Here is a 72,089-nt window from a genome sequence, read left to right as displayed (position 1 = left end):
GATATAGATATCAAGATCGAGAAAAGGGCAGTGGTCATTGTTAGTATTAGCTTTATTTAAAGTAAGTTCAACAGGATAAATTTCATTAATATACATACTGAAGTCGTCATTATTGAGAGCCAAAATATCATCCAAATATCTAAAAGTATTATTAAATTTGTTTATCAGATGTTGTTGCGATGGGTCTTTGCTTATTTTTGTCATAAATTGTAACTCATAACAATACAAAAACAGGTCCGCAATAAGTGGTGCACAGTTAGTCCCCATTGGAATTCCGATAATCTGACGATATACGGAATCCCCAAAGCGAACAAAAATGTTATCTAGTAAAAATTCAAGGGCATATATAGTATCAAAGCATGTCCAATTAACATAGTTTTTTTGTTTATTGCTACTAAAAAATGACCTAAAAGAGTTTGAACATATATATTCACATTCTGATTTTTTGAATGCCCATGTAATTAGGTGCGTGAATTTTTTCTTAATGAGAATGTGAGGCAATGTGGTATACAGGGTAGAAAAATCAAAACTTTGAACAGATTCAAAATCACCAATATAAGCATGCAATTTATCAAGTACTTCCAACGAGTTCTTGACACTCCAAAAGTAATTTATTCCACTATTTTCGAAGGCCTTATTTGAACAATTTATTATCAGGTTTTTAATTGTACCAAGTGTGCTGGTAAGAAGAATAGACAATTTAGTAGTTGAACAATGGCTTGAAGACGAAATAAATCTATATTTGTAAGGGGTTTTGTGTAGCTTCGGAAGCCAATACATAGTTGGGACTTTCATTGTATTTGGCTCTGCTTGTAAAGCGGTGCCTAAAAGTTTATGTTTGTTACAGATTTCGTTTTCTGAAAATGGAGTCAGTTGGAATGTTGGTGAATTAGTGATTTCCTTTTTCAGAACCTCAATGTAAAATTTACGTCAAACAATAATAATATTATTAGCAGCTTTATCTGCCGGGACAAAAACAAATTCCTTGGCTAGTTCTTTTAGTTTATGTTTGATACGAGAAATAGGTTTATTGTTGTAAGGGTTTATAGTAAAATGTTCTTTAAAATGTTGAATACGTATATCAACTATCTTCATTACTGAATTAAAAAAAGAGTCCAAAGATTTTTTGTCTATATCTGTTTAATTGCATCGAAACTATCTGTACAGTTGATGGGAAACATTCTTTTTACTAGTAATCCATAAACATGTGTATGCGTAATTTGGAGGATAAGTAAACACTATCACCACTTGTTGCGGACCTGTTTTTGTATTGATATGAGTTACAATTTATGACAAAAATTAGAAAACACCCACCGAAACAACATTTGATAAACAAATTTAATAATACTTTTGGATATTTGGATGATATTTTTGCTCTCAATAATGACGACTTCAGTATGTATAATAAAGAAATGTATCCTGTTGAACTTACTTTAAATAAAGCTAATACTAACAATGACCACTGTCCTTTCCTCGATCTTGATATCTATATCACTAACGGAAAGCTTTATACTAAAATTTATGATAAAAGAGATGATTTTTCATTTCCTATCGTTAATTATCCATTTTTAGATGGTGACGTTCCCTTGTCACCATCTTCATTGATCTTACCCTGTTTATATATCTCAACTTGTACGATTTGCCCGTGTATGTAACAATGTTTTTGATTTTAACGAGAGAAATTTATGTATTACTCAAAAATTATTACACCAGAGTTTTCGATATCACAAACTAGTCAAAACATTAACTAAATTTTATTATCGGTATAAGGACATCATTCGTAAATATAGCTAAACATGCAGACTTCTTATACGTTCAGGTATTTCACATCCAATTTTTTATGGAAATATTCTTTATAAAGCACAAAAATGTCAGTATTCACCTCAGAAACTAACAAAACCTTTAAATAGACTTATTAAGAAGGGATATAGTTACGATACTGTTGTCAGGTCATTAAAGATTGCATATTTTGGCGTTAATATTGACTCATTTATTGGGTCTTTGCATCGGAACTAAACACATTTATTCAAAAACCAGTTGTTGGCAAGGCACGGGTTAGGTTCTTCTCATATATGTTATGAAAGTATGATACTAAACACCTAACGGGAAGGATTGTGCCTGATATTCATATGATGAAATCGTAATCTTTCAATCAGTTTAATTGAAGTCTGGAGCTGGCATGTCAGTTAACTGCTAGTAGTCTGTTGTTATTTATGTATTATTGCCATTTTTTTTTCTTTGGTTACATCTTTTGACATCAGACTCGGACTTCTCTTGAACTGAATTTTAAATGTGCGTATTGTTATGCGTTTACTTTTCTACATTGGCTAGCGGTATAGGGGGAGGGTTGAGATCTCATAAACATGTTTAACCCCGCCGCATTTTTGCGCCTCCTGTCCCAAGTCAGGAGCCTCTGGCCTTTGTTAGTCTTGTATTATTTTAATTTTAGTTTCTTGTGTACAATTTGGAAATTAGTATGGCGTTCATTATCACTGAACTAGTATATATTTGTTTATGGGTCAGCTGAAGGACGCCTCCGGGTGCGGGAATTTCTCGCTACATTGAAGACCTGTTGGTGACCTTCTGATGTTGTTTTTTCTATGGTCGGGGTTGTTGTCTCTTTGACACATTCCCCATTGTCATTCTCAATGTTATCAAAATACAGCGAGAATTATACATGTTCTTATACGCGTTAGCGCTGTATTTATGTAGTTTAGGCTAGAAGACGCTCGCGAGAGTAAAACATATATTCCAATTGGCAACAATCACGACATAGAGAGGAATTTGAGGCTTATCCAACGAAAGGACTGACAAACATGCAAATTCCTTGGAAATAAGGGGACAAAGGTAAGAATATACGAAAAATACAATGGCTGCAAACCTAATAAAATCCGACTTCTTATATAAGGTGTAGATATAATAAAAGTACAATTTATGAAAAATAGAAAAAAATAATAAGGGAACAAAAGATAACAGCTGAAATTATTACAGGATGCTGACTTGCGACATATCTATAATACTAAAATTACGAGGTCCAATTTGTCAGCCGTCATCGGGTAAAAACGACAAATCAAAGAATTCAACTCTATATATAATTAATATAGGAAAATGGTGTAGATTAAAAATTACACCACTCCAGACCCTTTTGTTTTCCACATAATTAATATTGCCAATAATTAACAAGTTCCGGGTCTAATCCGGTACCGATACCAATAGTATATTCACCTGTTTGCTATTGCCTTATCAACAACGTTCCGCATTTGACAGGCGCACCACCAAACGGTGTATTTAGGATTTTGCTATATACACGGGTCATATTCAAAGGGCTGACACTACTAAATTCAATCATTGTCAAATTGTTCCCTATTGTAGCTTTATTCAGCAATCAGCAAGACTTTCTAAGTTAACTAATATAGGACAATAATGTTGATTAAAAAATACCCCATTCCTGGATAGCCTGGACCTTTTGTTTTCAAAATAATTAATATTTCCATTGATAAGTTCCAGTTCGACGGGTTCAAACAGAAAGATTTGAAAGCAGAGAAAACTGTGTATCTTATAATCGACATGACTTTATCAGATGACAATACCAATTACTAAAATTAGGCTTAGGCATAGTTATATACTTTAATTCAGTCACGGACCCGCGATATCACGGGTGTGTACTTGTATATTAAAAATATGACTGGCTTTATTTAGTGTTATGATATTCAAAATCTGCTGCTAGGGTGCAATAAAATAAACAAACAAAAAAAACAAACAAAAAAAACATACGAAAAAATGATTAAAATGATTAGAAATAAAGGTATACGATCGTTGGATTTGATTGCTGACATGGATTAAACTATCGTTTAATCTTAATTTGAAATAATACACAACTAAGATTGCAAATTTTTCATCAGTGCTATCCGGCACTTTGTTTTTTGCTTATCTATTAACAGTTTCTACCTTTCGATCATATTTTTTAGAAAGTTCTATTTAAAAATTCGTCATTAAATTTCTGTAGATTATTATAGGAGACAATTGGCAAATATTCGTAATTAAAGGTCATTAACTCCTAAATCAGTCATCCAATTTTTTTGCTCGCTTGATATTTTTGTAGATCTTGTATGGGTAATAAATTTATCTGTTTATAGTTTCTTTCTATTTATCATATTTATCGATATAATTGTTAAAAAGAGCCCGTTTCTCTCACCTGGATCGATGAGCATCTTCAACAATAAAACCTTCCTCAAAAATTTCAAACTAAAATATGATTCTTGACTTATATTTTCTTTCCCCAAACTCCAAAAAAGAACAGACATCAGGTACTCCTATTCTACATTTACATTGTACGTTGAAATGTCAAACATGACCAATGCTGATCGATGCTTCCAATGGGCGGAAAAAGAGTAATTTTGTAATATTGGAGTGGACAGACAATTTCGGCAATGTTAGACCATTTCTAGATCTTCTGTTGCTATTCATTTAATTAATTGCAGATTCTCTCATATTTTTATAGTTTTCCATACGATAAATCAGAAGCAACATACTACTTATAGTAGATATTTGACACCAAATAGTTGGATTTTTCCGACAATAAAATATAAAGTACATGACTTGTACAGAAAATGAAAGTGTCAATGTTAACTAATGCCAACACAAACATGGATGACTGCTGGGCTGTTGATACCTTCGGGGACAAAACATCCACTAGTGTTTGAAATTATTTTGTAAATTTTAATATCATTGTAAAAAGATCTCTGTAGGTTGAATTATATTATAAATGTATTATCACTTTTTTCAAGGGTGAATGTTGACATTGACTATGTAATATGACATATTTCCTAATAAAAGTCATATAAAAATGCTATCTTGACAGCCGTTGTTACAAAACAAATTACAATAACAGAACAATAGGTGAAAAGTTATACTTTTTGTAAGTAATGCTTACCCTAGTAACTAAGCTCGTATGGGTTAATAACAAAATGCGCAAAAGGAAGTGATATCTGTGTCATTTACCTTACTATTTATAACATATAAAATTTAGATAACAAATGTGGCTACCTTTTAACAAAGTAATCTTTAGCCCTACATTTATTTCGTTTTAAATACACCGAGTCGCACTATTAGACAATACTTTCTATTTTAAATATCTAAATAGTATTTTAAGTGTAAAAAAAACCCGACCGATACCAAAAGGAGAACAAATTCATTGGTCGAAGATGTAATATTTAAGCATAAAATATAGTTTTTACAATAATTGTTTATTAAGATATGTTCAAACATTTTCAAATGAAATTGATCCGTGCAAACTAATGAGGGATGATCAGGTTTCGTATTGATCACATGGAATATCTGTCTATTGCAAGTTATGGAGTTGCTAATTGGTGACCACCAAATATGGAGAGCGTATCGAGATCCACTATGACTAGATGGTCACACTAAACAAAAGTTAAAGAGTTGTTCAGATATAAACAAACGCTAATCTTGGTTGTGAAGTGGGTTTATTTCTGTCATGTCTTTTTTTTTTTTTTTAAATATTTATAAAATAGACAATTTAAGTTAGATCGGGTGTCGTTTCTAAGCATCGTTTATTGACTTGTTGTTAACATTCTTTTTGGTGTATACATATTTAACTATGTATCATGCAATATACAACAGAAACCTGTACGGTTAAAACTGAAAGATAAAACTATTAATTGATTAAGTGTCATTGTGTGTACTTATTATTTTCAGAATTAAATATTTTGAAAGTAAGGCAGATAAGTATTTTAAATTCGATAGGATGATTTTTCTGTTTTTATGACAAACTGTTTTTGTCATTGATTTTTAGCCAAAAAAAAAATTTCGTGATTTTTCAAGAAATTTACTCTCTATATTTGCTAAAAACAAACATTTTGAATGGTGTCATCTTTACCAAAACACCCTGATTTACAGAATTGCTCTACATCAGCAAAAACGACATTTAACTGGGTCCTCTTGTGTTCATGTAAATTTACTCATGAAATCTCATATATACCATTGATAATAGAATATTAATGATTTCATTATGCTGGATGTTAACAATAAAGGCAACAGTAGTATACCGTTGTTCAAAACTCGTTAATCTATGGACAAAAAACAAAATCGAGGTAACAAACTAAAACTGAGGGAAACGCATTAAATAAAAGAGGAGAACAACGACACAACATTAAAATTTAACACACACAGAAAAGGACTAAGCATTAGACAAAGTCCGATGAAAATAACAAATATAACATCAAAAGCCAAATACATGAATTTGGGATAGAAAAGTACCGTGAAACGTCTTATAGTAAATTAATGTGAATTCACACTCAAATAAAAGAGAAATCAAACGACACAACGGAAACACAACGTTAAAATGTAACACACACAGAAACGAACTATAATATAACAAGGGCCATATTCCTGACTTGGAACAGGACATTTTTAAAGATAAAAATGGTGGGTTAAACCTGGTTTTGTGGCATGCCAAACCTCGCACTTTAATGGCAATGTTAAATATAACATTAAAATGACAACATAATATTACAGGACTACAATACAAATAAATAGGAGAACATATTATACAAAGAAACACACGAATAATAGGTAACAAAAGGCATCAGGTTTAAAATTAATACGCCAGAAACGCGCCTCGTCCACAAAAGTCTCACCAGTGACGTCCAGATATAAAAGTTCGAAAGTCAAAAAAAGGTACAAAGTTGTACAGCACTGAGGATCAAAAGTTCAAAAAGGTTGTGCAAATACGGCTAGGGTTTTCTGCTTCGGATAAGAACATCCTTATTTTTTAGAACAATTTATGCTATGGCAAACAGTAAATTTTATCACATGAATATAAAAGATATACATGATAAAACTGAAGTATTAACTAATTACAGAAAACAAAACCCGGATACATTACGAAGACCAACACAAAAAATAGACACACCCTACTAAGTCAACGCCTCAACGCAAATAGTGAAAAAGTGACGTCACATACGAAGTGGTGAAAAGGCACAAAAATTACGTCATATTTGAAATTCTGAAACAGCACCAAAATGACGTCACATTTGAATGACTAAAACTATACCTCAAAAATAAGATAGAATTAGAATTGATTTAAGATTATATTTGAACTAAATACTGACATTACATTTAATAACAATGCACATTGCAATACTTATTAATAGCAACCAGATGTAGCAATTAACTATATTATATAGCTATGTCCGGTTTGTTTTGAATCTAATTTTAAACGTAAAACATCGTACAGATTACGTTGAACAAATCATATCTAATAATTGAAGGAGGTGATTAGTTTTCTTTAACATCACACATGAATAGAATAGAAAAAATGTCAACACATTTGACACAATCCGATGAGAATTACAAAAATAACATCAAACCAAATACATGAATTCGGGATAGATAAGTACCGTAACACGTCTTATAGTAATGCAAATTCACACTCAGCAAAACAGTGACAATCGACAATAAGTCACGTTTGGTAATTAAAAGATTAGACGACGTAATGACAAACCACAATCTACCATGTGGTAAAAATGTCCTTACCTAGTTTGGACAAAGACACATCGTATGGATCAACAAATTCGTGATGGTGTCCATAAAATTTACGGAGTGTCAATTTTAATCTGTCCTCCTCATAACTTTGTTGGAGCAGTTTCTGTGTAAGGAGCACACTCCTGTATATGAAGTCCGTATAGTGTGAACAAGCACGAGAATAACGTATCAATTGTGATATGTAAACACCATACGAAGTGGCAGGGGTATGTAACTGCTGAGAAATGGGAAATTGATAATTGGGAAGTTGAAATCATCCCGTTTATCATAGATTTTTGTGTGAAGTCCATTTGCGTCAATATTGAGGAAAAGATCAAGGAATGAAGCAGTCCTTCTTTTATCAGTAGTATCCTTAATTTCAAGATTTAGGATATATGAGATGTAAGTATTGGCTGAAATATGGGTTATTCAATGATAGAACATCATCAATATATCGGAAAGTAAAATTAAAGAATTTCGAAAGGTGTTTTTTCTTTATGTCTTTTAGAATGTTCTCAATGAATTCTGTTGCATACGAGTACAAAAACAAATCGGGTGCACAATTAGTACCCATTAGAATACCGACTGTCTGTTAAAATATAAATCCTCCAAATTCAACAAATATATTGTCGATCAAAAAGTCCAGCATTTTGATATTATCATCTTCAGTGTATTTTCTAGAAGATCCAATGTGATTCTTCACAAAATATGAATGATTGTAACCCAAAACAAGAAATTTGTATCTACGATTCTCATTTTTATAGAAAAAGCTCCGTTTTATGAGATGGTGAAGTCGATCTTTCATCTGAGCATGGGGAATAGTAGTGTATAGCGTAGACAAATTAAAAGTCTTTATGTTGCTGCAAAATTTCAAAGATTGTGATCGAAGATTAAGCAGTAGATCTTTCGAATTTTTGAAAATCAACATCTGGTTAACACAACTGGTTGAATATATCTCATCACAATATTTTTGAAGCCCATCTTTAACTGTAGAAAGAATAGTAGTCAACACTTAAGAAAGATGTTTAGTCGAACATTTTGAAGACCCAGCTATGTATCGTTCTTTATATGTAGCTTTGTGTAATTTAGGTATCCAGTATAATGAAGGTAAATTTTCTTCGTTTACTTTGATGTTAATACCAAAGAAGGACAGATTTATGATTTTGTAAAATTTCGTCCTTGGTAAATAATGTTAAAGAATAAGTAGGGTTACCAGTAGTTTTATTTATTCCAAGCTCTGTTGTGAGACATATGAACACAATATTATTGATGGCTTCATCTGCTGGAACAACGACATATTTGTCATGCAAAGAGGATAAAGCATCCACAACATCCGGATTCTTGAAAGGGCTAGTAACTCTTGTTCTCATATTACATCGTAGTTTTTGTATGCGCCTCTGAATGCATGATCGAATAGCTTTGATCCATTCAGACAAAGTGTCCAGTTCTGACAATAGTCCTTTTTCCTATTTACTCTTCTGATTAGACTTTATTGTACAGATGATATAGATTGTAGACACACCATAAGACAGGCATATAAAAAAAGATGTTGGTGTGATTGCAAATGAGACAACTGTCTACAAGAGACCACAATGACCATAGGTCACCGTACGGCTTCAACAAAGCCGATACCGCATAGTCAGCTATGAAAGGCCCCCGATATGACAACGTAAAACAATTCAAACGAGAAAACTACCGGCCTTATTTATTTTTTGTAAAAGTTAACGACGACGGACGACGGACGACGGACGCCAGACGACGGACGCCAAGTGATGAGAAAAGCTCACTTGGCCCTTTGGGGTGAGCTAAAAAGTGAGAAATTATTGCATGTAGAATGATTGATTGTTGGTTGCTTAACGTCCAGTCGCATATTGCATGTAGATATAATAGATACATTAGAAAGTAATAATGCAAAGGGATACACGAAAATTTTTAAATGAAAGTTGAAATATCAATGAAGTACATTGACCTCATTTAAATGAAATGTGAAATACGCAGAAAAGTCTGGTTAGATCTACGGTCAGTGTCAAAATGACGGAAATATAGCCTATAGGCCTTTTAACAAATACACCATAACAGTAGTGTCTAAAGTTTATATTTCATAGTGATGTTTTATTGAAAAACTTTTGAGGTCTGAATAGTAGGCTTACATCATAATAGTAAATTTGTTAGATTTGATATTCTCTGAGCTATACGTAGAATTCTGTAAAAAAAATCCAAAGAAGCAATAACAAATATTTAACGCTCAATCAATACTTTTAAAAATTTGATAAAAATTTTACTGTTGACAAAATGGTGGTCAAGCTTGATAATGATTTGTCTTTGTTTTGTTCGAGAGTTATGGTCCATGATAGATAGGTTAAAATGCAAAACAACAAATGTAGCGAACTCCAAGGAAAATGCAAATCAGATAGTTCTTTATCAAATGGCAAAATCAAAAGCTCAAGCATATCTTTTGAATCCTCAACGCTCTTCAACTTTGTAGGCGTTTGATATAAGCGTCACTGATAAGTCTTATGTAGACGAAACGCGCGTCTGGCGTACTAAATTATAATTCTGGTACCTTTGATAACTATATATCAAACGATGGAAATCTACTGTCATATTCGTGACTTAGTACATGTTTTACCGTATGTTGAAATTGGTAGAATGTGACAGATTAAAAAAAGCACGAACTCGCCATTTAAAATACAAAAACCCAGTTAGCTGTCAATTTGACATCTCATTGCTGATATATTTATGGGATTTAGATAATTGAAACAAAATATAAATCTTGAGAATGATTTTTTTATAATTATATCATATGTATTTGTATTTGTATACAAATCTTAATCACCTACAAACTCGTGTAAAATGTATAGAAATATGTATGAAAACTGATTGTTACTGTACAACATTTCATATTAAATAAGAAGAAAAAAAAGCAGCCAAATTTTATGATCAGGAAAATGACAATTCGGGTTTTTAAGGAACAATGAGATAATTCACCTTCAGATAAAAGACTAGACATTCAGACAATTGTGTCTGTCTTCAGGGGAACAGAGATAACAAAAATACCAGAGGGACAGACAAACTCGTAGATTGAAAAATAAACTGACATTCCCCTGGCTTCAAAAGAAAATGACAAGCAGACAAATAGTTGGAGTGATCTTAGATGCTCCGGAAGGGAAATCAGATTCTGCACCATATGTAGAACTTATCGTGTTGCTAATGTTATAAACTGTGCAAACGTTTAAGGTTGTCGTCATTTGGATAACAAATCCAACGTCTACACAATTGACCTCTTTTTTTGTAATATAAGACATACATGACAAGTATTAAAAAAGCGGTAAAAAAGGTCACTTTTACAAATTGTGACTTGGATGTAGAGTTGTCTCATTGGCACTCATACAACATGTTTTATATCTATTGCCTCTTTTTAAGATAACAGCAGTTAAACATAGAATGTGTTTTTAGTCGTTTTTTTTTTTTTATCTCAGGACATTTTATTTGAGACATATGTGAAGAAATGATTTTGTTAAACTGTCTTTAAGATATAACTTCGTGATTAAAACGAACAAAATGTTTTACCTAATTAGAATTGGCAGTTATAAAAGATATTCATGAATATTTCAGTCGTTGGGCTATGTTTCCGATGCTGACCTTGCAAAGAGCCTATTGTGTCACAAAATATTTTGAAAAACGTCACATAAAATAGCAGAACAAAATTCAGGCTCTCAAAGTATTTTGAACAGATATATCATGATAAGGAGGGATATGTTTTGCAAATACCCCCCCTCCAATAACATGTTATATCTGTTTAATTACACCAAACGATTTGTATTGAACTCTCTGTAAAGGTGTAGATAGATCTTTTTTCCAACTTGTAAGCTGTAATTATCTTTATGCATAATGTTAAGGATAGGTGGATGTTATCATAGAACTGCGGGAATTATAAATGTTCTAATACGCGTAAGTTCGCTTTCTTTATGTAACATCATATCCACAAAATATCGGCTGGAAGATGCTCGCGAGGGTTAAAAGGAATATCCAAAATTGCAAATACCATGGTTTTTTAGGCATATTCACCGGCAGTGGTAAAAAAGGCAAATTCGTTTGAAATTATGAAAAAATGTTAGAATATGCGAAAAATACACTGGCTACCAACCAATCAAAATCTGGCATTCTTATATAAAGTGTAATTAAGGATTAATCATTCAGGGTCGTGAAATGGTTAATAAAAATCCAGGCTCACAAAATATTTAGAAAAAGACAGACTCAAATATTTTGTTGGAAACGACATAAAGTAGTTAGAATAATTTCACCTTATGTAATAATCCTGAGTTTTGATTTGTTGATAGCCAGTGTATTTTTCACCAATTTACTCTATTCAAATGAATATTGTTACTTTTTTAACGCCGCCGTGGTACATTCAAAACGGTATGCCTGTTTTACCCTCTCTGTCGTGGTATTTGCCAAAAAATACTCTATCCGAATGGACGCTTGTAACGCCACAATCATCAATGCGTTTTTGAACGTTAACATTCGGTGTAATTAAACAGATATAACATGTTAAGGAGGGGTATTTGCGAAAAATACCAGTCTTGAGAATGAATTTCCCTCGCTTTACGGCTCGCGAAATTTAACATTCTCTCGATTAGTATTTTTCGCAAATACCCCTCCTGAACATGAGATATCTGTTTAAAACTCTGGCTCACAAAATATTTATAAACAGTTTTAAACCTGAGTAGTGAATATACTTTTATTCAACTGAATTACTCATTATTTGATATGGGTCTATAGAAGTGTCAGCATAAGGTATTCATAAAAATAAGTTTATTTTAACAATATGTATAGTATAAAAAACATAAAAACAAATATAATCTATACATGCTATACAAACAAATAAAAAATGTACCAGGCACATATAAAACATACAACTACAAAAAAGACATGGAAAACCAAAATTAAAGATTTTTAATAAGTTCTTTTAACAAAAACTGTTTAAAAAATTAAAGTAGTGTTATGGGACAGTAAACATCAGCAGCTGTTGTGACAAATGTCATTATTTGTAGCATGACAACAGGTCAGAAGCAGCAAAAATTTAAAACTTTTATAAGTAGATGCTAGAAATCAAAGCACTTACGTTTAGTAATTTTTGGTCCTCAATGCTTTTCAACTTCGTACTTTATTTGGCCTATTCAACATTGTTTAATTCCAGCGTCACTGATGAGTCTTTTTTGTAGACGAAACGCGCGTCTGGCGTTTATATTAAATTTCAGCCCTGGTATCTATGATGAGTTTATTTACTCGGAGTTCAGTAGTTTTATTATTTTCCTTTTTTTCATATTCAAAATCCAAACATTTGAGTTGATGAATATTTAAAAAAAAAATAGTATAATTATTAACAAATTGAATAAAATTAGTTTTCGGAGCAGACAATTGTTATTCATTTATTCATTTGCAGGTGGAACAGCAACATTTCGTATCATTGCATGACTCAAAAACGTTTTTGCATGGCGGAAAATATTTCATATCCTAAAACGGTCAGGAAGACTTTTTATACAGTACATGTATAGCTGCAATATATTTAAACATATTTAGATTATAATTATTATTATTAGACATAACAAATGGTCTTACCCTTGGACCAACTAATATAAAACTGTATCTTAGTATTTGGTAAATTTTGAACTTTTTAAACTTAAAGCATTAAAGAGCAATATTGTTGGTTAATAAATTACGTACAAAGTGATTTGTACTTTTTTACACTCGGGGTGTCAAGATTTCCCAAAAGAAGACTTCCATACGGTCGGTCTTTCATTTGATAAATTCTGACACCTCTCGTATCTGAAATCTTTGAAATAGGCCTTATCATAAACTATAGGCAATGAAACAATATGATTTATAAGCAATGGAACAGTATAAAACATACTCAATGGAACAATATAAGCTAATGTTAGAATATACTCTACATGTACTGTTAAAATAGACAATATCGGTAATGGTGCAATACAAATTAAAGGGTAATGAGTAATATTAACTATAGATAATGACTCTATATACACAATAGTCAATGGCAGAATCTGCACTATAGATAATGACTCTATATACACAATAGGCAATGACAGAATATACACTTTAGGTAATGATACAATATTCATTATAGGCAATGGAACACTATAAACTATACGCAATGGAACAATATAAGCTATAGGCAATGACAGGATATACTCTCTGTGTAATGGTACAATATACATTATAGGTAATGGTACAATATTCACTATAGGTAATGGTACATTATACACTCAAGGTAATGACTCAATATACACTCTAGGTAATGAAACACTATGAACTAAACGCAATGGAACAATATAAGCTATGCGAAATGGAACAATATAAGCTATAGGCAATGACAGAATATACTCTCTATGTAATGGTACAATATACATTATAGGTAATGGTACAAAATACACTCTTAGTAATGGTACAATATATACTCAAGGTAATGACTCAATATACACTCTAGGTAATGACTCAATATACACTCTAGGTAATGACTCAATATACAGTCTAGGCAATGGAACACTATAAACTAAACACAATGGAACAATATAAGCTATACGCAATGGAACAATATAAGCCATAGGCAATGACAGAATATACTCTATATGTAATGGTACAATATACATTATAGGTAATGACACAATAAACGCTATAGTGTAATGAGTAATATTAACTTAAATAATGACTCTTTATACACAATAGCTATATAGGCAATGGCAGAATATGCAATATAGATAATGGTTCACCGAACACTATAGGTGATGGTTCAATATACAATATAGAGTATCGTACAATTTACAATATAGGTAATTGACAATTTACAATGTAGGGTATGGTACACTATACACTATAGGGTAATGAGTTAAAACTAGAGGTAATGAGTATTATTAACTATACGTAATGACTCAATATACACAATGGGCAATGACATTATATGCACTTTAGGTAATGGAACAATTTACACTATAGGAAATGGTACAATTCACAATATAGGTAATGGTACAATTCACAATATATGTAATGATTCAATGTACACTAGCTATAGGGCAATGAACAATATATTCCGATAATAATGTTACTGTTGCTCCATATATGGAATGAATTTAAATCTTGGGATTCAGAGTTTAAATAGTAACGCATCCTTACCAGCGGCTCGACTTGTAACTAACATTATTCCAGATTTCATATCAATTTCTACCGTGGAAGGAGCTTCGATTCCATTATCGTGATTTAATATTGTCCTATTTGATATGCCATCAGGCGAAATTACAACTATTTTATTACTATCCCTGCAAGCAACAAAAATAAATCCGTTTTTATCTAATGCAATTCCTAATGGTGCCTCAAGGTCCTTGAGTTCAAATGTCCACAGCAGTTCCCCACTCAATTTGTAGCAGCTTACTTTATTATTTATAACGTTGGTGCCGTAGATATTTTCCATGACCAATGAAATATTGTGAAGATTGATTCCTCTCAATTTTTTCTTTGAATAGTCTTGAAGGTTCATGACAATGACATTTTGTGTTGTAGGCTTTGCTATGACCATCACTTGACCATCACTTGAAACGTCACCACATGGATGAGAAAATTGAAAATTTCTGATAACCTTTCTTTGGTCTATATCCACCAGCGCCATTGCACACGACTTATAAAAGGAAACGGCCACTGTACCATTTTTAACAAAACAAACACTGTCAGGTTCCTCGTGAAATGACACAATTTGAATAAATGTTCCATCATTTGTAAGCACCTCTAGATTATATGAATGGCCCTTGTCATCAGCTATACCAAGAGCTATTATATTACCATTAGGTAGAATGCAACAATCAACAAACCGAAATCTTTTTCCTGTAGGTACTGATAGAATTTTTGAGAACGATGGCTTTATTTGATCTATCGTTGGAACAGGAATTAAATACTGAGCTTGATCTTTCCTTCTGGTATTTGCCTTAACATTACAAGGACGGGTGTCAACTGTGATCTCTCCAAATGATTTGACATCATGAAGAATGGATGCAAGGATGGGTGAAGTTATCACAAGCAAGTTACGTTCGTTTAAATCAGAGCCACGCTTTAAATCTTCTATGTAGTTCGCCTCTATTGTTGTGATTTTCTCAATTTCTTTCAGACCTACATAGGTTTGAAGTTCTGTTGCATTTTTAGTCATATTTGAAAATTCGTTTTGCAATTTCCTTATTTTTATGGCTCGTTTATCCACTTCGTGCAATAGCGTCTCCATTTCAGATTTCAATTTTGAATGTTGAATTTCTAGATCTTGGAGAAGTTGCTGTTCTAGTTGGTTTAGATTATTATCGATGGATTGACGCATGGATTGGATAGTCTGAATTACCTCGGTTTTCTGCTTTGTGTTTGTACTTATTCTGTTTCTCAAATATTCGACTATCTCATCAATATTTTCTTTCAGATCATTCAGATCCTTTTCAAGGAGAGGAACAGCAGCTGATGATTTGACTTGTTTAAGAATTTCGGAAAATTGTTTCATGGTCTGACATGATTGATGTTGATCGGTGACACAATGGACACAACAGGCGCATGCGTGGAAAGAACAGTACAGTTCAAACTTTCTGTCATGCACTGTACATAGATTGCTCGTCCCTTTTATAAATGAAGGCAATTCATGATAATTCTCAGCCGATATTGTTTTATGGTCTTTAGAAACTCTAGACCTGTTATGATGTTTCTCACAGTCCACACAAAGGAAGACCTCGCATTCTGTACACCAAGTGACTGCATCACTGGTGACGTTATCCTCTTTACAAAGAATACAGAAGTCCTTATTTGTCGACGCCATTGTATGTATTTTTCCTGAAAATATAGGGAATACAGACATATTTTCTAATAACTATTCAAAACTTGGTATTAAGAAACTCACAAGACAGAACAGATGACGTATATAGGTAAAACAAAACGAAATATCTTTAGCATATCTCTATTTTACAATGTAAATTTTTTTCACAAAGTAGAACCAAACATCCTAGTCTTCTAATATATTTTATGATGGTATGACACTAAACACCTAAAAGGCAGGACTGTGCTTGATATTCATATCATGCAGACATAATATTTCAATAAGTATAATTGAGATCTGGAGCTGGCATGTCAGTAACTGAAAGTTGTATCTCCGTTTTTATTTATCGTTAAAAAAAGAAGAAAATATTTACACACTAATTTATTTCAGAATCGGAACAAATATATCGAATTTTGTATTCATACATACCTCATTGTACCTGTGAATAGCGTATATTATTCGTATTTAAATCATTATTTGATCTGGTAATTTCCAAACCAGGAAGAGATATTAGTACAATAATAGTAAATTGATAACGGAAAGTGTGAACTATATCCGGAAACTTGTTCTTTTCAAACAAGCTAGATAATACATATCGATAAATAAGAATTTCATATCTACTTACTTATTTACGATTAAAAATGAAATATTTTTTAATAAAGTTTAAATGAATTGTAATGTGTTATTGATAAACAGAGAGAAACCGTAGATTTCTTGAAAAAAATAAAGAGACCCTTCACTAGAATGCTGGACTAGTGAAGTGAATTATTAACAGCATGCAATGTATTGTTGAATAAAAAAAAAGCTGTTAGGATCTTATTAATTCATGTATCATTGTCATTTTGCTTAGTTTTATTTTTGTTGTTACCTAATCTGACATAGGACTTGGACTTCTTTTTAACTGAGTTTGTATGTGCCTATTACTGTGTGTTTGTTTTTCTACATTGGCTAGAGGTATAAGATGAGGGTTGAGATCTCACAAAACATGTCTAGGTTGAACAGTAGCAAATAAATGTGTAACAGAAGGGGGTAGGTGTCAACACCTTCTGTTACGTGTTTGTCCAGTTCTTTGTTCATATAGTATTATCAGGATATCTGATATCAGAAGTAGGCTGAATAAAAAAAGACCTCATTAATTTATAGACAATAATACAACAATGAAGTACAATAACAAAAATACCGAACTCCGAGGAAAAACTCTAAACGGAAATCCCTAAGCAAATGGAAAATTAAAAGCTCAAGCACATCAAATGAATTATGTCATATTCCTGTCTTCAATAGAAAAAAAGTAGATTAAACCTGGTTTTATAGCTAGCTAAACATCTCACTCGAATGACAGTCGCATAACATGCCATTGTATTGACAACGGTTGGTGAACTGATCAAAGACATAATAGGTAAAAAATTCACAAATAGTGGTACAGTTTTCCACATTGTATCATAGTCTTAATCACTATAAAACAAACAAATATGCCGACAAAGAGAAACAAAATGGAATATAGACAAACCACATTAGCAAAAACGAAAGAAAAAATAAACATAGTCAAATAAAATTTAAAAAAAATAATAATACAAAATTAAAGTTAAAAAACGAAACTGTACTAAATAAAATGAAAGGGAAAAGAAGTGCAAGTCAAATGAAATAAATTAGAATAGTAATTCCATAATTCAGCTTGAAAAGTAACTGTAATTGAATGCATATACTGCGCGTATTTTATCGTATCAAAATAATGTCAATGTCTTTGTTTTTGACTAACTCGAGAGGAATTAATTGATGTCACTGTTACACTGCCTGTCTCCTATATCCGTCAATTCAACCCCTCGCCCCTAGAAATTCGTATGATGCCACTCTTCCCCCTCAGCGTGATAAGGGAAACCAGAATCAACTATTCTTCACCTTTCGGTAACAAGAGTGACATTCTACACGTAGGAACAACTCATGATTAAGTGATAAAAAGAAGCTTGTCACTTTCAAAAATATTTCAAAAGATGTGGTGTTGAAGAGATATCAGTAAATGAATATTAATCAAATATACAAGAGGGGCGAAAGATACCAGAGTAAGAGTCAAACTCATAAATCGAAAATAAATTGACAACGCCATGGCTTAAAATGAAAAAGACAAACAGACAAATAATAGTACACAAGAAACAACAGAATAAGACTGAGCAAAGTAAATTAACACATGCATACCTTTATAATCTACTAAATGTTAGATAGTTATCAAAAGTACCAGGATTATAATTTTATACGCCAGACGCGCGTTTCGACTACATAAGACTCATCAGTTACGCTCAGATCAAAATAGTTAAAAAGCCAAATCAATACAAACTTGAGCTACTTTATATATTATTATGTCTGGATGAAATTAAACATAAATAAACATTTACTTACAAAAATATTCATCGGAAACTACAAAGGGAGATCACCCAATTCATATATAATTAAATACATGGCGTTCTAGAGAGGGATTGTCTTTAAGTTTATTCATTTCTGTATTCCCCATCTTTAGGCATTGTATCTTTATTTTTTATTTCGTTGGCAAATTATGAACTGTACTCTATTCTATATTTCAGCACGCAACTATTCTTTTTATATTATTTTCTATTTTATTAACCCCATCCAGACCCTCTAAGACAGTTATAAATTTTATTAAAAAACATGACATAGTTAATATATCGTTCAACAAACAACTGTTGTAGTTACACATCCGCTGTAAGGTCAAAGTCATAATTTGTTGTGTATCAAATCTTCCGGAAATGAGTATTCACTTTTTGTTTCAACAGACAAATTAACAAATGTATGTCTATTATAATCATATTGGCATTTCCCATTTGTTCGCCCCTTAATTTTGAATGAAGTATATTTTATTTTTATATGGTGAATTTTTACCTAACACAACTGAAGTTGATATGTAATTCTACCCTAACAGTTTGTTGTGTGTACAAAGAGAAAATGATATACAGGGAATAAAATGTACAAATTCTGGAAAACTGATCTTAAAAGTAAACAAGATAAGTTGTAGCTTGTTTAAAAAGCTAGCCGGTCACATCTGATTACTATACATTCATTGTATTGTGAGGTTGTATTGTATATATTTACGCGAATAATGGGATTTGATTTATATTGCTATAAAGATAACTCTTATTTTGACGCGCGTCGGCGTAAATATAAATTTTAATACTGGTATCTATGATGGGTTTATTTACAACCACTGGGTCGATGCCACTGCTGATGGAGTTTTAATTCCCCGAGGTATCACCAGCCCAGTAGTCAGCCCTTCTGTGCTGACAGGAATTATCATTGATATGGTTATATATATTCATAAAAATTAATTAACTGTTAACAAAACTTTAGAATCTTTGAAAAACTAAGGCTTTTCTACCTCAGGAAAAGATTGTCTTTGGCAAAACGTTTAGGAATTTTGGTCCTCAATGCTCTTCAACTTCGTATTTTATATAGCCTTTTTAACTTTTTTGGATTCGAGCGTCACTGATGAGTTTTTTTGGAGACGAAACGCACGTCGGTGTACAAAAGCATGGAAAGAACCGTACAGTTCAAACTGTCTGTCATTGGTTATCAACCAATTACTCATCACTTGGAAAAATGAAGGTAATTCTTCATTTTTCCAAAACGATAGGGATTTGCAGTCCATACAAAGAAATACCTCACATTATGCAAACCATATGACTGCATCACTTATGACATTTCATATTATACATTTTGTAATAACCAAGTATTACATTTAAAATGTTAAAAAAGTCACGAAAGTTATTTAATGGGAGGACATCATCTATATAGTGTGAAAAAAAGAAGGTTTCCATGACTATGCCAATTGTTTCACCAAACATTACATATACGTTGTCATCTCAAGAAGTAAAGTATCTTCGAAATTTAATTTTAAGCGATTTTTTGTAGGAACCTGGAGTGTGTATTTTGTACAAAATACAAGTTATCCCTCCAAGACAAGACTTGTATCTACCATGTCTTCGCTTGCAATTTCTTTTTAATGGAACAAACTTCAGCAATTCTTTCATTTTGTCTTTTTTTTTTTATAAATAAATGATAATGTATGACAAAACAAAAGTGCTGACTTGTGGGCGTGTTATATTCTCGGGATCGCAAAGACTACAGTACTGTAGTATTCCTTAAACATTCATTCTGGTCAAAATCGATATTTTTTAAATGTAGATGTTATTAAAATTGTAAATTTCACCAGCACCATTGTTCAAAGTTGAATCTCGACTTTAAATAAAAAGTAAAATCACAGAAATACTGAACACTGAGTAAAATTAAAAACGGAAAGTCTATAATCATGTCAAAACCAAACGCTCAAACACATCACATAAATGTGATACTCATTTCTATCTTATCACTCGTAGTTTCAAAACGTTTTACAATACCAATGTATTATGTCTAAATGGTAGAGGTTTAAGTAATTCTTACCCTGATAACTATGTATGTATATGTTTGGAACGGAATTCGAAGACAGGAGTAAAATGTCCAATATCTGTCAATAATGTAAAAGTTAAGATAATTATAGAATTACAGATATCTCTTACTTAGTAATCTATATCACGGCTGTTCACCCAACATTCTTTCAATTTCGTTTAAAAAACACCGATTCGCATGATGGAACGATTATATACGATTTTGATATGGATAGTAATAGTATCTCATTTCTGTAAACAAAAGTGGAGAATATGTACAAGTGAGTGTCCCCGCTTTTATATGACTTGGAAAGGTGCATAACGCAAGAAAGGTGACGCCATACTTGTTCTATGTTTTATGGTACTTAGTAATAAGCATTGTGTATAAGTTTCATAACATTAGGTTAGAGAATACTTAATTTAGAGAACGGTATATAATCAAGGGACGTACGAAAGAACGTAACGAAGGACGTACAGACAGATTAAGGTAACACGTAATGACTCCTCCGCCGCAGCTGGAACATTCAAAATAATTCGGAAGATCCTACATGAACAATAAACCCCATAAGTCGAAGAAGTTAGTAAAAATAATTTTACGTATTATTGTTCATAAAGAAACAAATAAAATTTTTCTTCTGGTATCTATGATGAGTTTATTCACAACCCCTGGATCGATGTCACTACTGGTGGAGTTTTTATTTCCCGAGGGTATCACTAGCCTAGTAGTCAGCACTTCTGTGTTTCTACCTCAGGAATAGACTGCTGTATTTGGCGAAACTTTCAGCAAATTTTTGTTCTGTTCCTAATTAGCTCCTGAACTTCTTACTTAATTGGCCTTTTAATCTTTGTTATAATCGAGCGTCACTGGCGAGTCTTTTGTAGACAAATCGCCCGTAAATTCAAACTTTCAATCCTGGTATCTATGAAGATTTTATTAATTACGGTTTACGGAGAATGAACAGAAATATGTCAAATGAAATTGATCAAAGTAAATCAGTATCACGTATTTATACATTTGAAGTAATAAGCGTGACCTAGGTTTGTAATAGGTCCCTTGATGTATATTTGTATTGCCTATTTTATCCTTTAAACAGATAATATTTTCCTAAATTATAACCAGTTGGCTATTATATGTATGTCGAGAGATATTTTTCCCGCTGAAATTTCTGATTGTTCAAATGTATTTATCTAAAAATAACCAAGCAAATATCAATCAAAATGTTTCCATATTTTTATAGCTTGTACAAAAGATAAGGAAAGAGAAATTGTTTGTATTACTACCCTCTACAACGTTTGGTTTTCACTGTTCTTTGATTTCGTCAGAATCAGATAGAACAATAACACATGATCCTTAATATGTTCTTTAACAAACTGAATAAATAACCACAATCATCACTAACTGTTATAACTACACACAAAGCAGTACATAGAAAAATTATTTGAAGGTACAAAACAAAATCCCAAACACTAATTCGTCATCAAAAAGGGATATAATAAACACGCATCAATTAACCTGTCATAGATTGTTTAAGCAATAAGTCATGGAAGCCATAGATTTGTTGCACATTGCCTGGTCCGTGATATTCGAATTCTATCTTGAGCGTATCAAATAACATCAACTTACCACCAATGGTTCAACTGAAATTAAACATATCACAAGCAAATACGTTGTTGACATTGCCTTCGCAGTCAAACACTGGCACATCTATATCACTTTATCGATGGTCAATGCTAGACAAGAACTAATAGTGATTTTCACTTTGTACAGGCATGGAAATATTTGGAAGGTATTTTGTGACCTTAAACGTATATAGTATAGAAGGGTAAATGAACTTTTCATAGATACTAGAATTAAAATTTTGTAAGCCAAAAGAAAAGTACAAAGGTGAGAAGCATTAATTTGGATAACAAACAAGACAGGTACGACCAAGACAATACTGCATAAATGAAATCATCCAAATGTTAAGAAGTTTTACTAACGGCTTTTAATAACCATCAAAAGATACAACAAGAGTTCGCACACTGAAATGACTCGCCTTCTTTACTAATCATTGATATTATGTTGAGGTCAGATAAACTATGCCAGACAGACATGTACGCTAACAATTCTTCCATACAACAAATATAGTTGATCTATTGCCTATAGTTTAAGAAAAAAGACCAAACCAAAAATCCTTTACACTGAACAATGTACCATGAAAATGAGGTCAAGGTCAAATAAAACCTGCACGACTGATATTAAATTATAAAATATTTCTATACACCAAATATAGTTGACCTATTGCATATAGTATTAGAAAAAAGACCAAAACTCAAAAACTTAACTTTGACCACTGAACCATGAAAATGAGGTTAAGGTCAGATCACACCTGCCAGTTGGACATGTACACCTTACAATCATTCCATACACCAAATATATAAGACCTATTGTATAAAGTATAAGAAAAACAGACCAAAACACAAAAAAATTACTTTGACCACTGAACCATGAAAATGAGGTCAAGGTCAGATGACACCTGCCAGTTGGACATGTACACCTCACAGTCCTTCCATACACCGAATATACTAGACCTATTGCTTATAGTACCAGGGATATGGACTTGACCACCAAAACTTAACCTTGCTCAATGATCCATGAAATGAGGTCGAGGTCAAATGAAAACTGTCCGACGGGCATGAGGACCTTGCAAGGTACACATATACCAAAAATAGTTATCCTATCATATAGGATAAGAGAGAAATTAAGATTACAAACAATCTTAACTTTTTTTCAAGTAATCAATGAACCATGAAAATGAGGTCAAGGTCATTGGACATGTGACTGACGGAAACTTCGTAACATGAGGCATCTATATACAAAGTATGAAGCATCCAGGTCATCCACCTTCTAAAATATAAAGCTTTAAAGAAGTAAGCTAACGCCGCAGCCGCTGTCATAGCCGCCGCCGGATCACTATCCCTTTGTCGAGCTTTCTGCAACAAAAGTTGCAGGCTCGACAAAAATTGTACATCAAAAACTTGAGAACATTTTAAACCAATGCCAAGTATAAGACTGACATTAACACAACCTGTGAGTCGTCATAAAAGTCACTCATCAATATCTAGGTGTCCAATGTTATACATTTAATCTGACCTTTGGTTTGAAGTATGATACTTAAATTTGTGACTTCGTTGTATGACATTTGAGGTACAAGTCTATCCTTATACATGCTACAAATTGTAAACCATTTTACAGTGATGGAGGATTGATTCCTTGTATGGCACTATTTTTGCCATGAAATTGTCAATTTGTTTTTAACTTATGAGTTTGAATATATCGTTGGTATCTTTGGTCCCTCTTTGTCCTTATCTTTGGTCTTTTTCAATTGCATCGGCTCTTTGTATTAGGTTTTGGATTATACAAAATTGCAGCCTTGATTCCCTCTGAAGAGACATAATTATCATAATGTGGATCTAGTGCAGTAAATTAGGTTCTGTTAATGTTATTGCACCTGTTTGCTTACAAGTACCTAGAACTATTTTTCAACTAGTAATTTTATATACCTTGTGAATATAACAATTTTGAGTGTGTGTGTGTATGTGTGTGTGTGTGACCATAACTATTTGTGCTAACTAAAAAGACATTAATTGTTGAAATGTGGATATATTGTATGTATCAGTAAAATTGGTACCATTAATGTCATAACTTCTGCTTGTTGTCAAGTTACTATATGACTTTATATACTCTGTAAATAACAACAGAATTGTGTTTGTGACCATTTTAATTTGTGCTTATCATTAACTATAATAAATAGAAAATATAACAGATAAAATATCATTACACATATAAATAATACTGTAAAATGCACAGATCATAAACACAACGGACCTCCTCAATAACCAAGATATCTACTCATTCACAACATTTAAACATGTACATATATAAGAATGTAATTTCTCACAATTTGACATTTTCTATGGTGTACTTTATATAAAATATTTGTTGTTGATAACTTTTTCGTACATAAATAAATGTAACTGATATACTGAAGAGCAAATAAAATGTCAACTCTTCATTTCAGTTCATTCAGTTAAATAAGAACTAATTGGGTAGGTTTAGATTGTAAACCAACTTGTTTTTGGCAGATACTTTATTTTGCCTTTTGTAATCTCTTTCAGTCTACTTTTTTTTGTTGCAATTTTCACATTTTCCAGATAAATTTAAGTTAGGAATATTGATATCAGCAATAATACATATTTGACTTGTTTTTTGCAGACATGGGAAGTCACAAAAATTATTTGGGTTTACAGTGTTTGACTTATTTAAGCACAAAGGAAGTCATGAAAAGTATTTGGCTTACATTAATTGTCTTAATTTTGCACAGAGGATGTCACGAAAAACTGTTTTGTTGAAAGTAATTTATAAAACATTCAAGGGACAAGTGTGAATGCATGGTAATCATTTTTACTCAAATTTCATTATTTTATAGATGTGTTCTAGTATAGGTTTATCATCAAAAGCAATGCGAAAATAATCACCTTTTTACATTATTTTTATAAAACTTTACTTTTCAGCTCCCTAGGGTAGTTTATCAATATACAGTGAAACCTGTTTTAAGAGACCACCCAAGGAAGACCAAAAAAGGTCTCATAAGACAAGTGGTCTTTTAATACAGGTTCAATCTATTGAAAATGCACTACAGAAGGATCTAAAATTAATGGTCTTATAACTCTGGTTTTTGCTCAATACAGGTGGTCTCTTTAGCAGTTTTGACTGTATTTATCAAATAGATGCTGAGTTAGTCTGATAAGGGTTAAAAGTCAAATGTGTGTTCTGTACTTTGGCAGGCTAGTATTTTTTGGTAAAACGATATGTAGCTACATTCACATCTTTACTTTGAATATTCAATACATGGTGAAGTGATTTTATAAATGAGACAACACAAATTCACAAAATAGAAATATAAACAATATGAATTATTTCTTAAATAACGTGCTGATGTTATTTCTTATTATATACATTGTTTCTTAATGGTTTTCTTTCTTCAGAATTATGGTTTAAAACACAACATTTTGACCATAACTGAACACTTAAATTGTACCCACTAAATATTATTTCTTTTCTTTCTTATGTATCATGATTTATAAACACAACATTAAGACCATAACTGACCACTTAAAATGTACCCACAAAATATCATTTCTTTTCTTTCTTATGTTTCATGGTTTATAAACACGTCATTAAGACCATAACTGACCACTTAAAATGTACCCACTAAATATCGTTTCTTTTCTTTCTTATGTATCATGGTTTATTAACACAACATTAAAAATATAACTGACCACTTAAAATGTACCCACAAAATATCATTTCTTTTCTTTTTAATATATCATGGTTTATCATAACAACAACATTAAGACCATAACTGACCACTATAAATGTAACTACTACCTTTTTAAGTGAGAAGATACAACTGTTTGACACACATTGACTTTGGCATATCTGACTAATGGTTATTGTTAATAATAGTATAACACATATATTGATACAATACAATATAAAACCTCTGATTTTTACAACAAAAATCATATATAAAACTTTCTTTATATTTTAATTACAAATCCATATGGTATTATGAATGAAATCACACATTGCATTCATAGAAAGATACAAATCATATCAGGTTTCATACCATTTTACATTTTCTTAGGTTAACAAAGGAGGGTTAACCATGCATAGTTAACCTTGTTACATAGATTCAAGAAAAAAATAAAACTAAAAAAGGTATTTAAGTACTCAATAAGTTTAAGCCATCTTCTTTTATATCTACGTCCAATAAACTAAGAAACAATAAACTGAATGGAAAACAACATTTCACCATGTCTCAGCAGATCAAAGATTGGACATTTACCAATATCAATTCAGCTCTGTATTGGTTTAAGATCGGAAGCAAATCCTTCATAAAATGAATTTCTCAAATTCATCATTGGAAATAGGTAACATCTGCTCTTTTCAAATAAGACTTTTGAGACTAGAAATCTTTTTGACATTTTATGGTATAAACTTAAAGCTTGGTCCCTTTGTCATGTTTTTTCTTAACTTAAACTACAACAGTTATTTAAACTTGTGCAATATGGTGTTATTTATCAGTGAAAATGTATTTATTTCAAATTAAAAACAATAGGTTAGTCTGTACTAAAATTAAAAGGTATCATTACAATATTTGTTACCTTGAAATATAAAATTTGTCAACCAGGGCTACAATTTACTGAGGCACGAATTAAAATAAATGTTAGAAATATCTTCCACTGGACATTAAGTACACAATTATTAATGATTCATTGATGAATACTCTAGTTAAATGGTTAAATGCCTCTTATCTTTTTTTACAGAGGTACGAATTAAAATACCAATTTGGCACCAAATAAGCTAATTTTAACAATAGGCATATGCAATAGTTTGGTTAACTAATTGAAATATGATCAAAAGGAGAAAATTCTCTTCCAACCAAAAAAAAAAGACTAAGTACAAGTTCAAAGATAAAAAATATAAATAAAAAAAAAATAAATGTTTTTATAGATTTCAGTGTCAGAGCAAATCAATACTGCTACTAAAAATTTTAGATATAAAATCTATGTTATCAGTAAATAAATTTACAAACAATATACTACTGGCAATGAGCACACACTGAAAACTAAGGTGATAAATAAACCATAGCTGACTTCAACATAGGGATATTCAAAGCAAACAATCTGTCCAAACTAATCTCACACACAGACAACACACAAGTATAAATAACTTTAAAACTGTAAAAACTGAGTAAAATATATAAAATATCATCCTAAATAAAACAATACAAAACAATATGGGAATACAATTGATACAATAAACTAAAATGTCTAACTAATTAGGATCAAAACAGTTTCCATGAAGTGTCAAAAATTGATTCATGATTAGTTTGGCAGTTGCTATTAAAAATTTATCAGGTTCTTGTTTGGCAGACTTGACTGGTTTATTTGCAAGTTCAACAAAACTTCTGCCAAACAAACTATATGTGGCATCATTTCTTATAAACAAAAACAAATATTTGACTAGTTTTTGGCAGCGCAGACAAACAAGAACAGTAACATGGACATTGTAGCATAAATACAAACCAACCAAGGGGGGTTCCAAACCTATGTTCTCACTCAAAAGCATTGATCGTCATAAAAAAGTAGGAAGAAAGTAGGAAGTTTCCAACCCCAGAAACTCCCCTGGATTCGCCCACTGGGAAATTATCATGATAGATCAAAACCAGGGATAATAAATGATCCCTTTCTTTTAAAATTGCTTTGTTAGTTTTTATTGTATTTACTAGGCATCACTAGCCCTTTTTCAGAACATTGAGCACATTATGGGACTATATATTTCATCATGTTATAAAACATTAATTTAAACTTTTCCTCATCCTCAATCCAAGGGAAATTGTATCATATTTAATATCAATGGGCAAAATTTACAGCAAACTTTCATACATGCATTCAATTTTTTAAATTTGCAAAGATTGTGGTTGGATTCTGAGACAGTAAAAATTTAATATTCATTTAAGAATTGAATGCTTCTTTTTGTAACTTCATTGGGGTGTAAAAGCGTTGACCGAACTACATTTTGTATGAAGTGCAGAAGCGCTTCAATCTAAAAATGTGTGCACAGTCAATGCTTTTACAACCCCATGAAGTTACAAAAAGAAGCATTCAATACTTATAATTACATTTTTATTAGCTAGGATCATGAACACACGAATTTCATAATTTTTTGATTTAATTCACCTGTGCACTTTATTGTGGGACCTCGTGTTATCATGAAAGATAAGTTTCATTGAGTAATGCAATTGCTTAAGGAATAACATGTGATGATGTGCAGTTTCCCAATCAGAATAACGCATTATAATGAAGCATACATCTAATGTAATTATTAACAATTAATATAACTGTTTGGTACCAAGAAAAAGTTTGAAGAGCAAACAATTAATTTGCGTTCACTTTAAAGGAACACATGCTAAAATCTCCTAAAATCTCACAAAAATAATCTCATAATTTAATAAACACTTTATATACAATTGACTTAAATAATCCCAGGTAATCTTTGATACTCATCATGCCAACATTTGGTTCTTTATCAGAAGCCATCACTTATTCTATATTAATTTCAAATTCTGATGGAAATAATTACATACATTCTACCAAGGATATCTCTTCACAATTAGTTTATAAATATCAACTTATAACCAAAAGTAATCTTTGTTACTTATCATGCCAACATTTGGTTCTTTATCAGTTGCCATTTCTTATTCTATATTAATTTCAAATTCTGATGGAAATAAGTGCAGCATTCTACACAGGATATCTCTTAACAATTAGTTTATAAGTAACAACATAAAACCAACAGTTAAAATATATTCCAAAATCAATCATATTGTCAATGATTGTAGGGCTTAGACATTTTAGAAGACAAAAACTTTGTTAACAGTTGAAGCTTGCAATTTCTATAGATTGGGTAGGTGTCCAAAAAAATAAATACCACTCATACCCCTACAGTGTTTAATTATGGAACAGCCCGGATATACCTTATTGCTATTTGGGAATTTGAAACACTTGACCCCTAAAATCTGCATCCCTTGAACTTTTCACATCATACAACAATCACTTTTGTTTGTGACGTCAGACATATTCTATTTGGGACATCAAAATTTTTACAGGAACCTTATGATGTCTAGTCAAGGCGGACAAATATGAAATAGGTCTACAGCAACATGATATTATATCTGACACATAGTTCTGTAAAAAAATATGTAATTTTTTGTCCATGGCAGTAAAAAAAGACCAATGATAGAATTGGTTGGTTACTACATCATCCTTGCCATCCTTGCACCTAAACAGGTAAAAAGTAGACTGACTATTCAAAGAAAGTTTCCAATTCAATTATGAATTTCACAATCTTCTAGCACTGGGTTTACATAAATGTTAATATGAACACTAAGTCTGGGTAATTTTATGCAGTGAACTATTCATTTAGAACTACAATGAACATATTGCAAAATTACCCAAAAGAGAAAAATTCCTCCATTACATCCTCTGATACTATGGCCAAAATGTATAAATCAATGACCAGTAGTAAGTTGAGTCTCTCTTTCACATAAATGTTGATATGAACACTAAGTCTGAGTAATTTTAGGCAGTGAATTCTTCATTAGGTATAACAATGAACACATTGCAAATTACCCATAATTCCTACAAACTTCCTCTGAAACTATGGCCAATATATGTTTTAATGACCAGTAGTAAGTTGAATCTCTCTTTTCCGTAAATTATACTTCACGTCTTTGTCTTTTGTGTTAGATATCAAACTCTGGCCATTTATATTGGTAATTGTTCGTTTGGGAGAATTTGGATATGACCCATTTTTGGCTTCTGACTCTAACTCTGCCTGTGTCAAGTAAACACCCTCATGGAGAGTCTGTAAAAGAAAAAGTATAAATATGATGGTAGTTAGAGCATTTTTAATGCAACACATCGTGTGGTAACCCTTCCAGAGAACATGACTTCATTCTGTGTACTGTTGATTCATTATAATTGGTCAGATACCCGTTTTCTTGGATTTCAGTACCTATGTGAAAGGAACAGGAGCAATAAGACCTTAATTTAGCTCAAATATCAATTTTCTTGGAATGAAAAAAAAAACTGCATTTTAGTGGATTGGATACTTGAATTTGTGGTTGTTCCAAAATTTTGCTTACATAGCTATGGGAAATTTGTGCTTCATTTGGCATTTCTGGGCATTTTATAGCAAACTTCAGGGCTTTTCTCATTGTTGAAGGTCATATATTGATCTATAGATGTTAATTTCTGTGTCATTTGGTCATTTGTCGAGAGTTGCAGGATTTCTGAATACCAATTCCCGTTTCCCACGGAAAGTAAAAAAATCGTCAGGTAAGTGAAAACCCAGGTACCCGTTTCCCGTCGGGAAAGTAAATGGTCTTTTCATGGTACTTCCCATACAGTAATGTAATCAATGATAACAAATAAAGTTGTTTATGTTTTTTAATTGTTCATATATCAAGCTTTTTTCAGATTAAAAAAAAAATAAGAACGGAGTGCATTTTCAAAAATATTCCGAAGTCCTGGAGTTGTCTCATTTGGCAATCATTCTACATCTTTTTCTAAGGCTATTTTTTCAATACTATCCAACATACCTTCCATCTCCAGGTTTTAGCATACAATGCACACAAATAAACACACAAACCACTACCAATTATCTGTAAAAAAGGGTGCAATAATTAGATGGTTAAAAACTGAATTTTTTCAGAAATGTTATCTTTAAAAAAAAAATCAGAAATGCAAATGTACTGATCTAGTATGTGTAACTGTCAAATATTCATTGATTTTCATTGAAATAGTCTATAAACAGAACAAATTTCTGTTTACAAATATTGTTGTATCACACCAAGGACACCAAAAGTAAGGTTTAAAACCATAGGCCCACATTGGTAACTCTTATTTTTACCAGCTCTTGGGGTGTTTTGTACTATTGTTTATCCTTTTGTGGCGGTTCCTTTTTTGGCATGTCCTTTTAGTTAAATTAAACTGTGGAAAGAGCCAGGGGAAATAGTGTATCTCTTGAGAATTGTACTGCAGTCAGTTTCTCTAATTACAGTAGCTAATAGTGAATATTAGCATTTTCTTTCAAAATTCTGTTTTCAATTGTGGCCCATTTTGAAATGTTGCAATTATTCTTGCTCTTATGTATAGTTTTCAAAACAGAGATGACAAGGAAAAGGCAGGTCTAAGTCCTTTGGTTTGTGGAGGATTGTTCTCACATTGGTTATCTTTTTTAAATTAAGGACCAATGCAGAACTGAAAACATATGATCCACAATTTGGCTATCATGAAATTGTAAAACTAGATGTGTCTGAATGACACAAATGGCACTGTTTACAAAATAAGCTTGAAGGCATTTTTAAGAGTGGAAATTTGAGAATGAAAGTCTCTTTAACTGTAAATTTCAAGATATTTACCAAAAATCAATGGGGTTAAACTAATAAATCTTAAGTCTATCTGTAACTCAGCATAGTAGACTCACATACTAAAAATCAGCTCAGTATGTAAAGGTGTTTAGAAAAAAGTCTGTAGTGACATGACAGAATGACAAATAAGTGTATAACTGTATATGGCCCTAACAACTTTGTTACTAGGCAATATATTTAGAAAAATAGACCCCTTCTGCATACATACCTGTATAGTTAACCACAGTAGTAAATATATAATTGAAGTCTGTTTAAACAACTCTAGTCCAAGCTTACAACATAATATTGCTTCTGTCAAGGTTATTGCACTAAAATAAAAAACAATAATTACATGTATACCAAAACATACCTGTATGCAAACTAAATCCAAAGGTAGTTGTACACAACTATACGAAGTTTCACAAATAACCAACTTTTTTAGGAGTTATGCTTCAATGCACATGGATTGACTATTACCATATAATACAACATTGAAGTAGTTAAGTTTAACTATATCTATTTTATAACTTTAGACCAGGATTAAATTCCTTATTGCAGTCCTAAGTTTCAGTGCTGTGCAACTGTGTAAAGTTTTGTAAATATCCATCTAACTGTTTTGGAGGATTAGTGCTTTAAAATGATAAAACTTTTACCACACATTGCAATATTGAAGTTTGATTATCTCCCCCTTATGTAGGACTGGTATTATACTACCGTATGCACATCCAAATGTAGCTGTATACAACTATGTAAAATTTTCATTTGTTTGGGAGGAGTAATGCTTTAAAGGAATATAGGTGATAGACTGACAAAGAAATTTCAAGAGTATATATGTACATAGTTCCTAAACTTGTGATGCCTGTTTATTAAAAGTGTGCAACGTTGTAGAAAAACACTTTTTGCAAACTGTTGATAACGAAAACTTTGTTCCTGATTTGAGTCAGACACAATGTATTTTAAGTTTTTATACATACAACTAAAATATTAAACCCTTTAACATACATAACTTCTGCATTTGATATAAAATGGTCTTACCAAAACATCCAACACTGAACACCAACTCTCCTACACTGTACATCTGTCACATAAACATACCATTGTCTGGAATATATCAAACAATATAAACTTGATTGATTGATTGATTGATTGATTGATTTTTGGTGTTATGATACAACATTTGGGCTATTTCATGGCGGCTTGATTTTATTGGTGGATGATGAGCTAGCCTAGAGAAAACCACTGACCGACAATCCTAGCCAATTAAGATTGAAGTCAAATGCACCTGAATAGGCAGGAACTCACAACCTCTGTGTTGATTGGCTACGGATTACAGTTGTAGAATTACTTAGACCACTGGGCTACTAAGGGCCTTAAATACAAACTTGAAGTTGGGTTGGTGGTCTCAGTAGTGACTAGCGAAAATTAAATATAAAGATATTTCTAAACCAACGGCCTTCTGACATTTAATCAACAGTTTAATATTTCAAATCATTTTTTTTAATGAGAAACAGATTCTGCAGACAATAAAAATTTAGTTTGGTTTCTTTCTTCTTTAAAAAATAAATTTGAAATATGATAGTTGCTAAGGCCACGATTTTTAAATTTGTTGGTTTACGGATTTTCCCCATAAATTTAAACGGATTTTGGTCGGTTTGTAAAAAAAAAAAAAAAAAAAAATATCTTTCAAGACAGAAAAATATGCAAAATAAATATATATTTCACCTTTTTAACATGCTATTTTGTCATCATTTCTTAAATTTTAGTTCGATGAAATATTATTGCTCAGCTGTCATAAACATTGCATGACATTGTCTAATAATTTCCCGTTAAAAAAAGGGGGTGCACGGCCAAAGACAAATATTAAATCGTCATTTCACAAACAAGAAAAACAGATTCGCGTAGCTCTTAATGAATTCCAGAAAACTTGGTGAATAATGATCTTCAAGCAAGAAAACTGATAAAGAAAAAAATGTAAAAACGCCGTACGAAAATAAGTTTGAACACAAGTGTCAAAAAATGTAATAGACTTGTCCACTGGAAAACCGAGAATATTGGGTTAATCTGTTGTCATGCATTCCCGTTTTTTATCCAAATGGCCGATATTTTTTTTTTATCTATGAAACAAGAAAATTCCAAATGATTTGTTAATATTCAGTATTTTAACTTGATATCCACATTTGGACAAGTCTATTCCTATGAGATGATGCATCTTACGTACTGATGACAAATAAGGGAAACAAACTTATTGTGTAAGCGGTTTTAAACACAGGTTTCGTTCAGCAAAATTATTTGGGCAAAAGATATTTCAAGGTCAGTTAAATTGATTTGTCTACTTTTAGAAACGTAAACTGGAAGTTCTATTTCTCACAACAGAAAGTGTTATCAATTTTGTTAGTGATTAATGCATTTCATTTCATAAAAAAAGAATATTTTAATTATTTTTCAGGGATAATGCATTTGTTAGGGTTGGCGGGAATAAAAAAGCATGAAAAGTCAATTTTATTTTTAGTCTGAAAATCGGCAAAATCAGGTCGGCGGAACCGTAAACCAACAAATTAAAATCTAAAAGGAGCATACTCATTGCAATCAAAGATAGATTTAATTTAGAGAGATTTTATTTAGAGGTAGTATATTTATTTTTCAAGCCAAAAATTCATTTTCTCTACACCTTTGTGTAGTTTGTGTGTCTTTCTCTTATAGCCATGGCGTTGTCAGTTTCTTTTCAATCTAAGAGTTTGACTGTCCCTCCGGTATCTTCAACATTTTTTCTCCACATTGAAAGCCTCACTTGAGATGAAGAACATAATAAAGTGCTATTCCTTTGAATGTAGAGCCAATTTATGACATGAGTTGATACACTGTATACATCACATTTTCCATCAAGTTTCCACAAAATTTATTTACCTTAAGGTGGTACCCAACACCTTCATCAAAATTAATTTGGCTCGTTTAATTTTCATAAAATTTTGACAAGGTATTTACTTTGACCCTTTGACAATAATATAAAAATTTCAAAAACTTTGAATCAACCGTTTTATCAGAAAAATTACACTGGTTATATAGCAGTTTGACAAACACCAATTTTGATCATTGAGAAGCTTAATATTCATCTTACAACACAACGGAAATAAAACGTTTAGCTGACTTTACAGAGTTATCTCCCTGTAGTGATAGGTACCACCTAAAGTTTGTTGGTACAGATATAAGACCGATAATTTCAAGTACAGTGTAACACACTTGGGACCAGAAATAAAATGTCAGATTAAGCAGGGTGTCAGATGATTAAGGTTTTTTTCTGCAAGGATAAGCATATTTTGAGACCATAAAAATGAATCAGTTAAAGCAGGATGTTGGACTACTCCGGTGTCTGATAAAGCAGGTTTTACTGTACTAGTATTTTGTAATTGATTGAAACCTTGTATGCATTTTACCCAATGAAATTCAACATTACATTATTACCTACCTTATAGTTGGAGCAGATATAAGACTGATAAGAGTAAGCCTTCATAGGTTTAGAGGATACTTACCTTATAGATGGAGCAGATATAAGACTGATCATTTCAAGCACTAGTACTTTGTGTGTTTGATTGATAACTCATATCCATTCCTCCCCCCCCCCCCCTCCCCTTAAATTTCCCCAAACATTAATATGTACCTTATAGTTGGAGCAGATGATATAAGACTGATAAGAGTAAGCCTCCATAGGTTTAGAGGATACTTACCTTATAGTTGGAGCAGATATAAGACTGATAATTTTAAGCACTAGCTATAGTATTTTGTGTGTTTGATTGATAACTCATATCCATTCCCCCTCCCCCTAAATTTCCCCAAACATTAATATGTACCTTATAGTTGGAGCAGATATAAGACTGATAAGAGTAAGCCTCCATAGGTTTAGAGGATACTTACCTTATAGTTGGAGCAGATACAAGACTGATAAGAGTAAGCCTCCATAGGTTTAGAGGATACTTACCTTATAGTTGGAGCAGATATAAGACTGATCATTTCAAGCACTAGTATTTTGCATGTTTGATTGATAACGCATATCCATTCCTCCCCTCCCCTTAAATTTCCCCAAACATTAATACTTACCTTATAGTAGGAGCAGAAATAAGACTAATTAGAGTAAGCCTCCATAGGTTTAGAGGATGAGATTCTTGTATTTCTAGTATATGTTTCAGGAAAAACGTATTCAATTCAACAACCTGAAAAAAATATATATAGACTATTCTAATATGAAGTTCCTCTTTAGCTTTGGGTACAAAGCCATGTTTTAATTCAAATAGAACATGGGCTGCACGTGATTAAGGTCATAATTGAAATTGCAACGTCAGATAAATTTTGAACAAACGCCAGAGATCAAAATGGACATTTTTGTTGGTGTTGCTCGATAGAAAATTAAATAAAAACATTCTGAAAGTAAGTTTAAATGTTTCTGTTATTTTTTTATTGATAAACTGCTGATTTTCTACAACTTTTTTGGTTCATCAAATTAAAATGATGACATTTCAAGCGTCTAATATAGGTCTGCTTTGAAGTACACAATTTCAAAATATTCCTATAAGAATCAAAATAATTCTATCATGCTATGCTCTATGCTCATTTTAACATGGGTAGGCATTATATTTGTAAACATTTAAACGCTCGGTATTAAGATATTCACAAATATCATGCCTACCCATGTTAAAATGAGCATAGAGCATGGCATGAAAAAATTAATTCTTAATAATGTATTGAAAAACAAGAATGTGTCCATAGTACACATATGCTCCAATCGCACAATCATTTTCTGTGTTCAGTGGACCGTGAAATTGGGGTTCAAAACTCTAATTTGGCCTTACAATTGGAAAGATTGTATCATGAGGAACATGTGTACTAAGTTTAAAGTTAACTTCAATTTCATCAAAAACTACCTTGACCAAAATCTTTAACCTGAAGCGGAACAGACAGACAGATGAATAATCGGTTGGACAGCAAACAGATGCAAGACTGGAATTCTAAGCAGACCTCAAGCTTAAATCGCTTGATAGTGTGGTCTTGAACTTAAGCTCTCCTGTTAACCAAAATCATTGGTTTATGTTTTAATGTGAATGGATGAGAGTTAAGGGCCCTCAATACCTACTACATAAAATCATGACATTTTCCTATGACCCCTGATCCTGAAATCAAGATGATTTCCATGTACTGTGCATTGCCAAGCAAATAAAATAAAAAAAAAAATAATGAAAATCTGTTTCAATAGTTACTAACTGCAAGCCTTTACAGAAACATGGATATCACTTCCAAATCTTAAATAGGTTGTAAAAATTGTCAAATTTAAAATTAAAAAATATTCTTACATTTTATCTTTTTAAGAAAATTTGAGAAAAGACTAAATTCCCAAAAGAATTTCCAAAAGTGTATACTACACAAAGAGTTACGTAAAGAAGTTCTTAACAAATCAACTTAAATATACATACCTGCCAGAATATAATTATTATACAGATTGCTACTATTCTCATATAAGATGAATTTGGATCAAGCCATCTCACGTGAGTCCAACTAAAAATATACAAAGAACAATCAAAATATTGGTAAGGGCTATTATATATGTGGGAGGGTAGGAAGGGGCTTTAAAAATATCCCTACAACCAAGAATCATTTTTTTAGATTATTTTGCATAATAGTAATAGATATGTACTGAAAAAATACCCAAGACCCACATTTAATAATTAAACTTGCCTTCCTACCCTACCACATACATTTTAATGGAATATCCCTTATATAAAGAATATAAATCTATACTGGTTATAAATACTTGTTAATATCATACTTATGGCACAACTTATCTGTTATCACTTTCAAAATATAATATATCAAATGTTATTCCTATTAAGATTTGTACAATGATTCTGATGTGTAGTCTGTTTGTAATTCTATAGAAAACCACTAAGGAAAAGTAAACATCAAAAGCTTTTATCAAACAAGAATGCACATGTTATTCTATAAGGCATACTCTCTCCAAATATACAACTCATAACTGTCACGATGCTGTCTAAATTCAAAGTCACAAAATTCAGTAGAGCTTGAGATAAGTGAGATGGAAATATTTATTGCATAAATGGAAAAAATGGAATGCAATATAGCAATCTGAAAGGTCAAAGGCTAAAGGAGGATTTCCCAAACTTAACCATATACATCCCTAGAACATGCTGTAATAAAGTTCTATACCATTATTTTACAAAATTTTCCTTTGATCTTACTGTCGGATAATAATTTTCTTTCTCTGCACTCCAGTGATTTGAAAACAAGAATGTGTTTAAGTACACGGATGCCCCACTCCCACTATCATTTTCTATGTTCAGTGGACCGTGAAATTGGGGTCAAAACTTTAATTTGGAATCAAAATTAGAAAGATCATATCATAGGGAAAACGTGTACTAAGTTTCAAGTTGATGTAACTTTAACTTCATCAAAAACTACCTTGACCAAAAACTTTAACCTGAACTTTGCACTATCATTTTCTATGTTCAGTGGACCATGAAATTGGGGTCAAAACTATAATTTGGCATTAAAATTAGAAAGATCATCATGATCATATCATGGGGAACATGTGTATTAAGTTTCAAGTTGATTGGACTTCAGCTTCATCAAAAACTACCTCGACCAAAAACTTTAACCGGACGGACGAACGGAGGCACAGACCAGAAAACATAATGCCCCTCTACTATCGTAGGTGGGGCATAAAAATATAACTAGGAACAAAGAGTGCACATGCCGTTGTCAAGGTAAAAATCAACAGATTATCATTGGTCATCTTGAATCGATTGCTTTTATCATTTTGCTGAACCGGCTCAAGCGAGAAAATCAACTCGTTGAGATGGCCTACAATAATCTATAATTATCAAAGGTGATAAGAACAGAAAATAATCAAAAAACTTGTGAGAAAATCTGTTATAATATTGCTTATTTCAAGTTGTTCTATTTCATCCATGACCCAAGACTAGAAATCATTAATATATCAATACAATGGCCTTCCTTTTGGCCTTATTGTTTATACCTTGCTGGTGTGAACTGTAACACTGCTCTTCTGATCTTTCCTGATGTAGAATGTATAGCTCTGAAAAAAATTACATAGTATTATAAATCTATCAGTAAGAAATCATTGTATACTTGATGGAACATTATTCACCATTAGATGAAATTGTTAGATACCCTGCAATATTTGGTAAACAGGAAGTTGATGAGTGTTGGATGTGAAAACCCATTACAGAATCTATAGAATATTCACATTTAGCCTGATTTATAGTTCCTGAGAAGATGAAACGGAAACCATTATTTGTGAAAATATTCCAGTATTCTGTAACTATGTAGTTGATGAGTCATGATTTAAAAATGTTTTACTCAGCATACCATGTTCACATGAAGCTTGATACCAAAGTTGAGGAAGCTTTGATTAGAAATGGGACCAGCATAGTTGTCATCTTGTTTACTCTTGTGTCACTATCAACCAAATTAATATTATTTGTTGCATGCAAACTTTTGTGGATTTCGTGGGAACAGGTGAACAAAGAAATATAAAGTTCAAAGAATGACAAATTTGGTATAGGCTAGTATGCAGATTTCGCAAAACCACAAAATCAAATATCTACTGGCATACAATATTTTCTCAACCCAAAAAATTGGTATTTACTAAAATAAATGAATCCACAGTACTATTCTAATCAATTTTTAGAATTAGGCAATTTGATTTTTATCACTGATTTGAAAAGTTAAATATTTGGAACAAAAATGTGATAAAACACAAATTTAATACACAAACTATTAATAAATCATAATACTTACTTAATACTTTCCCAATGGTAGTTTCTCATTTCTAACTTTTTACAGATCTCCATGCCAATCCAGATTCCTAGACCGTTACATATCAGCACGTCAAGGATTAGAGAATCCCACCAACATTCGGCAAAGTTTGGCAGTAAATGACAAAATACAATCTGAAATAGGACAAAATACAATCTGAAATAGGACAAAAAACCAAATTTCAGAAATCATTGTATTGTAGTTCCTGAGAAAAATGTGACGAAAAATATTCATGGGACGGACGGACTGACTGACGGAAGGACAGACAGAGGTAAAACAGTATACACCCCCTTTTTTAAAGCGGGGGTATAAAAATAATAATAATGTATACCAAATAACTATGTGAGCAATTAATTTTGCAACTTTCAGGGGTACAAAAAACAGTGAATATAAATCACCATGAATATTTAAAATGCGGATCTTTCTTTAATTACCTACATCGAACAATCTAAAAATGACAAGATTAAATTGCTGCAAAGTGGGATAGAAAGGACTGAAACTGAAATAGGGTATCCAAAAAAATAAGTTGAACAAGTGAAACTATGAGCTACTGCTTATTGAATATACCCCCGCCGCAAGTGGATAATGTTAATAGTGTAAAAATATGTAAGTGTTCGGTAAACAGTTGTCGAGTGATGAATGTGAAAACGCATCACACTGTATAGCTGACTTATATAAAGCCTGAAACATAATTTCAGAAATCCTGGCATTGTAATTCCTGTGAAAAATGTGACGAAAATATTCATGGCACTAACAGACAGACGGAGGTAAAACAGTATACCCCACTTTTTCAAAGCCGGGGTATTATTATTAAAGTAGGTAAAGTAACCCTATCAAATATTTAAGAACATGTCCAAAAGGTTTTTGTCTCAGTTACTTTACTGATTTTGGTCTTTTGATTAATTTCAACTGATATTGAATGGCAGATCCTTGAGTCTCAGTCTGTTCAAATTAATCTTACAACTCATGGTGATTTAGAGCTTAATGTAACGGTGTTGCCTCTATATTTTTTTTGTATTAGTGTCCTTGGGTTGTATTCTCAATGAAATGGTTACAATTTTTTTTCATTTAGTACAAGCACAAAAAGTCATAGAAACAATGGCATTCCAATATTCCAACACCATTTTAAAATAACCAATAATAAATTAGGGAAACAATGGTATTCCCATAATGGTACACTATTTTAGAACAGCTCTATTATTTGAAAACCGTGTACAGGATGGTAAACATTTCAATTTGTCAAAAAATAAACAAACAAGAAAATGGAGCACTACATAAGTTTAAAAGGAAAAGCTTCCTGCAGTTTTATACTTTAGTATAGTATAAGAGTTACCTCAGAAAATTCCCATAAGACACTTATTGTCCACAATATTCCATAATGTCTGATCAACAGTGCTTTCATTGTCCATCCTAAAAAATGTGCCACTGCAAAGAGGTCTAAGTGTGACCATATTCTCGCTACATCAATCTGGGAACAATTCACAGCATATTCCTGAAATACAATATAGAATGGTATATTGTTTTTCAGAGCTATATACAATGTACATGTACAAAAGTATTTCTGATATTTTGATGTAAATATGTTCACTCCAATGTTCAGTAACTCTCTTTACCTGATTGACAAGTGTTGCCTCCCTTGATGACAATAATTCTTAGCTTTACAATCACCAGTATTAAGTTTATTCATTTTGACATTTGTTTGATTGAGAAAATAATAAGCTTTAAAAAGCAAATAAAAATATATTAAAACAGTATAAGATTGGACAACATTGCAATTTAATATACAAATAGATTTCCTGTAACTGAACATTTCAGTGGCTTTACTCTGCTTGCATACTGAATTACCCATTGTGACTTACAATCCTATATTTACCTACATTGAGTACCAAGTAAGGTGTCATGAGTAAGTAAGTAGCTTTATTTAAATCAATTCAAGATATATACAATATGAAAATAGGAAGATGTGGCATGATTGCCGATGTGAAAACTCTATAAGCAGAGGTCAAATGACATAGAAGTTTACCTGAGTTAGTCTCACCATTTCTGATAGTCCAACTCCTTTTAAGTCGGGATATCACAATCCTGCACTCACCTTTTCTGATAGTCCAACCCCTTTTAGGTCAGGATATAACCATTCTATCATCTTCCTCACATCCTGACGGTTTTGGAACAGGAAAAAAACAAGTATATGGAAATACAGGACACTTAAACCTAAAATATAAACAATATAATGGGCATAAATTTATCCGTTTTTAACTTGCATGAACAGATACAACTGTTGGAGTAGAAACAGCCTACCCTTCTTAATCACCCAAGTCAAATGTTTTGGGGTTTGTGTTGCTCACTCTTCAGTTTTTTTTTGTCTTTTTGCTAATTTCTGTGTCATTTGTTCTCTTGTGGAGAATAATAAACATGATAAATGTCTCATTGGCATTCATACCAAAAATTCTAATTCTTGTATAGCAGCAAGAGCCTGCTTGCAAATTATAGCATGAACCAATAATAATATTTCAGAAACAAATTATAAGCACATCTTCCAATGAAGCACAACAACAACCAAAAAGTCTAGTATGGGTCATTAAGGTGGTACCTAACACTACAGGGAGATAACTCTATAAAATCAGCTAAACGTTTTAATCACGTTGTATTGTTAAGAAAATATCAAGCTTCTCAATGATCAAAATGAGTGTTTGTCAAACTGCTATGTATCCAACCAATTTTTTCCGAGAAAGTGATTGGTTCAAATTTTTTGATATTTTGATATTTTTTTCAAAGGGTGAAAGTAAATATTTTGTCAAAATTTTATGAAAATTAAACGAGCCAAATTAATTTTAGTCAAGGTGTTGAGTACCACCTTAACTATTACTAATGGAAAGTCCCTGATGGTACAAGATATTCTGATTTATATCATATTTTCTTTCAGATACAATACATTTAAATTTGTCATCATGCATGTATGTTTTTCTATAAAGTTCCAATAATGCATTCATTTAATTTTTTCATTTTTTTCCCAAATTTTTACTACCTTGTCATGCTTGTTGCAATCTTGGGTGATAATTTATTATCTATTCACATAAAAATATGCTTTATAGCCAAACTTATTCAAATTACACTGTAAACAATTTTCCAATACATTCAACAGCCTGTCAATAGCATTCAATCAACGATAATGATCTACGGGGACAAAATATATTCCTCTTGAAATTAATGATTTTACTAGCATCAAAACAGAATCCATAGATAGCTTGTTACTGATATATAGATTATCTTGAAATAACACAATCATTCTGTATCCATAAACATATTGACTTATATTTGAAGGATAAATTTTCCCACAAATATCTGCAAAAAATACCAAAAATCTATAACAATTTAAACAGAGTTGTTTACTTTGTGCATTTAGGCCATGCAAATTTAAAAGTGAAAGTATGATTTGCAGCAAAATTAGCCTTAAAATCACATTAATATCTAATCAATCTTTACCATGTCTATGCTCAGCCAATTTCCAAGGCTTATAAAATTACAACTAAAGGCCAAAATCTGTGCAAAATACAGAAAATCTATAATGATAAACAGAGTTGCTTACTTTCTGCATTTAAAGGCCATGCAAAAATTAAAGTATAATTTGCAGCCAAATTAGCCCTAAAATCACATTAATATCTAATCAATCTTTATGCTAAGCCAATTACCATGGCTTATAAAATGACATGTAAAGGCCAAAATCTGTGAAAAAAACTGAAAATCTATAACGAGTTGCTTACTTTCTGCATTTAAAGGCCATGCAAAAGTGCAGCCAAATTAGGCCAAATAAAATAATAGGTGTGTTTCCTATTTCTCTACCAACCTGATATTTTAAGCTTAAAATAGCCTACCTTAAAGTCAGAATTTCTCTCCCATAGACTCAATGTAAAAATAAATTATAAAATAAATAAGAATTCCCTACCTACCCTATTTTTTTCAAAGATGTAATAGGAAACACACATATTATTCTATTTGGCCTTAGCCCAAAAATCAAATTAGTATCTAATCAATCTTTATGCTAAACCAGATGCCATTTAGGGTAACAAAGTTACAACCTAAAGTCCAAAAAAATCTATTGCAAATAAATCAGGCGGCCTTTCTTTTTATCATTTGAATTGTTTTTACATGTCATTTTAGTGCCTTTAATAGCTTGCCATTAGGTATGGGTTTAAAGACAGACAATGCTTTTAGTTAAAGGCTATAAGGTGACATATATAATATAGTTGCTAATTTTATTTAGTTTTTTTGTGGAGAGATGTCTCATTCAAAAAGTAAAAAATCAAACCCTAAAACAAATGCTTATTTTAAAATATTTGGTATGACTATAAGCAAACATGAGTTGTTGTACAGTTCTTTATTAACTTACCAAAGACAATTCTCCATAGTGCTGGATGTGGTCTGGTAAAAGGACCTACAAATACATTAAAAAAAGTTACAACTTTATCTCAACATATCCTTTCCCCACTACTGTAAATTCAGAAATTATTATGTGCATTTATTATTGCGATTTTGTCATTTTAGACTAAAATGTGGTTTTTATCATTGCGATATGAGAAAAATCCTGTTTAATCCATATAAAGAATTTCAAAATGTGAGTTTAAATTATTGCGATTATAACCCTGTCGCATTTTTGAAATAATTAAAAACATTGCATATAATTTCTGAATTTACAGTATAAAATGTTTAAAGTGACTAAACCTTTTTTCACCTGTTTTATGTCAATCTCAGAACAAATCATTCACTAGCTAGATAAATGTGCATTATCTATCATGTAATGGATGCATAAACATTCATTGGATACCAATTTTCGTGAATTTGTCTTATACATGTATGCATACACAAATTCTTGTGTACAATTTTGGAGTTTAGTATCATGTGTTCATTATAAATAGTATATGTGTTGTGTACAAGTTATCATTTTGTACAAATTATAATTTGTACAAAAATATTGTACACATTATAATTTGTATTTTGCCTTTGTACAAATTATAATTTGTACAAAAAGTGCCTGTACAAATTACAATTGTACAAAATTTGACCAAAATTCACTTATAACTTCTACAACAGTTTTAAATATGAATTTTGGTGAAAAATGCATTGATTCACAGGATAGAATTGTTATTTACTGACCACACATTAAACCTTATTAACAAAATACACCGTTTTCACACAACTACTAAAGGCAGATTGATTTTCGAAATTTTTGAGAGAAAAAAAGTAAACAAATATGATTTTTTCAAATTTTTAATACATAAACCACTTTTCCTTTAGAAAAAAAGTATCATTCAATAGACTAGTACTGCATAATTAGTTCTTGTCGATATTTGGATTTTTTTTTTAAATTCAGAAACTTTGCAAAAATGAGTATATTTGTAAAATTTGATATTATGGATCGTGAAAGATAGTGAAAAGGATCTCGACAGATTTGTTGCCACTTATTCATTATTTCAAAACGTCCAAGGAAACAATCAAAGATTTCTTTAAACAAGTGATGATTTATATTTGTAATTGGTAAATCAAAAGATTGGATTAACATGACTTATTCCACTGAAATTTTGTTTGTGAAAAGATAAATGGTTCAATGCCATTGGGTCTGATGATTTTATAATACTACACCAACTATAAAATAAAAGTCTGTCTGTCTGTTCTGCATAAGTTGTATTTTGTTTTTAAAGTTTGTATTGCCTCAACTGATTTCCGTTAAGTTTTATGCACAGTCATAGATATTTATAAAACAAAGATCCTTGTTAAAAAAAAAAACATTGATAAAAAAAACGACAGAAAAACAACTGACATATTCCTGACTTTAGCAAAGTCATATTTCTTACCAAATCGTGGGTTTAATCTCGCTTTCTTTCTGGGATATTTATTTGTCTAAACGCCTAACTGTGACAGTGAAATACACATTTTTATTCACAGCAACGGTTCATGAGCTTCAACACTTGCTATGTGAAGCAGTTAAAACTTGCCTGTAAAACAGGTCGTCATCGATTTAAGAGTCAAAAGATGGTTTGCAATACCTGATTCCATAAATCACTACATCACCTGCTTAAATGAATGATAAAGAACTTCTTTTGAATTGTGTTACCTAGGTGTACTGTGAGGTCATTTAATAGCAATTCAATAATGTGTATCAATGCTTTTTTTCACAAAAATCCATATGATAAATTATTGTACAAGTTATAAGTGATTTTTTGCCCGTTTTTGTACAAATTGTAATTTGTACAAGCACTTTTGGTACAAATTACAATTTGTACAAAGCCAAAATACAAATTATAATTTGTACAATATTTTTGTACAACATGTACAAATTATAATTTGTACAAAATGATAACATGCACACAACATATATATAAAATTGAGAATGGAAATGGGGAATGTGTTAAAGAGACAACAACCCGACCAAATAAAAAACAACAGCAGAGGGTCACCTATTTGTTTAGGGGCCAGCTGAAGGACGCCTACGGGTGCGGGAATTTCTCACTGCATTGAAGACCTGTTGGTGACCTTCTGCTGTTGTCTGTTCTATGGTCGGGTTGTTGTCTCTTTGACACATTCCCCATTTCCATTCTCAATTTTATACACAAATGTATGAGCTGTATTCTGAATTCCTAATATCTTAAAGGAGGGTGTACTCCAAATTTCTTAAAAGGAGAGATCTTCTCTTTTTCATGGACAGTCTCAACATTTTATGTTTCATAAATGTTTTTAAGATTTCATAGGCGTTTACAAATAGTGTACATAATTATAATTGTAAACCCTTCCTATGTTCAAGATTTTTAAGTCTGACCAATTGTCTTGCATATTTTTTGTGTTGTGTTGATCTTACAAGTTCTACTATGTATATATACAAATGTATATGAGGGTTTTATTTCAGGAAGCAATGTTTGTACATGTTTATACTAGGTTTATCTATCATTTCATAAATTATTCAACTCAGGAAAAAGATCATGCTAAGATAATTTGTATCAGATAACAAATGTTTGTGTATTCTTCCTTATTTATATTCAGACTGGCAATTTCTTGAAACTCAAAATCTGTCCTGGACAATCAGGCTGGCTCACTGTCTTAATCATTAGAGTAGTTGCATTGGTAATTGTAGTATATACACAAGAAACTTAATTAGTACATAATAAATTAACTTACCGTTAGGGAAAGCTAGCAGACTGATTACCAAGAAAAAGAATACAACACAACAAAATCCGTGCCATAAATTATCTTCTGGCCCGGAATCATTTCTGTAAAAAAAAAAAAAAAAAAAAAAAATTGGTTAAAGTGTTTAATAATAATAATCATCCCCCCTTTTTTACCTGTATTGGCCTCAGATCATATATACCTGCTATCCTTCTCTTGATTCATCAATACAAAAAATATTAATAACACATAATTTTACTACATGATCATCTTATTATGAAATAAAATAAGGAAAAAAGATAATCAATGACTGTATAAGATATAACATTGATTCGACAGGTATCTATCTATTATCTTTTTAAGTATTTGCCCCAATAAAACATTTAAGAAATGAATACTTCTTTTCGTAAATTTATTGGGGCAGGCCCGTAGCCAGGAATTTCCAGGGGGGGGGGGGGTTCATTGGACTCACAAACTTGACTTTAACAGTCACAATTCGAAAAGAACATTAATTGACTTTAACAGTGCTTATTGAGGGCGGGTTCGTCCGAACCCCCAAACCCCCCCTGGCTACAGGTATGTGGGGTGTCATTCCATTTACCACCTGTTTGATGATGAAACACAGTGAATATTGGTGGATGTTAAAAAACGATATATATGTATATCAATAGATATTATAGAAATAAAACATAAACATGACACTTTAATAACAGGGTTACTAACCATATCAAATTCTTACCCCAAGTAAATGTTGTCAACTTTGGCCATGCAACTACTTAGCATTATCTGCAGATAGCCCACCAAATATTTTTAGATCATTCCCTTCTATACTAGAACAAAATGTAGAAGGCAAACAAATTTTTACATAAAAATTTCCTTGTACAATTAAACTTATTAGCAAACAGGACGTGGCTGCATTAACTTAATAGATGTAAAGATTGCTTATACTCTACAACTGAACATTATCTAACTGGCAACCAAAATAATCAGGCTTACCATGTAAAAAGACTTGATCAGAGTGGATCCAAAACAAAAATCTGGCCCAGCATGTCAGTAATGATCAGCCTTTTACAAAGTAGGGTTTTTATTCGATCATATTTACTGGATGTATTTAATCAGTCATTCGGCTGGATGTTAATTTATATATATATTTAAACAGCAAATCATCATCAAGATTCAACACAGTCATTCCTAATGTCTGTCAGACATGTGGCAATTTCCAGTATTAAATGGTTTGGTCCAGTAAAAGGTCAGCAATTACTGGACCAATTCACCAGTGTAGATCAGATAATTTTGTAATAGTGATAAAGATTGCTAAAACACTGACTATACTCACTATAGACCAGTGAAGCTTAAACAAATTAGACCAAAAGACCACTGAGGTCCAAAAAACCTATGAATCTCTGACATGGATTTAAGAACTGTTTTCCATCTTATATATTATATATTACATGAACATTGTTCTTATAATGTCTTCTTCTAACAGGGGCAATATCCTAATAATGTTATTGATTCAAAGAAATTTCCTTGATGTACATTTATACCTTCACAGAAGTAATATTGATGGATCATATATACAGAGACCAGATGTGACCCAAACTGTAAGCCAGAAATATAAACAACTGCCATACATACAAGTTGGATTTTTTCTCACTTAAAATGTATATATTTATACATGAATAACAGAGGTACCTCATCATAAGAATTGTAAGGGATGTATGTTGGGATCAATCACAAACTCATTCCAATCAGCTTCATTGTTTGTGCCCCCTCCCCCTTTTCAGTCCTGGGTTATCTGATACAGTAGAATTGATGTCATACTGAGAACCACATGTATTCAAAAAATATATATATATATCATGTATATGTTTCAATCAAAACTTACTTAAATATATTACTTTTCATTAGTTTCATTACAAACATGTAATTTTATGAGAATCCTTTTGTTTGATAGGTTAATTACAATCAAGCTAATCATACAAAATGTGATTCCGTCAATTATTTTCTGGAGATAGTCAAGCTAACAAAAATTAGTTCTATATTAAAGTGATGGTTTTCATGGTTGTATTCTAAAGACCAGTCTACAATACTTTATCAACACCTTCTTTTTTGCAATGAAAGCAAATTTGAACATTTAATAACTACAACTCATTTCTTATATATATGTTATTTAATATCCTATTTGTGGTTACATAACCATATACATGTACAGTAATAAAGACACAATTAAGGTGGGAGTGCATATATATATATAAATTGATAAAATATTCATATTCTTGAACGAACCTAAATCTACTAATATCTTTTTTATTCAAAAATTTATAACAATCCAGTGCATAGATTGGAAACAAAAATGTTGTGCACTACGTCTAGTATAATCTACTTAAAGTATAAAAAAGAAGGCAAAAAAACAAAACCAAAAAATGATTACCTGAAAGTTCCCATAACGCAAAACAGCAAGTAATTTCCATTCTCTGTATTGGACTTTGGCTAATTACATTACTTGGAAGTTAATACTGACGGATCTTTTTCCAATATTACAGTCAATTAGTTATAACTTATGGTGATTTTTCCCCGATACATGTATTAAATTTGTTTTAGTATCCTCTATGGATTAAAAGCCTTCCAATTTTTGGAAAGAGATACAAGTTTTTAGAATTGAAATTCTTTAAGACAATAATACAGTTAGCAGTTACAGATTCATATGTATGTACTATGTATGTATTGATCTATGCTGGATTCTGGTCAATATTTTAAGGGTACAGTTTAAGAATGTTTGATTGGATAATAAAGTTTCAGAAAGCTTGATCATTACGATTTTTTTTATATATAACTTTAGGAAAATTCAAACCACTCCAATTTAGGAAAATACAAACCACTTCTATTTAAGAATTAAATATTTAAAGAGAAGTTAAGTTCAACTGCTTGATTGGATTACCAAAATTCCTAAACTTAAGATTTTGCTCTCATTTTTGATTAAGGAAAAATCTAACTGCTCAAATGCAGGAATTTGAGCTTTAAAATATATAAGTAACAACAATATACCTTCAAAGATAACCATGAATATATATGATCTACTATGGAAATACTGTATAGCGAGTTATTTTTGTGGGTGTAAAATTTCGTTGAATATTAAGGTATACAAAATATTTTGGCGATTATTATTTTGGAGGATTCAAAATCTTCATCAATACCTTTACATGTACACTTTCAATTTGGCGGAATTTATTTTAGTGATTTTGTTCTAGCCACTAAAATAAGTGAAAATTCACACCCCGCAAAAATAATCCACTATACGGTAGTCTGTGTCAATGAAATGATTTTGTTGACCGAAAGATGTTTTTGATAAGCAGACATTTTATGGACATGTTAATAGAATAGATTTCTTTGAATGCATGAAAAAATTGTGTCGTCAAATTTCAAATGATCAAAATAACTGACAATATAAAGATAAGAAGATGGGATATGATTGCCATGGAGAAAACTCTCTACAAGAGACCAAATGATTTATAAACTATAATAGCTGTTTGTCACCTGATGGAGCCTTCAACAATGAGCAAAGCCCATACTGCATAGTTAGCTATAAAAGTCCCCAAAATCACAAATGTAAATCAATTCAAACAAGAAAACTTAAATTGGATGATTTAAGTCATCAGATCGACCTAGTCACCTTTTTTCCTGTCTTCACAATATAACATTCAGAGAAAAGTAAGAAAATTTGATGTCATACATGTATACATATTCAAATTTTGACCAATGAAGAAATCAAACAAATCACATGTTGATTAAATAAAAATAATCAACTTGTCTGACAGGAAAAGGAAAAATCGTGATTAAAGAAATAAATATATATATGTAATGAGCAACTACAAAAACAGATTTTTTTTTACCAACACTGTCTTCAAGTCATCCATTAAATGAGACTAATTAAAAAATGTATATATATACAGCTAACTAAATTACCATGACAAAGTCTTTGTGTGTGTTAAGCTGACAACAAACAATCAAGTCTTTAGCATCCATTTATACAAATATAATGAAGCATTGATTAACGGTAAACACATCATCATTAAAACAGATTGGGTGTCTGTCCTAAGTTATTCTTTTAATCACTTGAAATAAACTAATCAATTACAGAAACAGCACAACTAACAAAAAAAAACTAGAAGCCTTCAAGAGCGTGTGTCGCTCACCTTGGTCTATGTGCACATTAAACATGATAAATGATAAATTCATGACAAAATTGTGTTTTGGTGATGGTGATCTTATTTTACTGAACATTCTTGCTGTAAAATTCTATAATGAACTTGGAAAAGTAATTACAGTTGAAAATTTTTGTAGAAATCTACAATTTATGAAATTGTTAAAAATTGACTGTAAAGGGCAATAACCCCCTAAGGGGTCAATTGACAAAATGTTTGACTAAGTATTTGTAGATCTTACTTTGATGAACATTATTGCTGTTTACAGTTTATCTCCATCTATAATAATATTGAAGATAATGACCATAAACTGCAAAATTTCCTTAAAATTACAGCCACCCAACAACAGGTTGTCCAATTTGTCTGACAATTTCAAGGCAGAGAGATCTTGACCTTATAAACAATTTAACTTCGTCAGATTTGCTCTAAATGATTTGGTTTCAGAGATATGAGCCAAAATCTACATTTTACCCCTATGTTCTATTTTTAGCCATGGTGGCCATCTTGGTTGGTTGGCCGGGTCACATCACACATTTTTTAAACAAGATACCCCAATGATAATTGTGGCCAAGTTTGGCTAAATTTTGCCCAGTAGTTTCAGAGAAGAAGATTTTTGTAAAAGTTTACGGACGAAGGAGGCCAAGTGATGAGAAAAGCTCACTTGACCTTTTAGGTCAGGTGAGCTAAAAATGAAGAATGTGTTCATCAAGGGACACAGATTATCATCATATAAAGTTATAACAGATCTAGACCATCATTAGTTCTTTCACACAGAGGGAAAATCTGGCACCTTGGGGTGGGCTTCATCTGCTCCTTAGGAAAATGTGTTCTAGTTCAGCAAAAATTAATACCAAACTTAATTCCTATAAACATATAAAATAAAAAAATTGCAAATTGTGTGCAGTCATGGCAGTTATATCTATAGAAGAAGTTCTTGTTGAACAAGATATTCTCCAAGAAGGATATATCAGAATGAAACTGTTTTAAATGTAAGTGTGTATTATAGATATGAATATATATATATAGTTTGTGACTATTAGTGTCTGCAGTCGTAACACTTGGAATGGGTTGGCCTAAAAATGCTATAAGGTTACTAAATTGTGAAGGAAGTGCCATCAACTTAAATGTTTAATTAGCCCAAGTCTAGCATGTCTAGTACTATACTTTTCTTAGAACTCAAACAAGGAAAATATTGTGTACTAACAAACTTGACAAATAAATTTCCTGATTGTGGTATAACTTTTGTGTTTTTTTATTTACAATTTATTCTTCCCTTATCATGCTTATTAGTGTTTCTTTAACTATTACAAATTAATTTTAAGATGTTACAATATGTATATGGTCTTCAATCTTTGGACAGTTATCTTCCAATTTTTACTGCTTATGAACAGTAATTAAAAGAAAAGTCCAGTTAAGGAAAGTATTAATTTATAAAAGGAAAATAAAATCAAACTCTCTAAAAAAAACTTCCAACATTCAACAATGAATATCCTTTTGTACAGAATAATCAATCAAAACTATTCTATTTTAAACTGAAATACCATGGCCTAAGCTAAAACATTCACAATTTCCATAGCTTACATGCAACTCCATTAACATATACAAAAGATTCACAAATAATTGAACTATCATGACCTAACACCACCCAGCAATGAAAGCATCCATAAAATGAGTCTAATTACCAAATAAATCATTTGACATGGCCTTGGTACAAGCTGTCAGAAAAATATCCTATTGTTCCCATAAAAATCAATTAAATGAAGAAGAAAATATCTTTCTGTAGAAACTCTCTGAAGAGGATAATTATCTGGTCATGTGTGTCTTGTCAATTGTCACAATAAGACTGGAATATGCTTGCTACATCTTACAAATTTATACAAAGAAGTGGAAAGGGGGATTGGGCAACGCAATGGACCTCTAACAATCAAATTGGTAACAGAGAAGGAGAGGAGGGAGTACAATTTTGTGCTACTGCTCTTTGATTCCCAACCACCCAATTGTCACTTTTAGATGGGGACAAGGCAAGAGGCCTGGGATCTCACACATTTATATGAGGAGAGGACTGTGCAATATTGTGTTACTGCTCTTTGATTCCCAACCACCCAATTGTCACTCTCAGATGGGGGCAAGGCAAGAGGCCTGGGATCTCACACATTTATATGAGGAGAGGACTGTGCAATATTGTGTTACTGCTCTTTGATTCCCACCCACCCAATTGTCACTCTCAGATGGGGGCAAGGCAAGAGGCCTGGGATCTCACACATTTATATGAGGAGAGGACTGTGCAATATTGTGTTACTGCTCTTTGATTCCCAACCACCCAATTGTCACTCTCAGATGGGGGCAAGGCAAGAGGCCTGGGATCTCACACATTTATATGAGGAGAGGACTGTGCAATATTGTGTTACTGCTCTTTGATTCCCAACCACCCAATTGTCACTCTTAGATGGGGGCAAGGCCAGGAGCCTGGGATCTCACACATTTAATTTAGGAAAGAACAGTGCAAGATTGTTGCATGGCTCTTTAATCCCTATCCACCAAATTGTAGGACAACAACTTTTGCCAGGAATTGATAATTCTAATATACCAAATGATAGCCTTAAAAATTGTTTGCTTATTTTTAGGTATTCATTTGTAAGTTGAGACTATGTTAAATCAAAACTTTAATCATTTCTCAATACCTTTAGCAAAATCATAAAGAAGGTTTGAAATTGAATTCTTCTTCTTATTAAGATCCTGGAATTTCCAATCAAAGTCAAGTAAAAAAAAATACCAAACTCCTGGGAAAAAACAAAAAGGAAAGTAACCTCATCATCAAACAGATGAATTAAAAGCTCCTCCTCTAGAGCAATACTCCAGAAAGGACACATTATTTCCATTGCAGGAATTCTGGATTTGTCAATTTATTTTCTCTGGAATTTGGGAACAAAGCCCTTCTTGTAACTACCCCAACTGCAACTGGATAATTTTCAAAGTGTAAAAATATGTAAGTGTAAAGTTGAGTGATGAATCTAAATAAACAGCTGCGCCATGAGCACATGATACGCCCGACGTCTTGTGTGGAAGTTTTATGCAATAATCATAAATAGTTTCTGAGAAAGTTTTAAGCAATAACCATCTATTGTTTTTGAGACACGGTGGGACATGTGAAACCCCCCACCCCCCCCCCACCCTTTAAAAAAAAAAACAACTAAATATCACTAAAATAAAATTTTGAATCAAACCAAAAAGTATACAGATCTTTAGATTAATATAACAAAGAAGTGTGTAAAGTTTTAAGCAATAATCATAAATCGTTTTTGAGATACGGCATGACATGTAAAATCCCCTCAACCTTTTTTTTACAAAATATTCAATAACTCAAAAAAGAAATTTTGAATCATCACCAAAAAGTATACAGATCTTTAGATCAATATAAAAGAAGTGTGTAAAGTTTTAAGCAATAATCATAAATCATTTTTGAGATACAGCGCGACATGTAAAAAAACCCTCCCTATTTTTTTTACAAAATACTCAATAACTCAAAAATTAAATTTTGAATCATCCCCAAAAAGTATACAGATATTAAGATTAATATAACTAAGAAGTGTGTAAAGTTTTAAGCAATAATCAAGAATAGTTTTTGAGATACGGTGCGACATGGGAAAAAAAAACACACCCCAGTTTTAGTTACAAAGTGCCGTAACTCAAAAAGTTTAAATCTTATTTTCACCAAAAAGTATACAGATCATTTGACCATCATAAGAAACAACTATATTAAGTTTCATGAAATTTAGATAAGTCATTCTCAAGTTACAGTATGACATGTTAACGCCGGACAGACAGACGGACAGACGGACAGACACCATACATTTGTATACCATAATACGTCCCGTCAAAATTTTGACGGGCGTATAAAAATGCATCATACAGTCATTCATGACAGTGTAAATGACTTATATAAACCATGAAACCAAATTTCAGAAATCCTTATGATTTATTGTACTTCCTGAGAAAGATGCAACAAAAAATATTCATGGGGCGAATGGATGGACTGACTATTAGAAAGACAGACCTTTAACAGTATACACCACTCTTTTTAAAGCAGTGGTTTAAAAAAAAAGAGATGTGGTATGACTGTCATTGAGACAAGTATCTACCAGCTGAGACCAAAGGATGAAGTCAGAAGATGTAAACATATTAACTTTCCTTAAAAAACAAAGTAGTCTTTATAGCATTTCTGTATCAAAATCAGCAGCGATCGACAAGCTTGCAAAAATCCATGGCAGCTTAATTCAATACTGTCTGTTGTGACTATGATTAAGAGGAGTTATCAAGTATCTATTTATGCCTGTTTTCTTAATCATACACCAAATCAATTATAGACAAACAAAGAATCGACCCAGTTCAATTATCCCAGCCATCACATATAAGGTGTTGGGAGAAAAGAGTGTTTCGGAATACATCAAATGCATCTCCTGGGAGTTATAATTGTTCGATCAATTAATGAATAAAATGTAATATTTAACATATGAATATATGTACTTACTAAGCTAGAAGCATGTGTATCTCATTTTAATGAATAGAATGTAATATTTAACAAATGAATACATGTACTAGGTAAGCATAAACGGGATAAACTTCCCCTTTAGCATTTTCAGAATACAGAAAACATGTCTCATAGGAGTAAATTGTCTGATTCATTAATGAATAAAATAAAATATTTAACAAATGAATACATGTACTAGGTAAGCATAAACGGGATAAACTTCCCCATCTGTTTTGTAAACATGAAAATCATAAGCAGCTTAAATATTCAGGTGTCAGTCTGTCATAAAAGAAATAATAAGTCTGCTTATCATGAAAACAGTTATAACAAAAACAATTGTATTATTTCTTTAAGGAAGAATATCATAAGATATAATCAATAAGAAATATGAGGACGTTTTTTTCTTCTTGTCTACACATTTATCATGTTTATATACAATGTAGACCAATGTAGACTAAGACCAACTGATATTTTCCACGTTTGGATACTTTCTTTCCCTCTCAACATACTTAATATCAACATTTTAATGTTAATATCTGGGTCAACAAATTACAAATATGCTGATCAAACTTTGTCATTGTTTGTCAAAACCATGAAATCAAACATATTCACTAGACAGTCTGGGAATTCATGGCAAGCCATAACTCTACAATGTTATGGTAACCCATAACCTTCATAGTTATGGATATCCATAACTGTGCATTTTGAGGGTGGGAGAAATTATTTTTCATTTATCTTGATAAGGTTATGGGCATCCATTACCATTCTAGTTAGGGTTTACCATAACCTTCGGTCATAAAAAGGTTTTGGTAGTCCATACCATAAACAAAAGGCTGTATTTCGTGTCTTCCTGATCCATGCTGATCATGTCATCCATATCAGAATACAATACAATTATTAGAGAAAATATAAATGTTAGAATTTTATCCTCGGTATAAAGACATCAGACAGTGGCGGATCCAGAACTTTTCCTAAGGGGGGGGGGGGGCCGCTGACTGACCTAAGAGGGGGCCCGCTCCAGTCATGCTTCAATGATTCCCTATATAATCAACCAAATTTTTCCCACGAAATGGGGGGGGGCCGCCCCCCCCCCCCCCCTGGATCCGCCTATGTGCATCATTCGTAAATATAGCTCAACATGCAGACTTCTAATACGTTCAGGTATTTCACATCCAATTTTTTATGGAAATATTCTTTATAAAGCACAAAGGTGTCAGTATTCACCTCAGAAACTTACAAAACCTTTGAATAGACTTATTAAGAAGGGATATAATTACGATACTGTTGTCAAGTCATTAAAGATTGCATATTTTGGCGTTAATATTGAGTCACTGATAAGGTCTTTGCATCGGAACTAAACACATTTATTCTAAAAACAGTTGTAGGCATGACACGGGTTATGTTCTTCTCATATATGTTATGATGGTATGATACTAAACCCCTAACGGGAAGGATTGTGCCTGATGTTCATATGATGAAATCATAATCTTTCAGTCAGTTTAATTGAAGTCTGGAGCTGGCATGTCAGTTAACTGCTAGTAGTCTGTTGTTATTTGTGTATTATTGTCATTTTGTTTATTTTCTTTGGTTACATCTTCTGACATCAGACTCAGACTTCTCTTGAACTGCATTTTAATGTGCGTATTGTTATGCGTTTAATTTTCTACATTGGTTAGAGGTATAGGGGGAGGGTTGAGATATCACAAACATGTTTAACCCCGCCGCATTTTTGCGCCTGTCCCAAGTCAGGAGCCTCTAGCCTTTGTTAGTCTTGTATTATTTTAATTTTAGTTTCTTGTGTAAAATTTGGAAGTTAGTATGGCGTTCATTATCACTGGACTAGTATATATTTGTTTAGGGAGCAGCTGAAGGACGCCTCCGGGTGCGGGAATTTCTCGCTACATTGAAGACCTGTTGGTGACCCTCTGCTGTTGTTTTTTATTTGGTCGGGTTGTTGTCTCTTTGACACATTCCCCATTTCCCTTCTCAATTTTAGACCTATAAAATTTGATTGGAGTATAAACCCAGCAAACACAAAACATCTTTAAAATGTTATTAAAATGTTGTGTCTAAAGTCATGAAAATATCACAAAAAAATCGACTTGTTTTCTTTCAAGTGAGACTGTGCCATAAAAATGTTTTCAAAATGTTTTTAGATGTTTTTGATTGATATATAGATCATATCAATATAAAAATTTCTGTACTTTTGATTGAGTTTCCTGCTTTTTTTAGTAACAAATCATTAGTTTAATTTATACACAGTGATTCATTCTATATACAAACAAGAATAAATCAGTTGTTTTGCTAAGCATATGAAAATTCACAATTCAAAGAATCTAAAAACAAGAAATATCAATTTTTACTAATCCAAAATAGCAGACACAACTCATCATGGTCAAGCCACTTACCAAATATTAAGTCATTATGTTCAGCAGCATTACTAATAAAAGTAATGAAAAATTTGAGAATATTCAACATTTTGAAATGCAATGTATAAGCAAACAGGAAACAGGTGCCAGATACAAAAATGTTCACACATCACAGTTTATCACTATCAAGCAGCTTATCAAATATAAACTCATCTTGATCAGCAGTTTTGGGAAAAACAGTAATGAAAATATTTGTTGGACAAAATCGACAAATATAGGTGGACAGACAACAGACAGCGCAAGAAAGCCCACATTCCTACCACAATGGTATAATGTTTAGTTTTTAACTCTCAACTTTTATTACCTATCTTATACACATGCATATGTCAACCTGAACATGCATGCCATATTTGCCATTGGACATTATGCAAACATTATACACATTATAAGTTGAAATTACATTGACTAAAACTTGTGTCCCAAATTCAGATTTTTCAATACAACTTCTCTTTCTAAACTAAAACGTTACACTTCTAAAAGGGGTAAATTTTAAGTCAATAATCATTGATAATTGGCTTAAATGAGAACAAAACACCATTTTACATCAATTATTTGATTTATTTAAGAATACATTGAAAAAGTCAATCAATTGTCTTATTCAAAATCACTTGGAATGTCTTGTAGTGTCTTTATATCTTTTTCTTGCTGTGCCATGCTTCTGAAAGAAAGAAAAATAATCTTATATTCATATATAAACTTCTTGCACATTCCTTTAATAGAGAACAATTCACGTTGCCTAAAGCATGTACATCCCCTCCTCTTTAAAGTTTTGAAACAAATTATAACGATGATAGTCTGTCAGAAGGGGACGATAAATGGCTGACCGTGTTAAGAGAGCAATATGCCAGGCTATATATATGAAGATGTCTATCTAGGGCTATTTTATTCTAAAATTAACAGTAATAAAATTAAAAACTAATAAAATACTATTAGTCTGAACTTTTTCTGTTCTCCAGTATATCTTTGAAATTTTACTCTTCTTCAAGATACCATGGATATATAACATGAGCTGTATTTCATTTTTATTTACATGTTGGCAACCCCCCTTTTTTTCATTGCAAGAACTGCCTTTATCTGTTATGGGTATCAATCATTTTGTCAATTATTCGTTCAGCTTGTTCAATGAAATAAACAACTGCTCCCTATTAAAGTTACGGATATCCGTAACCTTTCTTTTGTTTTGGTAAACCGTAACCATTCAGGTGAAAAAAGTTAGGGTTAACCATAACTTTCGTATATATTTTGTTTTTTGAACGAGTTTGGAAAAGCGTAATTTCTTTAAATAAAAGCGTAATTGCGTATTTGAGTATTGCAAAATGTAAATTAATCATTTGTATAACACTACATGCAAGTTCATTCATGTGTAACATATAATATTGCCGCAGTCGGCGTATTTACGTACCCCTTGAATGCGATGTCGAAGGTTGTTGTTCGTCCATTTTTACACAGTGACCCGGATGTCAATGTAAACAAAATACCGACTTCGGTGAGGTAACGGTTTGAGATCCGGGATATATCGAAAGCGACAATGAAGACGTCACCGTAATAAAATGAAAGAGGATTAGGTGTTGGTATCTCAAAACATTGAAAGGTTATGGGTTACCATAACATTGTAGAGTTATGGCTTGCCATGAATTCCCAGACTGCTAGAAGTAGAAACAATCTTTTTGATATATAATCATGATAATCAACAAAATTGGTTCCCATGAAAATAATTGAATCCACAGCAAATGAATTAAACTTTTCTAATATTTATCCTACATGTATAATTAATTATCGCACAGCAGGTAAAATATTACGTTGTGATTGGTTTAACGCCGTCACATGGTGACCCCCTATGAGACTGTAGGGGGTTAGTAAATTTCATTGGGGGTCCATGACGCGTTAATGGTGAAATCATCTATTAATGTTGTGTTTCATTGTTTATTTTTCAACAAAGCGCCGCAGAAAAAGTCTAGCGTGCGATAAATTCGTTATACGGTTAACTTATTAACTGACCCCCTACGGATCCATAGAGGGTGAATAAAATCCATAGGGGACTCGGCCTATGGCCTCACCCCCTATGGATTTTACTAACCCTCTATGGATCCGTAGGGGGTCAGTAGCGAACCATATAACTTATAATATTGTTAATTCAGAAATATTGCAAGTTTTTATTAATGGGAATAGTGTTGGTCATTTAAGTGGGTGAGTATAGCAATAATAAGAAATCACATTTTCATTTACATTTAATTGCAATATAAATTAATCTCTTATTTTTGTACTTTCATAAAAAAAGTCTGCATGAATTTACCATGTTTACAGTAAAACCTCAAAATATTTTTTTTTTTTTGCCTATTTAACAGAGGCCAAATAAAAAAAATATGTGTGTTTCCTATGTCCCTACCTACCCTATATTTTAAGTCAGAAATAGACTACCTTAAAGTTTTTTGGGTCATTTTTCAATAAGCACAGTTAAGTCAAAATTTCTCTCCCATAGACTCAAAGTAAAAAAATCTGTCTTTCTATAGCTACCTATCTTTTTTCAAAGATGTAGGAGAAAGTTAAAAACACATATTATGTTATTTGGCCTGAAAGATAAATCAAATCTAAATGATATAACTTACATGTACATGTATGACATAATAATTGACCCAAAGAAATTAGATTACACATATATATGTCACCTATGACATGTAAAATTTCCTTATAGTCTAAATACTTTGTATAAAAAAAAACATTAAAAAAAATTATGCAAAATATGGGTGTGTGGTCTCATGTCATGTTGTTTAACACTCTGTTTAATAATGCAGTATTAATCATATTGTTTCAATTCAATAAAAATGTCAATGTGAAAGCTATTTAGTATACAGTTTATAGCTGGTTAAATCTGTGTAAGTAATCAGCTCATCTTGACTTCCTAATTTTCTCATTAGGATAAAGTTTATCAGAAGAAATCAGTCTACATGTACCCAGTACATATAAAATCATATATATATATCTGTCAACAGGAAGGTCTATCAAAAAGATGGGTTTCAGCTATTGAAAATGTGTGTATCACTAGGCCTTGTAAAAAAATAGTTGTATTGCATACTTTTTCTTCTTTTCAATGCCCCGTGGCGGATCCAGAGGGGTGTTCTGGGGGTTGGAACCCCCCCTTTTTTTTGGACGATCAATGCATTTGAATGGGGACATTTAGTTGGAACCCTCCTTTATCCTGGGTTGGGACCCCCCCCCCCCTTTTTGAAATGGCTGGATTCGCCCCTGATGCTTTACCATACATGTACTCCTCTTTATGGAAATGTTTGGTTACACACTGTCTAAGTCCACAACATTTCCCTATATAGGTTAACCTGAATAATCCAGTCGTTATATTACGATCACTTCGATCACTCCATTCTGGAGGACAATGACCGTAAGGGGGCGCTGTAATTATTCGAGTTATATATAGGTCTATTTAAAAATAAAATTCTTCGCTGAGCACAGTCTGATACGAAAAGTTGTGGCAAATTTGGACACAATATTCAAGCTTGATTCTGTCTGAATTTGAAATGTGATCAAATTTTTGACATGTTTTACAAATGTTGTCTTATCGGGGCCTATTATAGCTGACTAAGCGGTATGGGCTTTGCTCATTGTTGAAGGCCGTACAGTGACCTATAGTTGTTAATGTCTGTGTAATTTTGGTCTTTAGTGGATAGTTGTCTCATTGGCAATCATACCACTTCTTCTTTTTTATATAGTATAGGTTTCTGACACAAAAAAAATGTCAAGATCTTACAAATCTATTGAACGATACTGTACAATTAAAGATTCTTCTTGAAAATTTTGAAAAACAATTCTGAACCCCTTAAAAAATTGGAACCCCCCAATTTTTAGAATCCCCCCTTGGAGCAATTACCCCCCAAACTCAAACCCAGCCTTTCCTTTGTAGTATATGATTGTAGAGTAATTTCACAGAGATCCATATTCTTAAACACAAGTTTTTGCCTGGAAACTATAGTAAAATGCTTGTTTTTGGCCCTTTTTTAGCCCCTAATTCCTGCATGAATTGGTCAATTACCCCTAAACTCAATCCCAGCCTTCCTTTTGAAATATGAAACCTTGTGGTACAATGTAAGAGAGATCCATACATTTACACACAAGTTATTGTCCAGAAACTACAAAAATGCTAGTTTTTGGCCCCCTTTTTGGCCCTTATATTAATACCTAAACTGTTGGCACCATAACCCCCAATATGAATCCAAACCTTCTACTTGTGGTATTAAACATTGTGGTACAATTTCAGAGCAATTGAAAAACTTATACACAAGTAAATATCCCGAAAGTAGAAAAATGCTTGTTTTGGGCCCCTAATTCGAAAACAGTTGGGACCATCATCCCCAAAATTAATCCCACCCTTCCTATTGTGGTATTGAACCTTCTTAATAAATTTCATAGAGATCCATTCACTTAAACTAAAGTTATTGTCTGGACACCAAATGTGTCTTCAGATGACGCAGATGACATCATACCATTATATGATCCCAAAATTTTTTTTGCAGTCGTGTAAAAAATTAAAAGAGGCGAGTTGTTCTAAAATTTAATACATAAACTTCTAATCCTGATCATAGGAACATAGAATGTATACTTGGAAAATTATTGCCTTGCAAAATATTTGAATTTCAATCATAAATATTAAAAAGTTTCACTATGTAAGTCAGACTTTTTAAGAACAATTTTCCAAAGATTTCAAAAATACTTTTACAATTTCAAGACGTAAACAATGTTCATGTTTATGTATGGTTCATCAGGGTAGTCATTTATTTTTTTTAGGAAATATCATTATGGACAGAAATTCAGTGAAAAAATATTGTTAGGCCAAATAAAAAAGTATGTGTGGTTCCAGTTACACTTGAAAAAAAGTTAGGGTAGGTAGGTAGGGATTTTTTTTTATTTAATGTTTTTTTTTTACATTGAGTCTATGGAAGCAACATTCTGACTTTAACAGTGCTTAATGGAAAATGACAATAAAAGAAAAAGTAGGGACGGTAGGGTTACTGGAACCACACATATATTTTTATTTGGCCTTAGGTACAGCACTTCACAGTGAAATTTTTTTCCAAAAAAACATGTCAAAGTTTCATAGAAATGGTTACTTATTTTATTTTAATTTCATATTGAAATATTGTACACTGGACACCAACACTATCTTACATGCATTGTAAAATATTGTGTGAACAATATTTTCTTTGAATATTTGTCTAGCCTACAATATTTTATTCAAAACATTATTTAATGTTACACATGTACAAGTATTGCCTCAAATTGGACCATTTATAAATTTTAAATGCTCTAATTGATACATGAATATGATACATGTAGCAATGATATATTGTATAGGAAATAATTGCTGTTAGAAATTTTAAATCTTTTAAATCTTTCGATTTGATTAATATTTGTTTACATGTACTTCATGGAAAAACTGATAAATAGCCTAACAACATATTTTTTTTACATGCTTGATTTGCATAGGATTTTTTTCTATAAAATAAAATCCTCAGGTTTAAAGAATTCATGCATTGCAAAAACAAATATTTCATCAAATAAATTGAAGTCAGATATTCTAATGAATATCCTTTTCATATTGGATACAAATTTTATTAGGTCTGATGCAGACATTTTGTAGTCAAAGCATTTCAACTGAGGTACTACACAGGCGTCATTATGGAGGAAAGGGTTAAATTATTTCATTGATGAAGAGTTATCTCCCATTTGTTACAATTTCAAACACAGAAATTGCTTATAATTAACTCCTTTAGTTCTATACTTTATTTTTTTTAGGCTTTAAAGATATAGATAATAAAAAGTGAAATCTTCTGCTTATTTATTAAAAATAAGCAATATCATCTTAAGAGTGAAATCTTAAGTGAATACTACTTTTAATCATGTTAAAAATTACTTTTTTTCTGATAGAAACAATTTATTGTTAATGAGTGTGTGCCATACCCTCACACTATGGTTTATTCAGCAGTAGTTTCAATATGCTGGTATATTTACTCATTTCTTAATATAAGTATTTACATGCAATGATCAACAAGAACACTTAAATTAATGCTGTGGTTTTTTATCAACTGAGGAAGTTTTTCTTGCAGTATAAACAACTGATTTTTGACCGAAATCTAGTTCAAATAATAATGATGTCTTGATGTTTCATTTTTCCTATGGCAATAACTATAAATATTATATTAAAAGTCATTCTAAGAAGACAACATTGTCTAATCATTGACATTATTTGGACTGCTTGCATTTATTTTATATTTATAAATTATAATATGTTTAACATATTTTTTTTTTATAATCTAAAGGCATGATTTTATATCAGACTTCCGTATACATTGAAAAATAATTCATTATCCCCAAAATTCCAAAAATGATTTATAGTCGTTCGTCCCCACTTGACCCCTCCCCTTTTACATTCACCCTTATGTAAATATTTTGAACGAATGTCATCATGACCTCATGTACAAAGCTGTATGTTTAATTCAATTTTATCATATATCTCAGTATTTAGGCGCACTCATGAAAAGAGAGAGAAAAAACTTGTGATTCACATCACACCATAACATGATAAACACACGTGTTTCACTGTTTACAAAATCGATGTATGAGACGAAGCAGCCGACGCACGACTTCTTACCTCGTAAAGGCCGCGTACAGCAATCCTAACACTGAAACTGTCAATAAAGTTATAGTATGTGGTTTGTAGAAAAATGCCAATGTAATATCATCCACAGATTTCTCATTAATTATCCTAAAATGTTCTTGTTCTTCATCAAGAGGAAGGTCATCATCGCCGCTCGCCATGTTGCATAAGAATAATAAAGAGTTTTAGTAAGGGAGGTAACTTAAGTGTTGTTTTTAAGATAGGCCAAACAAAAGAAAAAAGGTGGTTTTATAATATCAGGAAGTTCGATTCATTCGGGATTTAAATTATCTATAATTGTATTAAAAAGATACAAGACCCAAAATAAATGAATAGACCACATGAGAATAAATTAAAGTACAACTACACAAGAAAGAAATCAGGAACACTCGGCCCAAAGACAACTCGGACCAGAAAAACTCGGACTAATTTAAAACTTTTTAAACTATGGATCAATTTAAAAGACAACTATGACCAGTTTGAAAGACAACTCGGACTTATTTAAAACTTTTTAAACTATGGATCAATTTAAAAGACAACTATGACCAGTTTGAAAGACAATTCGGACCAATTTGTTTTTTTTACCATATTTATCTTCTCGGTTCACTAATACTATTTTAAATTGTTGGGACACTGTATTACAAAGATCTTCGAGTCAAAGCAATTAAAACAAGTGAAACTGCGAAATTTTGAAAATAAATAACTCAGCCTTGATAATCACAAAAATAAATGGTTTGTTCTGTGGTAGTTTGAAAATAAATTACCTGACTTGCATTGTATAGAAAATAAATAACTCAGCAGGTCTAATCGACAGTCTGAGATGGCACCAGATTTTTCATAAATTCATCTTTTCCCCAAAAATAATAATAAAAGTATTAATATTATTTAAATATACTTGAAATGTCTGAAAATTGGTTTCATTTAACTTGAGGTATATTGTCTCAGGAAACCTTACCTCACTTTTATTTTAACAGGGCCATAACTACATTGAGGCAAATGCCTCATGTAAAATGTAGGTAATTTCAGACCAAACGCTTGTCTCCATATCAAATTGTGTTCACGGCGAGTGCCTTGCAAGAAGCAAGTTCTGTTTTCCCTCAGACGTAGGCCTGATTATTCGGGATCAATGTTTCTTAATTATTTGTCTTTTGTTCATTGATTGCCCTTCTTTATTCTGTTAGTGTTGCATTCCTTTTGTAATCTAGTAATTTCTTAATGAACTTGATCATGAGTTTAAAAAAAAAAACCAGCAGCCACAGACTTAACTATGTGATTTCCATTTTTGCTTTATCATGCAACATTGGTCTTTTGATGTTGTCCCTAGAAACTAAGTCTTACACTGAATTTAACTTTTTTGGATTCGAAAGTCACTGATGAGTCTTTTGTAGACGAAACGCGCGTCTGGCGTATATACTAAATTTAGTCCTGGTATCTATGATGAGTTTATTTATACATTTTGCTTTGAGACCAAAAAATAGGGAAAAAAATATTAAAACAAAACTTGCATTTTCAGATTAAGAAAGGGTCTGGGAAACACCTATTAAAAGAGCATGATTTTGCATCATTTGTTCTATAGCTTCTTGGGCCTTCAGTGGCGAAATATGTTTGCCTATACTTTTAAAAGAGGCTAGTTACAACCAAACTTTAATACTAAGTATGTATACAATACATGTAAATGCAGTTGGGAAAATAAAAGATTAATATTTGCAGAGGATGATAATTAATTCTGATTGAATGGTACACAAAGACTTGACTATACATGTAATATTTTTAATAAACAAATTATTCAAAAATTTTATGTTTTTGAATATCTTAAATATAGTTTGAAAATGAATAATCTGTCCCTTGCTTTAATGAAAATGAAAAATCTTGCTACAATAGTGCAGAAAATGAATAATCTGTCCTCTTAGTTTACAAAAATAAATAACCGATCAAAAACAAATCCTCCTGCCCCCCCCCCCTCCGAATATCAAATGGTCATCCCCTAAACAGTTGTGGAGTGATGAATCTAAAAACAATTCACACGGTATAGCTGATTTATACATGTGTTATATTAACCCTGAAACCAAATTTCAGAAATCCTTGTATTGTAGTTCCTGAGAAAAATGTGACGAAAAATATTCATGGGACGGACGGACTTTATGTGTAAAATCATACAAGTGTTCGGTAAACAGGAAGTTTCTTTTTTCTTTAAGATTCTAGCGATCCTTCAATTATTGAAGATTATTCGCCGGGCGTCGATTATAAAAAATTACATTGTAGCAAGGAATTATCAAAAATAAAAAAATAAAAAAAACAAAAAAAAAACGTATGAACATTCGAAAAATAAATTTTGATAAAACTATATACATTTGATAACAGAATAGTTAGGGGTAGAATATGGGGATGAGAGCAGATTCTGTGATCATACTCTTAAATCCCTCTACTGTACTGCATGATACTATTTGTTGTGGCAGATAGTTCCAATTTATAATTGTTCGTGGATAAAATGAATATTTATAACCGTCTTTAGATGTTTGTATTTGCCTAAATGAGTGCGGATTGCTATGTCTGGTTCTATTGTCTAGTGGGATCAAAAGGTTATGTGTAGGGACTGCAACAATTTCATGAATAATTTTGTAAAAAAAAACAAGTCTGTAACGTAAACACCTAATTTCGAGTGGGTACCAATTTAGGTCTGTCAACTGACTTATTTCCGTAACTGAGCTGGTGTTATGGAAGCGGTTGCATGAGAAGCGTGCTGCTCTTCTCTGAACTTTTTCGATTTGTGTAATTTGCTGTTTTTGATGTGGATCCCAGATTGTTGAGCAGTACTTTAATTTTGGTCGGACAAGAGCTTTATATGCATGTGCTTTAACTTTTGGTGAGGCTATTTTTAGGTTTCTACGAATAAATCCAAGGGACTGATTTGCTTTTGATGTCATGTTATCTATATGTTTGTCCCATTTTCAATTTGATTGAAGAGTTAGGCCTAAATATTTTGTAGAGTCAACTTTTTCTAGAGAGTGATTGTGTAATTTATAAGTGAAGTCTAAAGGTTTGCGTTTTTGAGTTACACTGAGAATGTTGCACTTATCAGGATGAAAATGCATGAGCCAGTCCTGCTCCCACCTGCCAGCCGCTTCTAAGTCAGACTGTAATTTATATGCGTCATCTGTTTTTTTAATTTCCCTATAAAATATAACATCTGCAAACAATCTTAATGTGCTATGTTCAATATATTCTGCCAAATCGTTAATAAAGATTAAAAATAAAATTGGGCCAAGTACTGTGCCTTGGGGTACCCCAGATGTTACAGGAATTTTATTTGATATTTCACCTTCAAGGACTACAGTTTGTGTTCTGTTTGTTAAGAAAGCTTGAATCCAATGATATGCATTGCAATTTATACCGTAGAAATCCAATTTTATACATAAGGTGGTGATGTGAAACTTTATCAAATGCTTTTGCAAAATCCGTTATTATGATGTCTATTTGAATGTTTTTATTATTTGAATATGCAAGATCTTGAATAAATGATATTAGCTGAGTTTCACAGGAGCGGGAGGATCGAAAACCATGTTGTAAATCATACAATATTTTATTTTTTTCCAGATGTTTCATTATACTACTAGCTACAACATGTTCTAATAGTTTGCAGCAGATGCAAGTCAATGATATTGGGCGATAGTTTATAGGATCGTGTTTGTCGCCTTTTTTTTAATGCTGGACATACACTTGCGTGACGCCAGTCATCTGGGATCTTTCCAGAGTTCAGTGATGATTGGAATATGATTGTTAAGGTGGGAGTGATGGATGATTTACACTCTTTTAAAATTTTTCCATGGATGAGATCAGGCCCAGCTGCTTTGTTGATATTAATATTATTTAGAAGTTTTTCTATGCCCTGTTGTTGTATTTTAATATCAGGCATTTGTGGATGTTTAATGACGCCCTTATCTGGTATTGGGTCATCTGTTACAGGTGTGAATGCTTTTTTGAACTGTTCATTTAAAATGTTAGCTTTCGCTTTTGAGTCAGATGTAAGTGAGCCCTCTTTTCGGAGTGGTGGTATATTAGAGCTTTCAGACTTTTGTGTTTTTATATAACTGAACAGATTTTTTGGGAAGCTCTTTGATATAGTAGTAGGGTTGTCATCAACTGGTATACCACATATCATATTTTCAATATAATTCCAATAAGATGTTCTTTGTTGTTTTTGTATATCATGTTTTAATTTTTTGAGTTGTTCTAGTTTCCCCTTGCCTTTCAATTTGTACTTTTGATATCTTTTCTTATACTTTTTCATTTGTCGTCTAATACTGTCTGTTATCCATGGTAAATTTTTGCTGTTTCTCATCATTTTCTGTGGTATGTTCTCAGTGATAGTGTTTTGTAATGAGTTTTTAAATATTAACCAAAGAGTGTTTGTTCACTATCTTTTTCTATGATGAGTTTATTTTATATACGATCTTCTGATATATTTCATCTATATTCTCTTTTATATTTTGCCATTTTGCATTTTTATATTTGTATACTTTACGTGGCTTGGTTTGGCATCTTTTTAATGAAAGTAAACATTCTATATATACAATATCATGGTCTGCCTCCCCTAATGGTGGCATGGTTTCAGTTTTTTCAATGATGGCTGGATAATTTGTTAACACAAGATCTAAAATTTTGTGATTTCGAGTTGGTATGCTTACAACTTGTGCTAATGAATGGTCATTTATCATATCTAAGAGTTGTTGATGTTGTTTTGGGTTTGCTTTTCCAGGGATGACGCTTGTTGTTTCCCAATTGATGTTTCCTAAATAAAAGTCCCCACCAATAATTATGGCTGACTTTGAGTTTGCGTTTATTCTGCTTATGGATTCATTTAGTAAATCATAAGATGTATCATCATCTGGCTGAGGTCGATAATAAGCACCTATATAACATTTACGTGCATTTGATATCAATAGTTCTACCCATATCATTTCACATCCTGTGTCTAGTTCTTTGAGTTCTGTGCATAAAAAATTATTTGATATAGCTATGATAACTATGATCTAGCAAAATAAGTTGTCGAGTGATGAATCTGAAAATGCATCACACAGTATAGCTGACTTATATAAACCCTGAAACCAAATTTCAGAAATCCTTGAATTGTAGTTCCTGACAAAAATGCGACGAAAAATATTCATGGGACGGACGGACTGACGGACGGACTGACGGACGGACTGACGGACTGACGGATGGATTGATGGATGGAAGGAAGGACAGACAGAGGTAAAACAGTATACCCCCTTTTTTCAAAGCGGGGGTATAAAAACTATATGCAGGTGTTTGATATTCATACGATGAAGACGTACTCTTTCAATCAGTTTCATTGAGGTATGTAGCTGGCATGTCAGTTACTGCTAGTAGTCCTTTGATAATTTATGTATCATTGTTTGAATTGAGTTTTACTGTGCGTATTGTACGTGTGTTTCTTTATTCTACATTGGCTAGAGGTATAGGGGGAGGGTTGAGATCTCACAAAAATTGTTTCACAAAGCCGTATTTTTGCGCTTGTCCCAAGTTTTAAGCCTTTCGCCTTTCTTAGTCTTGTGTGTTTTTTTTTAAATCTGAGTTCATTTATACGTTTTGGAGTTAAGCATGTTTTGCATGTATGATGTCCGGTTTCGCCACACATTTTTATTTAGGGACCAGCTGCGCCCACCTCAGGTTGCGAAAGTTTCTCCATTGGTGGCATTTGGCTGTTATCTGGTATTTGCGCGGGTAGTTGTCTCTTTGACACGTTCCCCCATTTCCATTCACAATTTATTTTATATTGTGATTCGTTCAATTATCCGTATTCTTCAGAAATCTCAGTTGTTTAACCGCAACCGTTATAAATTGAAAACAAATATACTGTGATTAATTGTTTTTGTCGGCGCCCGGGAAAAATCATATACTCTCTGTGTTTCTTTGTTTTTGCGGACTTTTGTTTGTATCTTCGTCGTATTTCCGTTTGAAATTCTAATAGTGGGGTCTTTTTTCTTAGTCTTAAGGGTTTAAATGCCCCCTTTGCATCGTCCCCTCATTTAAAAAAAATAAGTATATATAACTATATTTGCATTTTACATATGCATATATTACATTTGAAATTAAATTGAAGTACACGCGACTTAACCCAATTTTAGATTTAATGCAATATAGTTAAATTATTTAGATATGTGCTATTTCAAGTTTTCCACCCATCTTGAAGTCAAAAGTGTACTTAGTGGACATCTGCCTTCTGCTAAAAATAATCGTGTTTAAATTAAGCAGTTGATGTTTTATTCATCTCGAAATTGTCAATGTTGGCACATTCAAGTTTTAATCCGAGTAAGTTTAAATGTATGGCATGTAGAGATGACAAAATCACTTTACATGTTTTTAAAAACAGACATTCCACTTTCCGATAATCTTAAGTTAGAATGATTAGCTAGATATTTTGTATTCCTTAAACTCACATGAAAGGAGTGACTGATGAAAAATAATGTTTATACAATTCTTAAACCAATGCATGTATATATCATAAACTTAGTCTTTTATGCACGATTTTTTTATTTCTTACGCAAAAATATCGTATAATCGTCAATTTTTGTGTTTCTGTCTGTTATGATTTAACAAATATGACAGCTTATTAATTAATTGCGTGTTTTGAAGCCGTAGGCTAACGATTGTCACCTTATAATAAACAATCAACAAAGAAGCATGGATATTGAGCACGTGTATAACATGAACAATCAGATAATAGTTTATTTCAATGATATACCCATGCGTATTGCGATCACCGGATTTTTACGAAAAGGGTCACGAGAAGCCGGGTCGCTTTGCATACGGAAAATATTTCGGCGAATTGCTTCCTGGAAGCAAGCAATTAATAAAGATAAGTTCACTTCTTCTAAATGTGGACAAATAAAAGAATTTTCTTCAGAAGAAAGTATATTTACACATAAGCTTTATAATGAAAACTTTATATTCATTTAGTTATAAAATCATATGCATCAAGTTTTTTTGTTGTAAATTGCGGTTTCAAATGACATGTGTATCAATATAAGCTTTACTGATTTATATCGAAATGATTTTTTTCTATACTTGATCAGATGATGATGAATGGAGCACATGGTATATTCCATATGTTCTGTTGCATGTGGATAAATATAGATTCTTACATTGATACCAGTTAATTATCTGATTTATCCAATCGAGATAGTTAAACCTGTTAGCATATTTCGATTCATCCAGTTAGCTAAAAAGGTTATGACCCTTAAAATCATCCAATGATCTTTTGAGATCACCAGTAACCACACGTTGATTAATTTTTTTTATACAATGGGGTGGGAAAGGGATAAATTTCCATAGAATTAGAGAAAGCAATGTAGCCATACGCAAACTATATGATAACGCAGTCAATACGGAGTGTTGTCAGAG

General features: G+C 31.9%; 3 protein-coding genes and 1 long non-coding RNA gene across 8 annotated transcripts; all 4 read right to left on the bottom strand.

The window, feature by feature from the left end:
* Window positions 1–12,345: 12,345 nt before the first annotated feature.
* Window positions 12,346–21,018, bottom strand: LOC139497918 (tripartite motif-containing protein 2-like). Of its 4 annotated transcripts, none has more exons than XM_071286159.1 (2): window positions 20,843–21,018; window positions 12,346–16,416 (listed from the first exon to the last, which is right to left on the bottom strand). In XM_071286159.1, the coding sequence occupies exon 2, from the start codon at window positions 16,400–16,402 to the stop codon at window positions 14,708–14,710; it is 1,695 nt and encodes a 564-aa protein (XP_071142260.1). In that variant the 5' UTR covers window positions 16,403–16,416; window positions 20,843–21,018; the 3' UTR covers window positions 12,346–14,707. The 4 variants fall into 4 exon arrangements, with proteins under 4 accessions (XP_071142260.1, XP_071142262.1, XP_071142261.1 ...); XM_071286161.1 differs by having other exon boundaries at window positions 20,959–21,015; XM_071286160.1 differs by lacking the exon at window positions 20,843–21,018 and adding an exon at window positions 18,791–18,834.
* Window positions 21,019–24,569: 3,551 nt separating this feature from the next.
* On the bottom strand, window positions 24,570–64,838 carry LOC139497973 (phosphatidylserine synthase 1-like). 2 transcript variants are annotated; one of them, XM_071286228.1, is made up of 14 exons: window positions 64,662–64,838; window positions 46,857–46,948; window positions 44,077–44,121; window positions 41,782–41,900; window positions 41,023–41,181; window positions 39,672–39,823; window positions 38,887–38,946; window positions 37,307–37,388; window positions 35,979–36,052; window positions 35,693–35,731; window positions 32,883–32,948; window positions 32,077–32,176; window positions 31,038–31,100; window positions 24,570–30,301 (listed from the first exon to the last, which is right to left on the bottom strand). In XM_071286228.1, the coding sequence occupies exons 1-14, from the start codon at window positions 64,826–64,828 to the stop codon at window positions 30,113–30,115; spliced, it is 1,407 nt and encodes a 468-aa protein (XP_071142329.1). In that variant the 5' UTR covers window positions 64,829–64,838; the 3' UTR covers window positions 24,570–30,112. The 2 variants fall into 2 exon arrangements, with proteins under 2 accessions (XP_071142329.1, XP_071142328.1); XM_071286227.1 differs by lacking the exon at window positions 35,693–35,731 and having other exon boundaries at window positions 28,597–30,301; window positions 35,940–36,052; window positions 64,662–64,835.
* Window positions 58,541–59,637, bottom strand: LOC139497917 (uncharacterized). Its single transcript, XR_011657767.1, has 2 exons — window positions 59,406–59,637; window positions 58,541–58,661 (listed from the first exon to the last, which is right to left on the bottom strand). It is a non-coding gene; the product is annotated as an uncharacterized lncRNA (long non-coding RNA).
* Window positions 64,839–68,277: 3,439 nt separating the features above from the next.
* On the bottom strand, window positions 68,278–69,009 carry LOC139497488 (uncharacterized). The gene has a single exon (XM_071285716.1). It carries the CDS (start codon window positions 69,007–69,009, stop codon window positions 68,278–68,280), a length of 732 nt encoding a protein of 243 aa, XP_071141817.1.
* Window positions 69,010–72,089: the final 3,080 nt, after the last annotated feature.

The sequence above is a fragment of the Mytilus edulis genome, chromosome 12 (assembly GCF_963676685.1).
Source record: "Mytilus edulis chromosome 12, xbMytEdul2.2, whole genome shotgun sequence".
Lineage (NCBI taxonomy): Eukaryota > Metazoa > Mollusca > Bivalvia > Mytilida > Mytilidae > Mytilus > Mytilus edulis.
This window is presented reverse-complemented; position numbering and strand designations above follow the sequence as displayed.

Coding starts and splice junctions, on each gene's coding strand:
- LOC139497918 (XM_071286159.1), bottom strand. CDS start 16,402: ATGGCGTCGACAAATAAGGACTTCTGTATTCTTTGTAAAGAGGATAAC.
- LOC139497973 (XM_071286228.1), bottom strand. CDS start 64,828: ATGGCGAGCGGCGATGATGACCTTCCTCTTGATGAAGAACAAGAACAT. Junction 37,389..38,886: donor TTACAGTTCACACCAGCAAG/GTATAAACAATA, acceptor GTATATTTTTAG/TTGGACTCACGTGAGATGGC. Junction 35,732..35,978: donor CATCCTCTAAACCTATGGAG/GCTTACTCTAAT, acceptor AAACCTATGGAG/GCTTACTCTTATCAGTCTTA.
- LOC139497488 (XM_071285716.1), bottom strand. CDS start 69,009: ATGATGAGAAACAGCAAAAATTTACCATGGATAACAGACAGTATTAGA.